Source organism: Nipponia nippon, unplaced genomic scaffold, assembly GCF_047370975.1.
Source record: "Nipponia nippon isolate SJK-2023a ecotype South Korea unplaced genomic scaffold, ASM4737097v1 scaffold_6, whole genome shotgun sequence".
In the NCBI taxonomy this organism is placed as follows: Eukaryota; Metazoa; Chordata; class Aves; order Pelecaniformes; family Threskiornithidae; genus Nipponia; species Nipponia nippon.
Window position 1 is genome coordinate 25274299 of NW_028262380.1, and position 63709 is coordinate 25338007.

The 63709-nt window shown below is 39.9% G+C and overlaps 1 protein-coding gene across 2 annotated transcripts; it reads left to right on the forward strand.

Annotated features, from left to right (window-relative positions):
• Positions 1 to 1634: 1634 nt before the first annotated feature.
• Positions 1635 to 58882, forward strand: NWD2 (NACHT and WD repeat domain containing 2). 2 transcript variants are annotated; one of them, XM_087737831.1, is made up of 7 exons: positions 1635 to 1785; positions 23438 to 23526; positions 28402 to 28518; positions 48624 to 48827; positions 50554 to 50698; positions 51001 to 51590; positions 53220 to 58882. In XM_087737831.1, the coding sequence occupies exons 1-7, from the start codon at positions 1635 to 1637 to the stop codon at positions 57153 to 57155; spliced, it is 5232 nt and encodes a 1743-aa protein (XP_087593957.1). In that variant the 3' UTR covers positions 57156 to 58882. The 2 variants fall into 2 exon arrangements, with proteins under 2 accessions (XP_087593957.1, XP_087593958.1); XM_087737832.1 differs by lacking the exons at positions 1635 to 1785; positions 23438 to 23526 and having other exon boundaries at positions 28407 to 28504.
• The last annotated feature ends 4827 nt before the right edge of the window (positions 58883 to 63709 follow it).

The window sequence follows — 63709 nt, forward strand, 5'->3', positions numbered from 1 at the left end:
AGCAAAATTACTCCCTCATGCTCACATGCAAATACACATGGGATGCAATTTTGCATATGCCTTATTTCTTTAAGAAATCAGGATTAAAAAAAAAAAAAAATTCGGCTCAGCAACACTTAAGGAACCCATCTGGCTGTCACCTTCGTTTCTGAAAGAGCTGAGCAGTTTGCTTTTGCCTACTTTAGTGGCGTTACCCCCTTGAAAGCCGGCTCAGCCTCCCACCGCTGACCCTGCCTGCCGCGGCCGGCAACTCCCCCGGCAGGGACGGCGGCGGGGCAGGGGGAAAGCAAGCGACTGCCGAAAGGACGGAGGGAGGAAGGCCTCAGCTCTTAAATACTGTGTACAAATACACCACAAGGTGTGTATTATAAATACACAGTGTATTGTATATTTGTGTAAATACATAAACCAGCTTTGTATCCGATACAGCAGGTGAAATAGCCTGTATAGATACGACCCGTATTAAAGACTTCTCTCTCCAGCCTTCTAAGCATGCAGAAACACCCGCAAACACCTCTGCCGAGGCTTCCTCCCAGGGCGGCATTCCCACGGCCAGCCGACCCACCATCCCAACCGAGGCCCCGCGCCCACCCCTCCCCGGCCCCCCCGGCCCCTCCCCTCCGCGTTGCTGCCAGGTCCCTGCCCGCCCGCCCCTCCCGGGGAGGTTTCTAAACTCTGCGGCTCGCCGGCGGACCGCCGCCCGCTGGGGCTGGGGCCGGGGCCGCCGCACCGCACCGCACCGCACCGCCCTCCAGCGGAGCGGGGCCCGGCCCGACCCCGCCGCCCTCCTGAATATTTCATCGGCGCTGCCCGACGGGATGCCCCGCCACTGACTGCTGCAAAGGGACCGCATCCCGCCGGCTGCTTGTCTCGCTGCTTCCTTCCTCTTTCATTCTTCAGACCGGGGCTCTTCATTTATTCCGATAAATAAATAACTGATTAAAAAAGAAAGAAAGAAAAAAGCAGCAAGGGCATCTCTCTTTTGTATCTGAGCAGGTGGGACTCCTGTGCAGGCGATTACAGAACAGAACACGAGTTCAGAGCCCAAAGGACGAGCCGGCAGCGGTCTTCCTATAAAAATCCGACCCCGGGGCCGTGACACACTCGGAGGAGGGAAGGCGCCCTCAGCCCGGCCGGAGACGTCCCTGCCTTGGACACCGCAAACCCTCGCGGGCGGAGGGGCAACCCGAGAGACTCGCCGGCCCGACCGCGCAGCGGCTCTCCCGGCGCCCGGCCTCCCGCTGCTCTCCGCGGCGGCCGGGGGCCGCGGGCGGGCGGCGCTGGGGGGGCCGGCTGCCGCCCTGGGGCCGCCGTCCCGCCGCCGCGCCCGGCACCGCTCCGCCGCAAACTTTCTTCCCGCGCCCTCCCCGCCGCCGGCCGCCGCTGGGGAGCGGCGCGGGGGGCGGCCGACGCCTCGCCTCCCCGCTGCCCCCGCGCTCCGGCGCCGGGCGGCGGCCCCAGCCCCAGCCGCGCCGCCGCCGAGGAGGCAGGCGGCGGCCCCGGGCGGCCGGAGGGTCCGCATGGCCGCCGCCGGCGAGCCGGTGGCGAGCGCCGCTGCCGCCGCGGCGGTCCGGGGGCTGCCCTGAGCCGGGGCCCGGCGGCCGCCTGCGAGAATCGCCCTGCGGCGCGGCGGGATGTGGCCGGCCGGGGCGGGCGGCAGGCTGCCCTGCCCGCGGGACGCGGCGCTGCGGCGGGCGGCTTTCTCCGGCAACCTCTCGGCGCTGCCGTCCCACCTGGTGCCGAGCGGCAGGAGCGTCCGCGTCTTCATCAGCGCCAACCCCGAAGGTAACCCGCGGCCCGCCGGGGCCCGCCGCTCCCCGCCGCCCGCCCCGCAGCTCCCCCTGCCGCTCGCAGCGCCCGCGCCGCGCCCCGGCCCCGGGCCGCCGTGGCGCTTCCCCCCCTCGCTCCGGGGGCCCGCGGCGTGGCCGAGGCCGGCTCCTGGCTCCTCGCCCCGCAGCCGGCCCGTGGGCCGCCAGGGCGGCGCTGGGGGAGCGGGGCCCGGTGGGGCGGGGCGCGGCGTGGGGCGCGGGACGGGGCGGCCCGGGGTGGGGTGGCGGGGCGAGGCGTGTGGCAGCGGCGTGGGCGGCTGGCCTGGGCCGGTGTCGGCGTGCCAGCTCGGGGGCGGGGGCGCTTGGAGGCGCCGATATTCTCTGCTCCTGAAGTTTTGTGCCTAGAAATGACAGGTGAAATGAAAGGCACCGGGGGGGGGGGGGGGTGGGGGGGGCGCCTCTCTTTTTCGCGGTGTCGGAGCAGCGGGGCACAGGGTACGCGGGGGTCTCGGACATGGAAACGGGTTGCCTTCTAGCGCAGGGGCAGCTTTTCCCGGGGAATGTTTTGTGGAGCTCTCCTGGGGAGGCTGGTTAGTAGAGTTTCCGATTGATTTCATAGCATAGTGAAAGCAGGTCTCCACCGGCTGAGGCTACAGCAAATGTGATCCTTTGATCCCGTTCATACTCTGCTTCCAAGGAAGCAAGCGCTGAAACCTGCAATTTTAGCTTAATGAAGTTGGGATGGCATACTCGATATCTGAACTAGTTAGGCATCCTGCTACTTAAAGCCTATTTTTAAAATTACCCTTTGATACGAGGAATTTGCATACATTCAGGAGGTGTCATTCCCACTCGTAAGATTTAAGTTGCTGAAGCACATTCCCACTTGAAGCATGGAAATAATAAATTACGCGTTCACACCTATGACATTTCTTTTCTGTAAAGATGAGCCCACTGTATTCACAATTCTCTTTCACACCACCACCCACCACCTTCCCCCCCAACACTCCTAATTCAACAATACTGTCACCTTTTATGCAAACATCAGAGATCTGAAAGTCATGCCTGAAATGACAAAATAGTTTGAATTTTGAAGTGAAAATTGTCTTGGCACCACTACTTACGTGAGTATGAGAAATAGCGCTCAGAAGCAAAAAAGTGGGCATAGCGCTGCCTTGAAGAATTCCCACACCTCCGGGTCTTCCGCGTTGCTCTCCACGCAGGGAAACTCTCAGCTCTCACATCCAACGTCCCTGTTTGTTGGAAAAGATGTCATTCTTTAAGGAGGGCATGAAAATGCTTGCAGTTTATTGTTGAAATCTAAGCAAAGACATACAAATAGCGATAATTGAAAAAATGTTTATTTGGCTCTGAATGAAAATTGGTGTGGATTTTTAGAAGATATGTTACTCATTAGTGTAAGATGGATTTCTGCCAGCATCGCCTTAACTGTGGAGCTACTGATGCCTCCGTATTTGATGTGAATGGCATTTATCATCAGGGTAGCTTGGTATGTTAGCTAGGTATTTGCTAAAATAAAAAAACCCAAATAAACCAAAAACCAAACCACTAAACTCATTCTAAAAGTAGGGTTTTGAAGCTATATGTACCCATTTGCAGGATTTTACCCTTGCATGGTTATTTCAAAATTCCAGCTTTAAAAAAAACACTAAGAGGAAGAAAATAATTTGGTCGGTTCATGATTATTTGTATTAGCTTTTTTGTAGGATCATGATCACAATGGTTAACACTTCTCACGCCCAAAATTTTATCTGCAACATTGCTCCTGCTTTCAGAAATGATAGTATGGGACAGAAATTTCAGAGTGGTTACAGATTTTGATAACCGACATAAGCGACTTATATGAACATTTAGGGACGCTAAATGATGAGAAACAGCCATGACTATTTATCAGTAATATCACTGACACAGAAGTATTACTAACTGCATGTGACCTTAAAAAAAGAATATATGGATAAACAAGAAAAACTAGCCTACAACGGGATTTAGATATCATCTAGTAGAGTACTTCTAGAAATAAAAATGCTGTTTGCAGAATACCTAGAAGAGTTCACAATGCAAGAGTTCTGGAAAAAAAAGGTTAAACTCTTCCAACTTAGTAAACTATTTAGCATATTTAAGCCCCAAACCACCACGTATATTTGCATGACAAAGGCCTTTCTTGTTAATTTTCAGCATATCGATAACACTTTATACCAGTTCTTCTTGGTGCTAAGCATTCCTGAAAGGGGCTGCGAGTCCCCGAACTCCCAGTGGTAGAAGCGAATCCCCCCGGGCTGTGCTCTGTACCCAGCGGAACTGTGGTGCCAGAGAAGCTTCGGGATTAATCCTGCTAGCAGTCACAAGAAAACTTTATCTACAACTTAAAGTGTACAATCTTATAAGTATTTTTCTTGAATTATATCAATTTAATAAGTGTATATTGGAGAACTCTGGTGAATCAGTGTTTGGTCTGTTCTATGCAAACATACTTTAGTATGACTGAAATACATTATGGTTTTATTATACATCTAGGAAAGTGATTATTTGTAAAATTTCTTAAACAGAAATCCCTAAAAACAACAATAAGTGGCGATAGTGAGCACGGGTGATAGGAACAAAATTGCTTCATTTTACAGTCTCTTGTTTTCTAGAGGAAGTTTTGTAGATAAGTGAAACTCTATTTTCCCCTAGTAGTTAACAGTATTGTTTTTTTCAAATTGTTGATATTAATTTATCAACATTCATATCACTGAAGATGACTGGATCTTTAGAAACATTGAAGTTGCTTTATTATTTGAATACAAATAAGTCTGTTTTCTCAGTTCAGTAGATATAAGCAGACATTTTAAATAGGTATTTTGGCTAAGAGAGGTTGAAGATTTTGCTTTAAATAATTTATTGGTTTTCTCAAGATATTTTTATTGCTTCAAAGTGATAAGGAAAGTAAGTTATATTTGCCTGATTGTAATAAGTGCCTTTACTGTTACATGTAGAAATCTATGGACTGTAACAGCGATCAGTTAATGACAGTTTCTCTGCTACTCAATAGTGCCAGTACAGATGCCTCCCATTAACGTACAGTTCTTATTAAATACAAGAGGTATAAACTTCCATATGGTTCCGTTATGTGGAGCTGTGACATCAGCCTTACATAGGTTCAGAATATTCCAATGATTCTCATCACGACTTCAAGCAGAAAATCATTTGAGTTGCAGAGGTTGCTATTTCAAGAAATTATGTGGTGATCTAAGGCAATATTACAAGCCCTGGTTGAAACTGATGCCTTAACCGGAGTTAGGAATTTGTCTTGAAAATGAAATCCCATGAATTGGAACATACAGTCAAAACTCTGATAATTTTAAATTCTCTTGGCTCTTCTGAAGGTGGGGAAGTTAGCCCTCTGCTAGTTTGACTTAAGGTCTTGTTATTGCTTTGATTACTTAAGACATCAGTAATTTTTCACTCTGAGCTCTTCCCAAGTTTTGGTTGTGAAGGTGCCTTTCATGTCTGTAACTTAGCGAGACAAATGAATGCATTGAAGAGAGAGATGTATAAAGCCAAATCCTACACACAGGTGGTTCCATTGAAGACAGGATGATAATACCTTTATATAGCATCTCAGTGTGTCCTGACATAGGTGATGTTAGCCAGTCTTATCTCAAAATGTAAACAGGGTTGCATTTAACACTTCACATGGTAAGGCTGCTCCCTTTTCCATCCCTTACATCAGCTGCATGCTGCTCGCTCTTCTCTGTGCAGCACCCCTGCGTTCCTCCCAAGTTCCAACACAGGATTCCTTTTTACTGGATCTTGACAGTTAGTTAATACTTTTTAGCCAATTTATAGCCACTCAAAACATTTCTGTTGTACAAACAGAAACAATTGTGATGAGATCATGAACAAGCTTTGTTTTAACAGCCCTTTTTAATACAGAAAGGCTATGTTCCTTATGGTTTCTGTGCCTCAAGTACCCATTTTTTAAACCTATAAAACCAACTACTTACAAAAAACCTAACCAATACTTGTTTTGGCATGATTAACAATCTGAAGTATGAAGTCCTATGTATACATGTAGAAATGTAAAATGAAGATCTTTTTCTAATAGAAGATACTACTGGTACTACCACCACTTTAATGCCTCCATTGTACAAGCGTGGTATAAAACTAACCTGTACAGTTAGAACTTCATCAGCTTCTCCATAGACTGCCAGAGTGAGATTTCCTTGTCTTACACTATTGAATGAGTTTGAGTTTTCTTGAGCTATTATACAGTTGTTCAACTTAGTTTAGCTTCCATTGACATACATCCTCCAGAACAATGTATTAATTTGAAAAACACTCAATTCTAATGAAGCATAAATGTTTGGTGCCCAATTTAGATCTTTTCTCATGACACATAAAGCAAAATTCTCACCTGCAGTTAGTTTTGTTGACTAGATAAGGATTATTCCTATAAATAATGATTGCAGAAATGGGTCTTACTGATGTTTTTGTTTGGACCTATTGTTGTAGGGTGCTTTGCAGGAATTACATGTATTTTTATGCATGTTGCTGTACGTCTGAAAGAAAAAAATGCTACACGCATTTTTAGTTTAGTGCTACTGAACATGAGCGTGAATAACTCATAACAGATGAAGAATTATGATTGCTTTAATTTCAAAGTTATTGCCATATGTGATAAAAGAAAGGTATAACTTTTCATTCTTAGTATATTCCAGGTGTATTATACTATTTTACCTGAAATGTTGTTTCTCTTAAAAAAAATATAATTGAGGTAATGTTAATGTGGAAAAATACTCAAAAGCCAGAATAATGCTTAGTTAACGATGGTCCGTTTTGGCCAGCCCCACAATACCATATGGTGTCCCTACTTGGATACGTTGCATGAAGATCTTTTTCTAAAGACAATTTTATATAATCTGGGTGGAATTTATTCCTTAGCTAAAGGAAAACACAGATGTTCAAGTGTATGAAATTGCAAGGGAGGTGTTGCGGAGATGTGGAGACAAATAACTCCAGGACTTTTTTTATGCTAAGTGTTAGTTCTGGTTACCTAACTTTGTACCTATTTATGGTTTTATGTGACGCACATCACTGTAGTGTTTAAGAGCTACAAACCAAGCTACACTTGGAAAAAAAAAAGAAGTTCAATAGTTTTAGAGAGAAAGTTGAGTATCTCAGAGTTTGGGAAAGCAACATGGTTCAAGTACCTGGGTTTGATATGGGCCTTGATTTGAAACATGTCTTATTTCAGGAGGCCCAGATGTCAGAGGTACCTAGAGGTCATTAGGTTGGAAAGAAGCCTGCCATTTTCAGTATTTCTGCCTCTATGTGAAGTTTTCTCTCTTTCCTCTTGTGCCACAGAACAACTCTGTTGTTGGTGTGGTTGAGCAGAAAGCAAGATCTGACTTCTTGAGACTGTATGACCAAGTCTCATGTAGGCTTTAACTTTTTTAACTATTGGCAAGGCAGGGCCAGTAGGTCTCAAGCAGAACCAGTATGAGATGATTTTTTGCTGAGCAGATCCTCAAGCCTTTCTTCCTGTTAGAAGAAATGATCGTTTTGGGCTAGGATGGAGACTTAATTGGATTGAAGTTTATTCTGTCGGACAGATAAACTTGAGAAACTGTTGACAGTATGAAAAGAACTGCTCTTCATGTCCCCCTGTTCTTTTTGTGGGTTCTTTGCTTATGTAGCTTGGGGACTGGGCTAAGGATTTGCTCTAAATGTACCAAATATGCAAGTGGAAACATTGAGAACTTTTGTTTAATTTTCAACAAAATTTTTCATTCACATACTCAAAAGGTAGGATGTGCATTTGGGGAACAAGACTAAGAAGATCAAGAGGTGTCAGGTTGTTTTTTTTTTTTAGTAAACAGCAAGCTATTTAGTTTGTTGGTTTTGTTCTTTCTTCTCGATATTTAGAAATAAGCAAAATTACCTGAAACTCAGTCACCTTCCTGCTAAACAGCATCTGGAATTATCAGCTCCAAAAGTTTGGATTAGGTATTTACCCTATCTACTTAAAGCCAGCACTTAACATTTTTAACCACATGACCATTCTTTTTTAATTTAAAAAAATAATAAAATTTTATTTTTCTATAATTTTTGTATATGTGTCTATAGGGTGTATACACACACGTATACACAAATTATATAAAATAGTATAAACTGTATAAAATGGTATAAATGGATGTATAAAACTCAAGCCACACTATCATAGACAATCTTCAAACTTGCTGTTAGGACAGTTGTAAGAACGGGGTATTTATGTTGAAAGGGCATCACTCAAGGTCGTAATTTTAGCATTACTGAAGAACAGCCTAGGTTTTGTTAAACGCTATTGTAAAAGTAAAAGCTTTACAGAGGAGTTTAGATTTTATCCACAAGTAAACTTGTAAACATTCAGGATTGTATGCACCTGCAGCTTAGGTTTTATGACTGTTTTTCTTAGCATTGAAGAAATAATATTAAAACATAGTAGAATCTACAATTTCTTCTTTTCCTTTCAAACTTTGCAAATATTGCTTTATTTCTTCAGATATATTTGCACGCTAGACTGGTTCCATATATTGTAGTTTGTGTATATATACATACATATATATGCATGCATCTTTTTATTGAACTAGAAATACAGAGCAGTCAAGATGTGCATAGAACACGGGAACGTGCCTCGTTCTTGTGCAAAGTGGTCATCCTTTCAGTGACCAAGGGGAGCTTGCGGTCCCTGTATAATTTGATGCAGTTGTTAGATGATGGACAGCAGCAGTATTGAATCGAGTCCTTATTGTGAATCGTTTCCTGAGCAAGGTATGAGACCTAGCTTGAAATGAGAGGCAGCACCATGCAGGCAGCGTTACAGTGCCTTCCCCCATCAACACAGGGGAGCTTCTTTCCCGCCTGATCAAGGGCAGCGGGATGACCTCTGCGCTGAGCAACAGTCTGCTGTGCAGCAAACTGACGAGGGTTTCCAAGGCTGCATTTCAAGGAGACCACGTGTATTCTGTGGTGGGATTTCTGTGATCGCATAAGAACAGTGTAGTACAAAGGGTAAATAAGTCGGCATCCTACCTCTAAGCTTATGCAGTGAAATAACTCCTTTTAAGGAACTTACATACATGACTATGTAGGCGCATGTATGCATTCACAGATGTGTAAACACACAAGAGATAATCCTACATTAGACTTTAAGTTTTGTTTGGAGAGTTTTTAAATATTTATTATGGAAAGAAAACTTTAGATCAAGAAGTTACTGAACTTCTAATACAAGATATGAGGGCAGTGCCTGAGCGGCAATTTTTTTCATCTGAAACAAATGCAATTTCTTTGAATTTTCATCTGCTGAAAGAATATTTTGTGATAAGATATCCTTTCAGGCTGCGATAATAATACATTAGTAATATTTAGCTACCGGTAATTTAAGGTTTTAATGTATTGGAGGTGGTAGATATAAATATAGTGTAGTCATAGATAGTTGTGTGTATGGAATACGGAGAAATCTGGTCGTTTTTAATATAGGCAGTGCTGTTCAAGACAACTGCTTTATCCCCTTACTGGAATTTTGGTTAAGGAAGGATAATAATAGGTAGAAGAGAGAAGAGAACCCAATTTAATCATGGTTGTGCCAGTGCAACTCTAAAATAACTCCACTGGCCTGATGCTACTCTTATTAATTTAGGTTTTGTATCAGAGAGAGGTTTTTACTTCCAAAATCTTTAGTCAAAAGGGAAGTAGGGCTAAATCACAGGTAGCTGATGTAGACAGGTTAAGAGGAGGGAGCCCCGAGTCAGTGCAGAGCACCATGTGCATGCTGCTGTGTCAGGCAAGGAGGAGATGTACCACATGCAAATCTTGTAAGCCACCCCATCACCACCATAATTACATGCCTGCCTCTATCTTTGACCTCGTCTTAAACTCCCTTTATAAGCATCTGCTAATGACCATTGTCGGCGACAAGATGCTGTGCTGGACAGACCTTATGCCTGACCAGCTACAGTCATTATTGTACAGAATCTGGATCTAGAGGAAAAAAAAGTCATCTTTACAGACTAGATGTACCAGGCTGTTCAAAATACACTTGATGCTAGAAGCTGGAAAGACTAGCCAATGGCAGGACTTCCACACTGGGCTTAATCCAGAGTCATGCTGTTGCTAAGTGTCAGTTTTTGGGACTGATCAAATAGCTGAACAGATCAGATTTCAAATTGTCAGAGTTTGCAAAAGAGCCTTGTACAACCTGCTCCTAGCATTTGCTTGGGGTGGCACAGCTGCAGTCTTCAGTATAGTAACATGTGTCTTTGCTATGATTAAACACTCAAAAATGTTTATTAATAGAGTCCATATCACTCTACTAGCAATTGAGTACCTTCACAGTCTCACCTATGCTTTATAAATCTCCAGCTTTGTCCTCCAGTTCACTATTATCTGAATCAGATATTGAGACAAGTGGTTACTATAGTGTATGTATGATACATAGCAATGTTATTTATAAAATTATTATTTAGAGTCTCTAATTAGTAACGTTTTACAAAACATTAAAATTAAATGAGAATTAATGACTAAGAGCTTTATCTGGACAGCCTTAGTTTCAGAGAGCTCCCCAACTGAAGGGTTTGCTATTGGCGGGCATTTCTGAAGCCTAGACCCTTTGATGTGTTCATATTGCTAAAGACCATTTGCATTTCTTACAAGCTACAGCACTTCATAAAAGTACAAAATAGACATTCAGAAGCATATAGAAGTTCAAAGTTAAAAATCACTGGCAAAATAAATGGCTTCTGCAAAAAAACCCCAAAAACCATTTTTAGCATAGTGGTTTCAATATATATTATCTGTTAGTATTGTTTATTTGTGTTGTACAAGATTGATGCCTGACCGTGCAATGTAGGAAGAAATGACTGGCACTTTAGAATATTTGTAACAGAATCCCTGACACTGCCTGAGTTTACACTCAATGTTTATTCACAAGCGGTCGCACTGACTGGTTTTTATTAGATTAAGATTACTTTTAAATGCCTGAGAACCATTGAATAACCCTGTGGGTTTAATACTTTTAGATGAGAGGAGTTACCCGTATTTGCGGAGTTATGCACATCAGCTATCATATATAAGATAAATGAGAAGCAAATGCAGCAAGATCAGACATAGTGTGTTAGACCAAAGGAGCCCAATACTCCTCCTGTGACCCTGGCAGTTTCAGATACGAAGAACGCATCTGATGACAAAAGAATAAGAGGTCACAACAGGGACAAAATGATAAAGATTATATCTTTGTGTTTAATAATCTGTGAGGTCCTTTGCTTCCATGAATTTGTCTAGTTCCTTTACTAATTAGCCAATAGTCTTGGTACTTGTAACAACCTTTCCAAGTCTTGAGATAGATTATTGCCCAGTGAAATGCCTAATCCTACTAACTTCAGTGGGAATTTTGTATGAACAAGACCATGCGTATTCAGCCAAAGAAGAGAGCTCAAAAACCAAAAGTGGAAATATCTGTGGAGTAGGGGTACCTAAAAGCAGATCTCCCTAAAAGAGTAACTTTATTCAAAACCATCATTGTAATGATCCATTTTTGTCTCTCTGTATAAAGAAAGGGAGGTTAACTGTGAAGGCCTAGTTACCTGAATGTCCTTATTTCCATGGGGTTATTAAAATGGAGCCATACTGAGAAATAAATAAGGAAATGACAGTGTTCAGTAATCGAAGGAGCCTAAGGTATGGAGTCTAATCTAAAGGAGTCCGGTGTGTCACGCAGGACTCTAATCTAAGGGTTATTTTATTACCAAGAATTTTACACACCTACCTATGCCAGCATGACACACCTAGAGGATCTTGCTTTACTGTCATAATCAAACATAACATAAATCATGTATTTATAAGTGATTTTCTTAAAATGAAGGACTTTTAATCTTTTTATTTTGTTGTACCTACTGTTGTTTAATAAAGGCCCCACAAATTCTAGAAAAGGAGATCAGAGGAAAAATATTTTCTTACTTGATAATAATCCTGGTGCCTAAATTCGTAGTCTGTACTGTTCTGGCAAGACAAAGTTATTTGTTCTGAAGAAAATGCTTATTTTTCTTCTTTGTTTTCCACCCTATAATATTTCTGATAGCTCAGACGCTGAGAGCAGTGAGCAGTGGTGATCCTCTTTTTAGGAGTGGTTACCGGTAAATGTTAGGAAAATGATAAAATCATATTATTGCTTGATGATGTTCTTGATTTACTTATATATTTATTGGATTACATTTAAATGTGATGAATTATGCAGTGCTCTTGAAGCAAGTTATTGAAACATTCCTGTGTATGTGGTCCCTAATTTGGCATATCAAGACACTAGCAAAGTTTGTATGATGATTTACTTTGAAATGCAAGTCATTTACAACATGGGATTATAAAGAATTAAGCAATCTGTGGTGAGCAAAATGAGTGCCATTGAGTTCAATGACATGTCATTTAAACCAGAAATATGCGGCCATAACAGAGGTCCAAGGGACCTTAGGCAGTTATTTCATTAGGCAGTTATTTATTGTGCAAATCACAGACCAGGGGGCTGGAAGGGATCTCTTGAGGCCTTCGGATATGTCCTCCTGCCTGAAGCAGGATCAAACATACCTGTGCCATTCCTGACAGAAGACAGTCTAGCTCTTCATGAGCTGTCTCCAAACCAGTTAAGAAAATACATAGGAAAATGGACTGTACAACATACTGCTGCACTATGTCTGCCACAGCACTACTGGTAGTGCTTACTGCAACATATACAGACACTAAATAAACTCAACAGAAACGACCAAAGGTAATCGTTTATTTATGAATGGGAGGAGGAGACTCATGTACAGGATTTCTCTTACTTACCTGCTGATTTATTCTCATATGGGATATTCATTATATTTGAGATTAATATAATTGTCAGATTTGTTTAACGTCAGCCATGAGTTAAAAATATTTTCCGAAAGAGAACAGAAGACATGTAGAAGACACAGAGATGATCATATATTCCTCCTTTCTTTGGAAAACAGCTAAAATGCAAATGATCTCCTTACATTCCACCTGTTTTATTATGAATTTTCTATTTTATGCTTTCTATAATCAACCATGTATAATACTATGTAATTCTACTGAACAATTCTATTGCTGGTGTATTGTTCCAGCATTAATACCACAGTCAGCTCCTCATAGTCATTATGTGAATCATTTCAAATAAAAGAAAGGAGATCCCCAGTTGTGGATTCGGTAGTGTTTAACCGTATGTAGGTGTAGAAGGTAAAAGATGACTTGCAGACAAATATCTTCACAGGCATTGAGAAAGGCTGATAGTGTCTGGCAGCGCAAGAAATGCAAATGAAGTCAAACCCACACTTTCAGCAATCTTCTACACTGCCGTTGAGAGTATAGCATCATAGAAGATCTTTATCCTCCGTTAAAGGTCATTGTAGCTCATTGGGTATCATTGTGAAAATAAGAGCAAAGAGTTGGGGAAGATGGCTAAAGTGATTTGAAAGTACTAATTTGGAAGACAGTCTGTAGTTCAGTCACTGATTGATTAAATTGGTATGCCAATTCTGGAAGTTCTTCAAATACTATTTTCTGTTTGTGCAATGTATTAGTCGGAAATTGAACATAGTTGTTTCAACTATATCTGCTTCTCAGAGTAAGTAATTAGAATATGTATTGTCCTTTTTCAATTACTAACTCCTCAAGATTGTTAAACTGCAAATTTACTATTACCTTAATATATATCATCAACTAAATGTGGTTAGCAAGTAGAAGAAATGAATAAAATCTGGAACAAGAAAACAAAATATAGAAAAATGATCACAAAAATATTTTACTCATAAAAAGATACATCTGAAAGTTTATAGAAAATGGCCTTTTCAACTGGATTATATAATCTTTACTGAAAGTAATGCTTAGGTGAATCATTAGAATTGGAAAGGGTAAGGGAGAACAGAGGCAAGATCAATCACTCTTCCTTTACATGTCAATCACTGTTTTCCTCTCAGACGTTACATAATCCATCAAAACGAGCCAGTTTTGTGAATTATTTGGTCATGCTCAATGACTTTTAGCACAGACCCCACCTGGAATTCTCAGTTTTAGAAACTGTTGTACTGCACTGCCTGTAAGTGGGTGGTTATAGGTAGGTAGAAGTTGTCTGTCTGTTTGTGAAACAGTCCTGTAAGAAATCAGCTGAGATTCTCTTACTTAGGCAAGGCATGGTTGAGTTTCTGGCATCCCTCCCTGACATAGTCCTGTTGTTCTGGGTTTAATGCCCTCTTGCAGCTGCTCTCCTTTGCCAGGATTGTTATTTGGTTTCTTCATCTTTGATAACTGTTTCTACAGCAGCCAAGTACTATTCTGACTGTGCAGTGATGTTATTTAATAGTCCTCCTCATTTAGCATCAAGAAAAAAAAGTCTGTTGCAAAGAAAACTCCTACTTTATTAGTGCAGACTTACTGCACTGATAGCAAGCAGCACCTCTCACTTCTTCTGTGTCAGGTTCAAGACTTTTTCATCTTCTGGTGTAAAAGTCTTCACATCTTTCACTTGAAGCCCATACAGTAGGCTACATTTATCAGTCATGCTTTTCCAGCTGGCCCGACTGACTTCAGCAGTTTTGTAGTGACCCAAACCATGGCCATGTTCCACCAAATTTAAGGAAGGTTATGACCTAGATTAGAACTTCGTGACTTGAGAACTTAAATAGAAAGTTTAGAGAAGGGAAGGGCAACTTTACCGGAGAGCCAACAGTGCTTGCAGAGCTCTTCCATAGCTTTGCAGCACTGCCAGATGTAAAGTCCATAGGAGTGTTTACTGGAATTTCTTCAGAACAAGGTGTATTTAATGGGCCTCCGCTGGCCTGTACTGTGAAATACCTGTGTGCTTTTACGAGCCTTGCTTTCCTGTGTTTTTTCATAGCAGGCCTCTGCTTTATGCCTTCTCAAAGGCTACAACATACTACTTTGTTTGCTTCCAGCACTTGAATCTGCAGTTCAGTTAGGAGACAAAATGTCTGTGACATCCCGTTGCTTTATTGATTGTCGCTGCCTCATTACCTCAAGTGCTTTAGTAACGTACCCTGATTGTTTTCTCTTTGGTTTAGTGATGTCAGAAAAAAAATAGTAAAGCTACTGCAGTACACACAACTTAATTGTTAAAAATATTTTCCAGTGTTGTACAGCTTTTTTTCTGCTTTCTAGGTAATTCCATAATTTTTTGAAGTGTGAGTTGACACTTCTAGATGAATTAGTAGGATTTTTGCACATATCTTTGTTACTGCACTAGCCCTTTTTATGTCTTCTGTTATGCATTTTTGCACAGCTCACTCAGAAGTCCTCTTTCAGATTTCACAAGAAGTTTTTCTTTCACGTTAATTTTGATTATAGTTGCAAATTCTTGTCCTTGCAGGCTTTGCTGTTTTCCAGTGCTTAGTTGTAGTAAGCTTTGGTGTTCTGTAGAGATAATTTTCAGACTTAATTTTGGTGTCTCTAAATGTGCTGTGTCTTCAGTTTCTCCTGTCACATCATTTAATTGTATGACAATAATTGTTTGTAAATTGTCATGTTTTCAAGCGCTTTTCCTAGTTTGCTTTATTAAATGAAAGAATTAGATTTTGTTGAATTCTTCCACTTGTGCAGTTTGCAGAATGCAAAATTCTCCCCCTGTAGAGATTCTGCCTTCAGCCTATGGTGCAGCTAAAGCTCCCACTGGGCATTGGCATTTGCATGCAGATGCATTTGCATTTGCAGTGTTTGCCACAAATCATAGCCGAGGGATGCAAGGACACCTAGGCACCCAAGCTGCAATCTAGGGACCATTTGCAGGATTGGGAAAGGATTCCAGGTCAACCTAACTCTTCTTTTTTCTTTAAGAACATCTGCATGTAAGGGTGCTGTGTTCCCAAGGGGTAATGCAATTAGCTATTAGGATACATTGTGAGATAAAATTCTGTTTCAGAGTCCTCACTCATACCATACTCACTAGATTTAATGAGTATGTAGTGGGGGGTTATTTATTAATTTATTTATGGATTGAAGGATTTCATCCAAACTCTGTGGAAGTCAGTAAGGCATCAAAAGGTACTGGGTTTCAATACATGCCACAAATGTAGAACTTCATTTCAGATCCACTGAGATTAACAGATCTTTCCATTAACTTTGCCAACCTTTAGATCAGAATCCAAATTTGTTTCGTGTAAACATATTGTACACATAATAAAACTAAGAACTCTCAGAAACCAATATTTGTTTTAAATTGGGAACACAATCGTGTGAATAATCAAAAGTCTCTTGATATTTAGATACAGAAACTGCTTTTCGCTTCTGTCATGTCAATTCCATACTGATATTTCCCCAAAATTCTGTATTTTAACACGAGTCTTGACCCCTTGGATTTTACTAGTTGCCTCATATTTTATGTATATAAATTGACAGCTGGGTGTTATTGTTAAACCAATAGGTGGCACTGGTTAATCATATTAACAGTCAAGATGCAGGGTATTTTATAAATAAGATGTCACTGTGAAATGTGGCCAGCTGTTAAGCATTATAATTAAAAAAAAATACGTATTCTATATGTGTTGTTTTAAATTTGTCATCTTACAGAACTGACAGTAGGGAGCATTTCAGAGAAATAGGTTTTAAAACTACACCTCATTTTAAATCAGATATTGTTTGATTTTGAGCTAAAAAAGAAGAGCTAATTGCTGCAACTGTAAGTTTTAGGCTTATAATTATGCCCTACATTTTGAATCCTGCCTCAGATAGTTAGGTCTTTTGTTCTGAAAATGTGTTTGTTTAAATGTTCTGGTGTAGACCACAAATTTGTAGTCATATCCTGTCATTTCTTCACAACTGAGAGACACATTTCAAGATTACTTACTATTTTAATGTTATTTTCCATTATTTTCTCTGATTTTCATGCCAAGCGGCCATTCCTTTGGCCTCAAATGCTCAGCCCACTGTTGTATTTATTTTTTTAAGAACCGAGGAGGCTGAAGAGAGCGAGATGCCACCAATGTTATTACCCAATATCCTGGTGGCTAGAGCGCTAACCTCTGAGCTGAAGGAGCGCTCCGTAGTCCAGCAGAGTTGCACACACTTTCTGCACATCCCGCGAGAGAGCTCCCACCACCAGGCTGGGTGAGGACAAGCAGCTATGTACATCACAGTAATGTTGCAGTATTTTGCGTGTCAGAATTTATTTGGAGGGTTACAGTCAGTTGTGAGTTTTAGTTTAATTAATGAATGGCCTTCAGTCTGTCGAGGTTCTCATTAGCCTTCTTAGAGGACCAGTAGAGACCTGAAGGTTGGCAGTGTTGTTTGGGGAGGGCACACTGGAAGAAGTGACCCAGACCGATCTGTTCCCATTCCTTAAAAAGAGTCTTGGGGAGCTTTGAATGCTTATTCTAATGCTGTCTACTCACAGAAACCCTAAGCAAAGGAAATGACAACAGAGTCTATGGAGTTAATTTTCTAGGAGAGCAAGGGTACTATGTAGCTCAAGTCATTTTCCCCTGTCTTACCAGCTACATGATTCAGACTCGTTGCTTGCAAAGTGCTCTGAGATTCTCAGATGAAAGGCACTATAGAAATGCAAATGACTTATTATTATGGTATTATTTTCAGAGACAAGGTTTCCATAATATTTAGTGACATTTGTTACCTACTGGTATTCAAAGCTTTTCGTTTCAGGGGTAATATACAATGCTATTGTGCATTATTAGTAAAAAAGTCAGTTTAAAAAGAATAATTCAGTTGAATAGTCCTATGTGACAAGAACATACTAGCATTAAGAGGTTTGGCAGCCCCTTCCTTACTTGGTATTGCTGCTAAGTAATTTTTAACCTTATTATTTGCATCATATCCTTAGATAATTCAAGTACAGAAATTCTTATTGCAGTTAGTAGACAATGGTTATAAAATACTCACATTTTCTAATATTGCAATGCATTAAAAAAAATCCTATGGCTAGAATCTGTCCTACCCATCCAGCAAATCTAAGCATTTAGAATACTTAGAGGAAGCAAATAGCTGGATATCTTAGTGGATATGCATTCAGGACTAGATTGGAAGATGTTCTCTGCTCATCCAGGGCCTCAGACCTCCATAGCTGCACAGAAGACTCCAGCATTATGCAATAATAAACATATCCGTGTGCATTTGTGCAGGAGACTAAGCTAGCAGAGAAGTAGGCTGTGAAAGAGGTGAGGTCAAGACCCCCAGCAAGCTTCTGTCCTGACCCGCTGCAAAGCACAGGAACACCAAGCACAGGGGGATGATACAGAAATTGTTTCTTCTGTGCATACAAGGAGCGGCTCTTCTCTGGGTGACGGGCTGGAGATGAAACCTGCAGGCAGCTCTGTGACCCCATATGACATTCATTTCTGGGGTATCTTGAACAGCTGCAAGGGCAGCTTTTTTCTTCTTTTTCTGCCTTGGTCTTTCCAGGTTCAGCTGCCTGCCTCAACTTGTTATGTCAGTCAAGAATTTTCCTGCTGGCTCCCTCGAGCTGAGTAATGCTGCGTTCCTCTGTCAGTCAAACTGTGGCAGCGCAAACACCCTCCTTGCGTAGGACTTTCCCCTGCTTGGGGGCCTTAGCTTGCATCGTGCTTGGGTAAGGTTACTCATGGGTTACGTTACTGTGAACAAACCCTCGGCTTGAATGCGCTGCTCCTTTGAGGGTGGCCGAGTGGGGCTCACTGTCCCCACGTTGGCACCCCCTGTGCAACACACGATAACAGGATGGGCCTGAGCACCCTCCTTATTCAGCTGCATCGAGCCTTGGCTGAATACGAGTTGTTGCGTGACTGCAGCCCACATGCGTGAAACAGCCATTCCCATCACTGCGGCTGAACTCAGACCAGTACAACCACCAGCAAGAAGAGAAACTGGTCTTAGCGCAGAATAGCGGGTGCTTCAAAATGGGCAATTTCCATCAGGCTTCCATGTTAACTCTTTCTGTTCACTTGCATATACATTTTGAAATTTTCTTCAACTAGGCTATTTTCCATGACTTATTTTATCCCAGAGATGATGTTTGGCAACTGTTTGTAAATACACATCATCTGTTTACTAACACCAGAATGTAAAATGCACTTTCCCTATTAAAAATAAGATAAGCGACTTTAATAGCAGAACAGCTTGTGTTTGAAGGTCAGACTTTGGCATGGAAATAGTTCACGCTGAGAAGCAGCACCTTGGAGTACTCTAATGAAAACTGGCAGTGATTTGACTGAGCTACAAGCCTTCAGAAATCACACCTCACACAAACAGTCATGTTTAAACAGCGATTGCCTATTATTTGGCAGAAATAATTCGTGGCTAATTCACTTCTGTCCTCAGCATTACACTGGGTATGCACGGGGAGAGGGAGGGCTGCGATGGTGTTCTCAATCAATTCAAAGTGTAGGGGTAGGCAGGATGGTGTGGTTAGGGACTGGCTCAGGAGGCAACCATCTGCAAGAGTTAGCACTTGCAAGAAAGATATGTGTTCAGCAAGTCACTGTCTCACTCAAGACAGGGTTGGTTTTTGGTTTGATTTAAATATTGGAGATGAATTTAGGTTTAGGGCTTTTTTAAGTCTTGTCTGAACGTTTTTGCAGATGTAGTTTCATTCCCACAGTTTATTGTGAACTATCATTTGGATCTCAGAGTATCAGAATTAACATTAAGAGGCGTATAAAGCTCATTTCACAGCTACTGTCTCATTTTGGCTGCTAGAAGAATGCATTTAGTTAATCCGTTCATCTGCAGCAGCAGCCTGGAAGGTGGAATTTGCCTGTGTGACATTTTTGTTGTTAGGATCTGCCAGCTTCACAGATTTGCTGTCACTGTAAATCAGGTTAGATTTCATTTAATTAACCAGCTTATCTGCCATCCATACTAATTACTGTAGTTCATCGTAACTATATGCACTTCTCCTTAAAGTTTCACAACTTATTACAAATACAGGAATTCTTAAAATTCATTAATGTAAGAACCAGACTCAAATTCCAATTAGATAAGCACATTCCATTAGATTTGAAGGTAGGAATAAAAATACAGGATGGATATGCCAAGTTCTAGATGAAGGAATGTTTTATCTCTTTCTATTTCATTTATAAAGTATTAGAAATGTAGCACTACTCTTGCAGTGTGTTGTTTCATTTTCTGAACAAGACTCTACAAGTTACGCTGCAGGGAGCAGCACCATGTTCTAAAACCTAGAGCCAGTGGGGTTCTGCAGGGTAAGTCAGTCCTATGGGCATAAATGGAAAGCAGCAGAATACGGTTTTATCTGTTGTATACCTCAGACAATGTGTTTTCCATTTCCCATTTAATCATGTTTACTCTTAACTTCTGCCCTTTTCCAATAATTTTTTTTTGTTCCTTCAACTTAGCCTATTGTAGTTCCCTAGTAAGACCGTTCTGTCCACAAACAATAACTGTGAATTGTTGCTTCCCTAATAACAAAGCTGTAGTCTTGACTAATTTTAGTTTAGAGACTCAAGAATGATTTTGTTTTAGCTCAGTAACTGAGTAGTAAGTTGGTTTTCAACAGTTTATTCTACTCAGTTGTGAAAACATGATGCTCTGTGTTTTCATAGACTTGCATGCCAAAATGAACGTGTGTTAAGGTGAAGAATATAGAATATATCATCTTCTATCACTGACTGATCTAAGGGCCTCAGTTACTGTGAAGGTAAAAAACGACGGTATTTCAAATGAAGTAAAGTACGCAGTTCGTTTTTCTCACAAGGTACAGCAACACCATGCAGTACAGTGCCTCCAAGCTGGCACTGAGAAAAGTTGCTTTGGAGCCAAGATAATATTGCTGCATCGGTACAGTGCAACCCTCTGGCTAATTAGCCTTGTTAGCTGTGTACTACATTCTGCAAGAAAAGGTTGACTGAGGCACTAAAGTATGTGAGAAAATTAATGACTGTGGATCCTGAGGAGGGAGCAACTCATCCGTCCCTCTATGCCTTATGTACTAACTGAGGCAGCTCTGGGCTGAGAGTGTTGTTTTTTGCACTCCATTCCTAAATATTTGTAGGATGCGTCTGTATTCATCCAGATCTGGAGTACATTTCTGAGATTAATCTCTTGATCATCGCTATCTAATATACTCTTGACAGACATCATAGAGCAGTCTTGGTGTGCATGAACCGGGTTCCTTTTGGATGAAAAACAGGAATACTACTCCAGGATCTCACCTAACGCACTCCAAATGTTTGTGGGGGGTTGAGCTCAATCCAAAGTAAAATCCCCTGAAATACATCTGGCATGGATATTGGGTCCTTGGCACTAGCTGTTTTTCTCTAGAGCTTTGCTCCCACTGGTCCATGCAGTAGCAAAAGGCTTCCCAGGCACTGTACGAGGGGCCTGGATGACTAAGCCAAACCTGCAGGTTCTTCTGAGAAACAGGATCACTGCTGGTTGCAAGGGGGACTCAGGAGGTCATCTGGGCTAACCTCCCTCTTGAAGTGCTGCCAACAGTAGCTTAGTCAACCAGAACTTGTCTAGTCAAGTCTTGAAGAGCTCCAAGGGCAGAGGAGCTTCTCCTAGCGTCCAACCTGAAATTCCCAAGCTGTAATACGTTATTGTTGCCTTTGTTGTACTGTCTGACACTGCCACAAAGAGCTTGGCTCCATCATCTTTGTAAGTGCCTTAGAAATAGTAGGCTGTGCTTAGGTCCCCCTTACACTCTTTGACACACTAGCTAAGCCCAGATCCCTCAGTCTCCCCTTGTAGGCCATGTGCTCTTGGCCCCTGACCATCTCAGTAGCCACTGCAGTTTCCTCCCCATCCTCCTGATTTGGGGTGCCCAGAGCTGGGCACAGCACTCCTGGTGCGGCCTCTTCAGTGCCCAGGAGAGGAGGGTAATAACTTCCCGAGAGGGAAGTGAGGAGAGAGGGAGTGAGGCCACGCTCCTCTGAATGTAACCCAGAGCAGGGTCTGTCTTATTTGCAGTGCTCAAATTGGATATATAAAAGCTGTGCACTGCAGATTTAGGATGTCGCCTTGAGTGGCGTGCCCACAGTCAAATAGAAAGCTTGCAATGGAGCAAGGACTTAACTGATGCTTCTGGACCGTTCTTTGTCTTCAAAACACATTAGCATGTTTAGTATATTTTAAAACATGAAATCATAAATACATTATATTCTTGCACTTAGAGAGGATGTGTTATGAAAACTACTACGCCTTTGACTTTTTTCCCCATCAAAAGTTTGTGAAGGAAGAACTGTGGTAATTCAGATAAACTGGATTAAGTTCATGGCTGTACTTTTGAGCCTTTGTGGTATAGCCTTTTACCTTGATGCAGATTTCGTAAGAAATAATTTCTCTGTAGGTGTTCTGGATTGTTTTCTGTTTATAAACTTAAATGATAATTATAGCACACATTTATGTAACATTTCAAAGGTATATTTAAACATTAAGAAGTATATTAAGATTTTGGTGTGATTAATTAAATTACAGATTTCACACTCTCCTAGAATTGTCAAAATACGAAAGAATATAAATCTGTGACCATGATTCTATGAACAGACCTCTGACTTAGATGTATAAGCTGGGGCTCTGATAAACAAAAGATTGTTAGATTTGCACACATATTGCTGGTTTACAACAATATGGGGATTGTTAAATCAGTTTTAACCTATTGTTTTGTTTCAGTGTTTCAGAAATATTGCTTTAACTGCAGTAGATGCTCTCCATCATTCATAAGTCAACACTGTTTATTTTTCATCATGTGTCACTCCAATCTAGTAGTTTACAACGGTTGTGTTTTATTTTTTAAAATAACTTAGCAACGGTGTCATCCCTTTGTGTCACAACTCAGTCGACACTAGTCACAATCTCGACCTAGCAAAATCCATCACATATCTTAGACTAACTTGGAGAGACAATAAAATTTATTATCTACGCAAGATTTCATTACTAACCAAATTTACTTCAAATTTGACAGTGTGTTTCTTGAGCGATATGTTTTATATAAATGTGTTCAGATTAACTTGGACAGACAGAACTTAATAATAATTTTGGCGTCATTGTCATATTGTACTTTGTTATCAAAACAGATGTCATTTTTCATGGTGAGAATAACATGATGTCAGAACTGCACATTTAGTATGATAGCAGGAATCACCTGGACCAAAATTTACCATAAATAATGCTATTAACAGCTTTCTTCCCTTTAAGGTACTATCAAATCAAAGATGGTGAAGAAAGTGATAGTGTTTGACACAATGTCATTAATCATGTTATTGATTTATTTCTAAGTATAGAGATCTGTTTCATCCTTGGTATTATCTCTTTGTTCCAGAGTGTTTCTAATTCGTAAAATTCAGCTTCCTGAAAATTAAATAGAAGTCAAATATAAAGAAATTCTGACTGCTGAATTACAAAATTAATTCAGCTGTGCTGTATTGAAATACGCTGCAATATTAAGATGTGTATGAAGCCTAATGTTGCACATACACATTTATGTGTTTGTACAACATACAGTTTGGAGATTAAATCCCAGCACTTGATTTTCATTGGGGGGGATGAGGGGGTGGGGGTGGGGGTGGGGGTTGGTGTTTGTTTATTTTAAGGGCTCTTTTTTACGTGATAAACCTGTATCTCTGACTAAAAGAACAGAGTTCATATAAATATTTTTAATAACATCTTTTTCCCCAACACAGATACAATAGCAGAAAGGAGTGCCCTAAGAGAACATGTGTATCCTAAGCTGAGAGAATTCTGCAGGGAAAACTATGGGCTGGAATTTCAGGTAGGTTTTGTCGTGTTAAATCTTGCGTTACTTTTTCTTGAAATTAGCTCTATTTACAACAGATAACATTTTTAAATATCATTGGTAAAATAGAAGATTACAAAAAATGTATTTCATATGTTAATTGTACTGAATTGATGTACTTAAATTATTTTACAGGCAGTTTTGAGGTAAATTCTGAATAGATTAAAAAACCACGTGGTTTTACAATGCAACGTTGCACTGGTGGTACAAGCAATATGGCAACAAACTGACGACCTTCACATTAGAAACTTAATGAAACCACCTCTATTTTAGATATTCAAAGTATTTAAGAAGAAATAATGTTACATCTGAATTACCGTGTTGTACTTTTAGAAACCATACTTAAGTTAATGCAGCCTGTTTTTAATTTCATGTAATCTTCATTGAAGTAGCACCATCTGTATATTCACATAATTGTTACATTATATCTACCCTAACTACGGGTTTGTCTTTCACTGTAATGTGGAAAATAATTTAACCAGGTGAATACTGAAACTGATTACCAAAATGAATTGAATGTGGAACATTTCTATTGTGATTATATACTATGGAATTTGCTTCCTTTAGTGTCAATTGTAAAATTCCCATTGCTTCAGTCAGTTCATGTTTTCCTTTGTGTTATGGAAGACATAGACCCATCCACATCTTTGGTAAGAGCCAATTGGTAATAAATACAGTTGCATTTGACTTAAAATACATGAGTTTGGCATCACAGTTAAAGTCACTGGTACTTTTAAGCCAGGTATATCCTAATTCACAGTCCAGTAAAGTCACCCAGTAAAGTCCCATATATGTCAGCAGGCCTGTAACTGGCTCTCTGCTAAGAGAAACAAATCCAGCATGTGATCTTGTAAAAACGTTGTTCCATTTTTCAAAAATTCTGGTTCTACATCCTCAAGCCTTCCTTAGATACTGGTATTGACCTCCCATTTTAGTGACCCCAAAAACTCAGCTCTCCAGAGTGTAGTTGACTTGGAAACAGCTAATGCCTTTTATGCAACATCCTGTTCCCCCCAGTGTATTATTCTTGATGCACATGCAGCTGGCTTTTAATCAAAATAACAAGTTCTTAAATTAGGATATTTGGTTTTAATTTCCTGAGTCACAGTGGAGTTGCTGAATCTGCACGGTGGCAAATTCCAGAGTGATTTTTGATTATGGCTATAAAAGAACTTCATCTGAAGGTCCTAGCTCATCAGCTGATTGGGAAGTCCCAGCTGCAGTGATACATGCAAGGAATAGCAAAAGATATTTAAACAATAAAACATTTTTCTCCTGTTACTACCATGTGGTATTAGTGGAAGAAATAAACTCTTTATTTCTCAGTCATCTTTGAGGACACATCTCAGTGACAGGAGGGAAATGTCTCTTCCAAGTCAATCATAATCCACTGAATTCTTTGTGAGAGGAAACATGTCTTTCTTCAAATGGATTGTAATGTAGTCTCTAGGGGAGGAATAATTAAGTTTATTCTAGTTGATATTCATGGAAGCAAATTATTTTATTCTATAGTTTCAACGCCAGGAGCATCCATATGTGATATGAGGTCTGAGAGACAGCTCTACTGACACATGTCTGAAAACAGCTAGAAAGCTATCACATTTCTGTGGAAGCAAAGTAGGAAAACTTGTAGAAAAAATTACCAAGGGAAAGCAGTACAGCATTTTGGAGGAGGCTCTGAGGCAGACTTTATCAAAACTTTTTTTTTTTGCCTTTTCCATTCCTGATACACTGAGTTTCTTAGGTTAGCATGCAAAATCAAGACTAAAGTTTTTAGTGCAGTGGTGTCAAGAAAGTAGTATGTACGTTTCAGATACAGGGATAAATTTATATCTCCCTGTACAGAGCAGAACACATAACTTCTCATCTTGATACGTAATCTTCTACTGACCAAAGACGACTACCACAAATGCGCTATAATATAGGGTGTCCTGAAGACACCCTCCTCCTGATAAATTATGACCCAAATGAAATGCATTTGAGTACATTCATTGCTCCAGCTTCCGCTGAGTCATCTGGCTGCACTGATAAGTGTTTCAGCTGTTGCAAAGCGTGAGATCTGTCAGGCGTCCTCAAGTTGGTGGGAGCTGTTAGGGAACATAACTACCATGTGTGTGGAAGCAGAATGGAATATATTCAATCACTCTATGAACTTGTTTGCTCGGTGGACTTCCTTTTCCATTGAATGAGAAAATATTCCTGAAAAACAGGTATTGGTGAAGACAGAAAGCAAGTAAGCTGAGAAAAAGACTTCCAGAGTGCATGGTGTTTTGTACCTGAAATACGGTATTTTTTTAGGGAGGGCAGAGAGGTTAAAGAAAATAGTTGTAATAGAAAATTTTTGGAGGATAACTAACCACAGTTAATTAGCAGCACGCTCTTTTCTTCTTGGGAACAATGAACTGTTTCAAATAATTTTCACCATGTGATATATGCTAGAAGGAAAGTGGAATTTTGCATGAATGAAATTTTTAGTGGGTTTTTTTTAAGCACTTGGAAGCGATAAAGATAAAATTATTTCGTTTCCGTAGAAAAATCTGTGAAACTATAAGATTGGTAGGACAAAAGCTAAAATAAGCAAAAGGAAACACTGAATTATGAATGAAAAGCCTCCGTTAAGTGACTAGTGTGGAACTGAACTAGACCAGTGTCAGTCCACCATGTGTAAGTAGCTCTCACACCGAGCGCTGGTTGTCATCTCACCTTGGAAGCCTTACTGAAAGTTACAGTGGGTGTTTGTCACACAGTTTTTCCAAGTATAAGTAAAAACGTCCTTCAACATCAGATACAGTTGTCTTCTTGTTCCATTTCTTTAATTTTGTAAATCCTATTTATTTTAGTTAGCCTAAAGAATAACTGACAAGGCCCTCATTTTGAAATTCTTGGTGTCTTCAGAGGTTTGATGGCTAAAATATTTCCTCTTGCAGGACAAAATTATAACACGTTAAGATACTACGCGCCAAAATTTTGTTACTCCATAAAAATAACCTATAATGTTATAACAGACAGAAGGCAGCCACTGAGCCCCTACAATATCTGCTATTCCAGAGAATTTGCTCTTCACATTTACAGAATTAATGTGATTTCTGAACAGTTAATTAAACCAGAAATTGCTTTTGTTTCAGATGAACTTGAGCAGCACAATAAATTCATTCAACCTGTAATTCAGATATTTTTGATTGTATGCTAAGATGCTCTAATTTTATGACTAGAATACTTAAGCTCTATCATACATCACTCAAGTCATCAGACAGCTGAATACAATGTGACGTTCAATAATGAAGTCGTATCGATAAATAACAGAAGGGAGAGAGGAAGAAGGGAACACTTTTTTTCCTAATGAGAGTAAAAGAGAAAAGGACAGAGAAGAAATCAGTGCAAATGCGGGAAATAGGAAGGCTGTTTGAGATGCAGTTTTGTAAAGCAGAAGCTGCTTGTTCCAGCAAAATTTTGGAACAGAGTTTCTGTAAAAAATAAAGATATTAAGTGTATTTTCTTGGCAGTGTAAGCTACAATGCATTCTATACATGGGGCTATTTCACTCATCACTCAGACAGTACATTACCTCTTGTGTTTGGCAACAGTGTGCCTACTCCAGCAAACACTGACAGGTGTCCCAAACTTTTCTGGCAGAAATAACCAACAAGACTGTTGGTAGGGAAATTAAACATGGGCATAAATACTTCTAGGATTAGGTCTTAAACCTTGGCATTTATTGTTATGAGAAATTTTCCAAGGAGATTAACCAGCTGTAAACTGGTCAATTTTACATCAACCCATTATTAGTTCTTATATTAGGTCTTCAGGCTGATTTTATGATCTGTTTAGACAACAGCAAGTTTTGTGATTCTGTTTCTTATGGAAACAGCAGAGTGCTTCCACAATACAAATAATATTACAATAAACAATATTGTAATATATTCATGTCTTAATACAAATTTGATTTTTTTTTTTAAGTATCCGTTTGGACCTTTTTTTTGTTCAAGTTACATACATGATGTTAACAATCAATAGTAGCTTAAATGAGAGAATAGTAGTGTGTACCATAAGTTCTCTTCCAAAAGAAATGCATACATATGATGCCTATTCCTTTAAATTCTTTTAAAAACAGTAAGAATTCAGCCTTTTAATTAAAATGTGTAGTGAAATCACACTTCCTCACTTAATTCCTTCAAATAAGTTTAACATCCATATTCCAGTTTCTTCCAGGAGTTTGTTTGCAACTAATTACCATCACAAAACTGAGTCTGTAGCTACAGATGAAAGGCTGGACAGCAAGCTGTCTGCCATTGCATATCTATACAATCTCTGCTTCCAAAGTAACAAAGACCAGCTAACAGAGGATGTAGGATATTACAGAACCCCACGTATTCTTTCTTTTGAGCCATGTGCACAGGATGACTTTGTATCCTGTGGATACAAGTGACACAGCGTGTCAAGTCGTGGTCTTGACTGTGATACACAGCAAAACTCCCATTCATTTCCACGGAGGCAGGATTTTATCAATGCTTTTGTCATTATTCTTACCTATCCACTATATGCAATCTAGTAGCAAATAAAGACTACATCAAATCAAGATCTTGTCATGCTAATCTCTGCAAAAAAATATGAACATGAAATGAGAGATGGTCCCAGGAGGGACTATCTGGGAGGGAAAATAAAAGGCTTGCATTGTCATTTACCTAAGGAAACCCTGCCAGTCTGTGTAAGGACTGGATATAGACCTCATTGCCTTTTACTGCACTGGAGAGCAATGCTTAGCAGTACACAAAATGTTGACAAAGCTAATTTTTCACTTGATGGGTAGAAAGGGCATATGATAAAGTAACAATGTTGCATACTATTTTCCAGGTCATAGACTTATACTGGGGAGTTGAAGCAGACGAATGGGACAGTCCTGAGCTGCAAAAGACTCGTATGAAGCTGTTAGAAGATTGCTTGAAAAGTTCTGCAGGTCCATGTTTTGTTGTGGGTATAAAAATAATGTTTTACTTTACAACAAAAAAATAATGTTAGCTACCCTAACATGCATGATTCAGTAATAAATGTATTCTTTCTTTTCTTCTTTCTAAAATATTTGATATTCCTCACTGTACATTTCCTGTGCCGCATCCAAATGTTTCCCTATACAGCACTGTAGATTAACAGTGATTACTTAGTATTAGTGGAGAGAAAGAAGGCTCTTTCATGATCAATCCCTATACCAAGATGGGTTTAGGAACCACAAGGTGTGACTGTACTACTATCACAACAGAAGTATGGACTACTTGTTTAAGGAGGCCACCATTAATTAGTTCTTGGCACTTCTTACACATGCATTATTGGCTGGCCTAGAAGGACTGACTTACAAAAGCACAGCAGCAGCGAAGAACTGTCTGCTGTGATCTGCGTTTTGCTGTTTTGTGTCATAAACCCAGGACAAGTTAGGGTGCTAGGTATTAGAGTGCAAAAAGACTGAGAAGTCTCTGAGTCTTTGTGTTTTTCCTGCTCTCTGCCTTCTCTTTACTGTTGCCAGGACAAGTGTTGCTTTTAGGATTCTACAAGAGTCAGTAAAGCTGGCAAAAAAGATAGCTCTGCACTGGCTATTCCTATTAGGCCTAAAGGACAGACTGAACCACTTTTACAGGAGTGGTTTATAAAGCTTTACATGTCTATTTTCATGTCAGAGAGGTCTTTTTCTGTTAATGAACCTGTTGTTTTACATCAAGCTCAACAGTCTTCAGCTATCCCTCACAGCTTTTACAGTTGAAGCAGTGTGAATTTATGAAGTCATACCAAACGTTGTGTAGGGTTCTAATAACTGAAAGGCACTGGGAGTAGGCTGTATATATAACGTCCTGCTGGGTATCCTTTTCCCCCTTCCAGTGAATCATATACAATAGATTTTACTGTCACTGATTTTTTATTAAATATACAATTCAGAGTAGTGCATTTTTTTTTCTCTTTCTTCTGTGCTTAGGAAGATTTGTACCATGTTTTAAGATGAACGTAGCTAACTTGAAAAATATTCGAAGACCAGTTTAGTTCATGGTATGCTGACTGTATTAGTTTTCAGTGCAGAGACAAAAAATATATGACTTTTGATAAAAGCCTTTTCCCAGCTGCTTGAAGAGTAGCATATTCTCTTTATCTGTGAAGAGTAAGGCTGTTCTTTAACTTTCTGGGTAGATCTAGATAGAGAATCTCTCTAATGAGATTGGCTATTCAGTGGCAGGTACTGCATACTTAACAGCATCTATTAAAGCATCAAAACAAAAGACAAGATGATTTGGGAAGAATGTGGGTTTATTTTGTATATGAGAAGTACTATGTGAAACTAGTACTTCTAATCCTACTTAACTAATTTTGTCAATTATTATACTGATTGTTAGTGTAAGTTTTACTAAATTACAAGCATTTTGCTATTACATGTCTTTATTACAAGTTTTCAAGGACTGGTCTGAAAGTAAAACAACATTGCTTCTGTTTACTACTGATATACTACTGATTGTCCTCTCCATAGTCACTTGTTTATTGCAACTGGAACGGTAGTGGAAATGCTTGTCGCTCAGACATCAAAGGACACCTGCCACTCTCCTTTGACAGCTTTAATTCCAACTTATTAACTTGTGTTTTGATGTTAGGCTTCAAGGGAAAACACTTTTAAGACCATGACTTTGCTATTCCAAATTTTCTTTTCTATAATATATTTGCTAAGAAAATAATTTAGAAAAGGTAGATTTCTCCTCTATACCTAAACGTAGCTAAGTGAACTCTAATTCGTAGACTTGTCATAGTAAGGCAGAGAAGAATTCTGAAAAATCTGCAAGTCCTTGATTATTTTTTTTAAGGGTAGAATTTTAAAGATTTAGTGAACTGAAACCACAGAATCTCATGGGGACGGAAGGAATACAAAACAGTGCTTGCTGTGAAGGCTGGAGATCACTTCTCTCCATGCCGAAGATTAGACAAAGAGCAAGCTGTAGCATGTGTTGTTCTGTACTTTTATCACACCCTTACAACCATCTTGCTGGCTCTGTTTCATTCACCTGCTTGCCTCACTCTGTTATTTAGCTTCAGAGGCCTGGGAAACAGAAGCCGTCCTCAGTGCTTGACCGTAAAGAGCCTGGTACTTGGAGTACTGAGTCTGGGCTGGGTTTGATGCTGTCATGACACTGTTTTTCACAAGCACACACTGGCCCAGATCTCTAGAGCGTTTGGGTAGCTTCCATCTTACGTGACTAAATTTAGTTTTGTGGGTTTATTTTTCTACTTTTTATCTTCCCTTTGATGAAAAAACAGAGTCGGAACAGAAGGGCATGGTGTTTTTCCTGTAGCAACACCCAGGGTCCTGAGACATGGATGTTCTAAAATCTCTGACAGCGAAGGGAAACCTCCTCGTGTACCATTGCTGCATATTTTAGCAGCTCAGAATTTTGAAGCTGTTAAGAACTCCCTGCCTGATATTGTTACTAAGGAAAGAAATCAAGCCAAATCAGAAATTTTAAACGGAACAAAACAGTTAGCAAAGAGGTTGCAGTGAGCCAACAACTTCAATATTTATTCCAGGTTTTCCAAGCATGGGCCAGAGTAAGAGCTCTCCCAATGACAAGACTGGCAAAACTACAGAAATCTCTTTATGCACATTTGTTTTTTGCTCTGTTGTACCTTAGTGGGATGGGGTTTATTTCATTTACAACACAAATTGAAGATGATTCTATTCCAACAAGCATAATTAGTTTTAATTTATAGTAACATAATTAAAAACTGACTTTGGCACTGCAGGCTTTGGGCAACTTCCCATTTCTTGAGAAAGTTCTATAAAATGTGCCACTTCCATTCAGCTGGGTATTTTTTTTTACTTTTCAATTACTGCTTTTTTTAATTCAGACACAGATCTGGGATTAAATCGGACTATTCAGAATTAACTAGCAGATATGGATTGATTTTAGAAAGTGTTTCTTTATGGCACTTTGTGCCTGCATTTTGATATCAGATGGAGAGAAAATGAAATTCAGTTCTTTAATTAGTGCAGTGCCTAAGTTGGAAGTCCTAAGCTTTTCTTCAGATACGAAACAACAAAATCCAAATGAACACATATTCATAAACAGAAAGGAGGAACCAGTTCTGAAAAAAAACGGGTAATTCATTTCCTGTGACACTGTCTCTGGGAATGTACAGTCCCCCTCTTACCTGCTGCCTGAGCTCTATCAACACTTGATCCAATTAAGGGAGAGGGGAGTTGTCTGGCTTTTGGTTAGGTTGGTTTTTTTGGTTGGTTGGTTTTTTGCTGTGTAAAATCAGTGCCTATTATACGTGATCATTTAAAAACTGATAGCCTTTGCTGTAGGTAAATACATGCCATGCTATTTTTGATCTACAGAATAATTTATCAAGATTTATTTATGAGGGGAAAAGTGCTATTTCTGTGGGAAAAATATTTTCCATACAAATTTTATGCAGAAATCATACTGGTTGTCTCTGGAATCTACATGGGGAGATTGAAATGCAGCATATTTATTAAGTTGTGAACTGCTTAAACTCTGCATTGCATAATGATACCAAAGCCAAAATATATTCAGTGCATCACTGGAACCTTTACATTCTGCGGGGTTATGTTTCCTAGTAAATTCATAAGAGATGGCAATACAGACAGGATGGTAGAGTGACAATAAAGGTTGTATTATCATCCCACAACTAGTACAGACCATGAACAGGATTCATCTATTACAGATCTAGTCTCGACACCTTTAACAACTAATTGAAAGATATAGGTACCTCCAGTAATATCTGAGTCATCTTCTGGGTGACTGTTTCTCCATTAACAGCAAGGAGACACTAGGGAGTTAGACTGCTAATTTAGGAACCCGAGTACAGTGCTTGATATCAATTAAGGCCTTGAGCTATTTAGGGTGTCTTTAGTCTATAGTGGTTATTTGCAGAATAAGGTTACTGCCTTTTTATCGGGGTTCCCTAACTAATACTCCAGTACTAACCTGCTGTTGGTTACTCCTTAGTACAGATGAGAGAACTGGCAGGCTTCTCTGCGCTTCTCTTCAAACACACCCTGCAAGTTATAACACGTGGGTGCTCTCTTCCATCTGTGCGGCACCACACAGTCTCTGCCTGAACTGCTGTTCTTGCATGACTATGTCCTGAAAAATTGTAAAATGAAAGGGAGAAATGGAAATGAAATGTTAGTTTGTCGCCTGAAATGGTTTGCTCAATTAAATATGTTCGGGTTTGTACAAACCTAAGAGATTCTCCCCACCCATCATTCAAATCATCTGGTCCAAAGAACGGTAAAAACATTTCTACCTACTCTGAACAGACATTGTAATTTACATTATCCCTTTCAAATTATTGACAGTTTATTGTTACTTTCAGCATTAATGAACTATTTAAAAAGACCTAGCATTATAAAATTGGATTCCGGTAGGATTTTAAAAGAACATTAGCAATTTAGAATATTTGGCATGTCCTTAAATCACCCTGAAATTGAAGACAAAATGTGGTAAATTGAGGAGTGAAATGTTTTTTACATCTCTGGATCTTTTTGTTCCTACAGTACAATGCATGTTTTAATCATTCTATGAAGTACACTGCTACTTGGTTCTCTTTCCTTAGTATAAATGGTTGATAATTAATTCTGAGCACATTCCAGCTCAAAGAAAATTCCAAATTATATTACTCCAGCTCTGCTGAATCTCCTCAACTCCCATTTCAGTTCTGGTGTTACTTTAGGGTTTATTCCTAATGTGAAAACTGAATATATACAGGTTCTGGAACACTTGTGTTACATTTTGCTTTTGTTCTCCTGGGACAATTGCCACACATTTTAAGTTAGGGAGGCTAAAGTCAGTCAAATGTGTCTGTAGTAAAACAACTAGTTTAGGGGAAATGCTAAGCACCCAGTGCTCTTTGGGAATTCAGCAGAAGTTACACGTGCTTGGTGCATTTCAGAATTTAATTTTCCTCAAGGAAGCAGCTCTGTATATATTTTTTTTTAAGTGGATGAGGAGAAATAGCTGGAACCAGACATGGCACAACAGCCCACCTCTCCCAATGAAGTATACTCCAAGAAACAAATATCAAACTATGAATTTTCTTCTCACTCCGCATCTGATTCAAAACCCATCCAAATACGAACTCCCTCTAACGTAAGTAGGTTTGGGGTCATACGGCATATCAGGAATGGCTCCACAGGACTTGTTGGCATTAATCTGAAGTGAAGTATATGTCTGCAGGTACTAATCCTGTTTTAGATGGATTTCGCCAACAGGAAAGATTTTTCTGTGAATGTCAAAGTAGAGCTTTGTATATTTTTTTAAATACTTCAAAATAGTAAAAGTGATTAAATTTTAAAGACATAGTATGCAACTTTCCCCTCAGCAAGCCTTGGTCTTCTTTCACAGCCTCCAGGGTGTATAACCCTTTCCATGTTTTTTACCTCTGAACACACATATACACAGAGTGGAATCAAGCATGGGGTGATATTGTATGATTAAGCTATTGTGAGTTCCTTGATCTGCTTTAGGGCTGGGAATGTATTTTCCTATGAATCATCTCTGATTCTCTAAATCTAAAATCTAGGGTCTAAAAATGCTTACCCATTTTTTAAACATATCCCATTGAAAATAGCTACAAGATTCATCAGGCAGCTTTTCCACGGAACATAGAAACTGCATGGTTTTTGATGTAGTCTTAAAATAGCTTGCATTTTCAGCCTACAGTCAGAAGACTGTATATATTTTCTGCGAAGTCACTGTATTTCTTTTTCTTGACATAAATAGAATTTTTGGTGCTGCCTTCCAGAAAAGTATTATATTTAATATAAATGACCATATTAGTGAGAACAAGATTAGCATGAACTCAAATCTCCATCATTCTATGTATAATGTGTACAGGAAGAAACAGGCTGCATGAGATTTATGAGATGTATTTGCTCTTGACCCTCAAAAGCTTTACCAAACCGTCTTCTGAGGTAGTATTGTAATCAGCTAGATGTAATGGTCTCTTCTACAAATGAAACAGTAGATCAGAACGCCAACACTGGCTATTCTGCAGAAGGGGGTGGGGGGGTGTGGAATCATCAACCTTGCAATTCTATTTCTGTGTAAAGAAAGAGCATCCTTTACAGTATTTAGCAGGTAGTTGATAAGTTTGAAGAGAACTCTTAATGGTATTGCTTGCTCCTAGGGTATATACCTTCCCTTTTCTCAAATACAGAGATTCACTTCAGAGATCCTTTGGTTCTCCAATAGCAGACCCAGAAACAAACACCTAGTAACTAGTTCACTTTTCAGTCTGATTATTGTTAAATCCAGCTAGCAGTAGCTGGGTCTGGTTTTTTAAGATAATCAGAGTGTATAATTTCACACAGGATCCTTTTTTTTTTTTTTTTTTCAATGAAAGATACTAATTTACAGAAGTAAAATAAGAGACTGTCAGTGTTCATCATAGTGTTCATCATAGTGATGAACATTTGTTTTCAGTGCAAGGTGCCTTTTTTGGAGTTACTGTTCTGTTAGCATGCCATGTAGCAGCTAATTATCATATGCTTCTTTCTTTCGTAACTGGAAAACCTCACAGACTAACTTTTTATTCCATTCCACCTCGAAAAAATGAAGCGGAGAATATGTGCTTAGAATGCTATGGAGACTGCAATTATTATGAGTAAACTACACGTTCTTTTCTTATTAACTATTTTGCGTAGTATAGAAATTACTTTAATGCTTAAAACTGTTTAAAAATAATTTAGAATAGTAGTGCTTCTCATGGCTGGAAAAACAGTGCATCGCCTGGCCACATACTTTTGCAGAGCATATACTCTGCTTCTCAGTCATGCCATTGCATGGCATAGGCACAATAGTGTTTTTATTGAGAGAAGTGTCATGACCTGATGTTCTTGCTATATTTCATTCATTTCCCATGGGGATTTGCTACAGAATTTTTAAACACTTAGCTAATGACTTCACCTGTTACCTGCAGGCAGTATTCAGCATTTAGTGCTTGTACACTTCAGGTGTGATCACCTTTTAGTTAAAAATTCGTGTTAGAAAAGGCATGAAGATACCCCAATAGAAAGCTACTATAGATAAGGTTTTATTTTAACCTATTCCATTCTTGAAGAAGCAAGATAAGTGAAAGCTAAGAGGATTTATAAAAGTTATTTTTTTCATCTGTATTATAAATGGAAAACTAATATTGGGTAGTATTGAAGAACAACATGTTTTGAAATGTGGCAGTTCTGAAGGTGGCTTTATGAAAAGATGGATTTATATTTAATATAAATTAAATTATTAGGGTTAGCATTCTCATTGTAATATTTGGTGATGTGAATTAACTGTAAAGATTGTTGACACCAAATACTTTAAGTAATGCTATTCTTCGTCAGCCGCAATCTTTGTCAAGTGTGTAAGGGGTGTGGTTTATGAAGCCAAGGAAAGCTTTAATCTCTATTATCACAGTGCTTGCTTCAGTCTTTTTCCCTCAGTTCCTTCATGTATTTTATATCCCTGAAAAACATGTTTATTAATGGTGGTTTAGGTGCTTCACTACACAGTCATGGGTCCTATCAGGCTCATGGGCACTGTATTATTCTATGCAAGTCGTGAAAGCATTTTTTGATGTTTAATTACAAAATTAGGTTTTCATTTGTAGACTCAGTGAATACCAATCTGTTCAGCGCTAATAAGAAGGGGAAAAAAAACAGCAAAAAGAAACTTGCAGCAAAATCTCTTATCATGTTACAACTAGCTTCAGTTTTCCTAAAGTTGGGAGGGGTGTTAAAAACTCCGTTATACCATCAGTGATCTCTGCCTCTAATAATGCTCGTTAATTAACACTTTCTAATACCTTCATAGTGGCTGTATATGTTACTGAGAAACACAGCTTAATTAGGTTACAGAAAAGCATAAATGTATAGGTCTATTTCCAATTTCCAGTGTGTGTATGTGCTTACAATAGGACTTGGATAGGTTTTGCAGTCCTAAAAACTCCTCCTCAGTTACTGCAGCTTTGGCGGTGACTACAGACTAGGTGCCTCTCTGTTAATCCCTTAGGTGTCTAATTCATCTCTTCTTGCCGTGCTCAACATTACCTTAATCTAAGCTCTTTGGCTCATCATTTATCACTTAAATGCCATCCCAAAATAGGAATTTAGAAACTAAGCAGCCCTTCTGATAAACAATAGCAAGATCATATTTCCCAGAAAACAAAGATATGGCCCCTTCGTTTTAGAGGGTGCATGGGCGCAGCGTGAGGCAGCATCCTTCTGTGCATATGAAGCATACCAAAGAGGGCAGTAAGGATGCAGGAGTCCTAGTTTTTAACTCCTGGGGTTGGTGTCCAGAAGCCTCTCAGCTGACTACACTGACAGGCTCAGAGTATCTTTCTTTCTGGCTCCATGATGCCTGTATCCCTGGATGCTCATAAGGCACATTAAACAGCAACAGTAGGAGAAGCTTTTCTCCATTAGCCAGCCTTCACCTATTCAAACCCTTTCACAGTTCCTCCCTGTGTGGGTGAGTGTTGTGATTATTTTACAAAGCAGGGGAGGTTACACCACCATGCCCTCCACTAAAAGACAAGATCGATCTTGCCGTTTCCAGGAAACATACATTTCCCACACCCTGTAGGAAAGGTAGAAAGGTAGGGATTTCCACAGACAAGGTTATTGACTCCAGTCTGGGCTGGGTGCTAAAGTCTTTTATTAAGCCGAGCCCTTGTAGCTTGTTTTTCTACCTAGCTCCACTGTTATAAAGTGTTACGGGACCTGTCAGAGTGTTGACAGGAATCTGGACTGCAGTAGGAATTACCTGCAAGGTCCTGAGCTTTATGTGAGAGGAAAAATGTACATGCCTGTCAGGAAATCTCCCACCCAATTTCAGAAAAAGAGCAAAGTGAGAATGATACATTTGTTTGGAGGAGAATCAGAGTGAGTGAGCAGCTCCAATCTATTGCCAGAGGTAGGCAAAATCTTCTTCAGTCCTTCCTCTACCCGACCTTTATTCACAGACCTCTTTCCTAATTTAATTCTTTTTGACTGATTTTCTCACCTGCACCCATGCTCAGGGAGATCAAAGACCCAGCAATGACAAACAGTGAAGGAAAAGGCAACAAAATGAACTAAACTGGTGCTTCATAATTGTGTAGAAGACAGGAGAAAGAGCATGGAGGAAGACGACTGTTGACACTTTCAGAGCCAGGAGAAAGGAGACTTCTGATGAAGTAAAGCGTATCAGGGAAGTAGGCCATGAATTTCTCCTGAGGAAGCACATTCACTCTGTATGATGGACTTAGCTCCTACCCACTATGTCCTGAGAAATTACTCATCATTGTTTCATATCTCCCTACCACTAGGGAAAAGCTTTGAGATTTAAAAATATTGCACTGTGGATGAAGTTCAGAGTTGAGGGAATTGGTTTATTTACAGCTGGATTAAGCTGCTGTCTTTAATTTTCTGAAAGAAAGGTTAAGCATCAAGTAACTCCACCATCATTTTCTTCTTACACCTTACGTCAGGAACATTATTCACAGCAAAAGGCTTCAGCACTTGCACCTCATCCTTCCAGTCCCAATTTCAGTCAGTTTTCTTACAAGGTAGTTAAACAGCCCTTTTTTGTTCTTCATGGAACTGAAACCAATACCTGTCTCAAGTTTCTGAAATACCTATAGCCCCGCAGTGTACGTCTGGAGTGCCTCCAGGTAAAAAAAGGAAGAGAGAAATCAGGGCATGGCTCTGTGACAGCAACATTTCTCAAGCCAAGGAACATAAATGCATATCCAGGCAGGTGGAAAAAAAAAAATCTATTTCTCAGCACAGAAATGTCTTTATTATGCCTTCAGTTTTCTACTCACTTCAGTAATTTGAGTTAAAAATTATTTTTCTTATTCTATGTTTTGTACAGTCAGCTGAAATGCTAAAACTAAATCTATTTACCCATAAGCTTCAACCAAAGGACTGAGGTATGGACACTATTATTATCACCTGGTATGGAGAAAAATCAAATGAAAATGTTTGATACTGCTCTATGGTATCATGTTTCCTTTAAAAACTAAACAGGACAAACAATGTAAAGCAACAGTCCCATCCCTGCTGATACATAAATACACTTTGGATATCAACACTCAAAATAGAAATGCTTATTTTGCAAGCTATCATTAGCCTCATTTTATAGATAGGCAATCTGAGGCAGCGGCAAAAGCATCAGGAAGTTACCAGTTTCCCTACTGAGATGAAGCAAAAGTGGAAAAAAGATTCAAGAGTTCTGCACCAGCTCTGATGTTCTGTCTGCTAAGTTGCACTGCCTTACAACTCTTGGCAGTAGAAGAAAAATGCTGTTCTGAAGGCACTTTGACCTGTACATCCTAGAAATCACAGGTTACAACTTTTTTGGCCTTTTTTTTCATACTTTTGATTTCTAATGGAAGTATTTTGGGGAGACTTAATTCCAATGCAACATAACTTTTGTCCTTTGATCACTACCATCAATAGGCAAGAAAAGCAGTCAAATGTATTTAATTGAAGACCGTTCTCTCTGTGCATGTATCAGGAGGCCCTCACACTGTACCACATTGCAGCTAGAAGGAAAAAAAGGGAGTAGAAGCAGCTTTTTTCAAGACATCTCTTGGCACCAGCTACTCTGGAACCCCAGCTTCCTAAAACTTGGTTTAGATGAAGTGCCTTACTACACCTTTCTCCATCTTCGTTTCCGTTGTTCGTTTCAGTTTTCACTTCAGTTCAGTTTAATGGCTTGGAGTTTACCCTAACAAGCAGTTAACATATATACTCCATTGAGATTTTCAATTAATTCATATATTTGTTTTTCTTCTTACTGAAATCATTCAAGTCTTACGAGGAGCGGCTGAGGGAGCTGGGGTTGTTTAGTTTGGAGAAGAGGAGGCTGAGGGGAGACCTTACTGCTCTCTACAACTACCTGAAAGGAGGTTGTAGCGAGGTGGGGGTCGCTCTCTTCTCCCTAGTAACAAGCGATAGGATGAGAGGAAACGGCCTCAAGCTGCGCCAGGGGAGGTTTAGGTTGGATATTAGGAAAAACTTCTTCACTGAAAGGGTGGTCAGGCACTGGAACAGGCTGCCCAGGGAAGTGGTTGAGTCTCCATCCCTGGAGGTATTTAAAAGATGGGTAGATGTGGTGCTTGAGGACATGGTTTAGTGGTGGACTTGGCAGTGCTAGGTTAACGGTTGGACTCGATGATCTTAAGGGTCTTTTCCAACCTTAATGATTCTCTGATTCTATGATTAGTGCATTGAAAATAAATCTAAGTAAATATACTTTTCTAGTTTCAGTTCAGCTGACTCACTGTTGTTTAGCCATTAGCATTTTTGCTTTGAGTTTGAGAATTGGCTGTTGTTTCCTTAAAGAATAAAAAAAGAATAATATAGGACATTGTTTTCTGTTTGTTTCTGGTAGCAAATTCTCAGTTTCAATTCAAATCATATTTATTTCTCAGAAACAAGGTTCCAGCTAATCCTGTTATTTTGTTGGGGTTTTTTTCCCCAAAAATGTCTCTGGCTGCACCTGAACATCTTGTGTCGCATAAGTAATTTCTATAGGATACTGTTACAATAGAGTTACAATCTCCTGGTAGCAAACCCAAAAGACCTATAGTTGTACTAAATTTCTTTGAATGGGATGTTAAATAAAAGGTCCTTAAGAATTGGTATCCTGACCATTTATTCCAGATTTTGAAGACATGATTTACCTGTATATTTGGTTATGTCAGTTAAGCCCACATTTCTGCAGACGAGGAGGGTAAATACACCTACATGTTACAAATTCTGTGTGCCTTCCCTGACTTGAACATGCCACCTAGGCAGGTTTGCACATGGAAATGCACTGTGTTAGCACATCCAAATTCAGTATGAAAGACAGGACATAGAATGCAGCCAGTATACATATATAAAGTAAGGTTTGAAAACAATGGAGCATTTCTTGTAGTTATGATGAAGTGATTCTGACTTCAATTCGAACGTACATATATATCAGTTGAAAGAAATTGATGGGTATTAGCATCTGATTATAATAAATACGCTTTTTAGACAAAACATAAGAAATTTGAGGTCTTTAAAAACTGAATTTAAATTGATATGTCAATCTTTCACTTGTATTTTTCTTTATGTGTCTTTTTTGTCTATAGCAGACTGATCTATTACCGAGTAACATACTTTTTATCAGCTAATAGATATATTAACATCACAGTAAGCAGTAGTGCAAAAACCACATTTCTCTGAGTAAAATGGCTATTTGACTGAAATGTATGGCTTTAAAGAGGAGAAAAGTTTTTGTTTCATAAAAAAGATGTAACTACAAGAGGAAGGAAGCCTAGAAGCTCAGGCTGAGGAAGCAGGGAGTTAGATCTCTAACCCCGGGATTCACAGAAGGCAGTGAAGAGCAAGTGATCACAGGAGAGACAGGGATCCAGAGAACCGACTTTGTTGCCCTTGATTAGGGCACTCATGCAAACTGTGTGTCGTGGTTTAACCCCAGCTGGCAACTAAGCACCACACAGCCACTCGTTTGCTCCCCCACAATGGGATGGGGGAGAGAATCGGAAGAGTAAAAGTGAGAAAACTCATGGGTTGAGATAAAGACAGTTTAATAGGGAAAGCAAAAGCTGCACACGCAAGCAAAGCAAAGCAAGGAATTCATTCACTACTTCCCATGGGCAGGCAGGTGTTCAGCCATCTCCAGTAAAGCAGGGCTCCATCACGCGTAACGGTTACTTGGGAAGACAAATGCCATCGCTCCGAACGTCCCCCCCTTCCTTCTTCTTCCCCCAGCTTATATACTGAGCATGATGTCATTGGTGTGGAATAGCCCTTTTCCCAGTCTGGGTCAGCTGTCCTGGCCGTGTCCCCTCCCAGCTTCTTGTGCACCTGGCAGAGCACAGGAAGCTGAAAAGTCCTTGGCTAGTGTAAACTCTACTCAGCAACAACCAAAACATCAGTGTGTTATCAACATTATTCTCATCCTAAATCCAAAACACAGCACTATACCAGCTACTAAGAAAATTAACTCTATCCCAGCTGAAACCAGGACACTGTGGAAAGATAAGGTTCATGTTCCTGCTACAAATAATATTCAGTTACTTACACAAAGCTATGTGATACAGAGAGGAGCTGTGCTAGCAGGAGCTTTGACATGCTACTGTTACCCCATCATTGATGCCCAGAAGCCTGATCAGTAGGGTACACACCTGGTGACCACAGACTTGTCCTTCCCGTTCAGGAGAGATTTTGAAAGAGGCCTCTTGCTCCAGGGGTAGAGCTCCCTCATTATCTGCCTTCCTTTAGATTATGACCCACCAGCTACAGCCTGCTCCTCACCCGTTTTCTGCCCAAGGCCTCCTAGTGAGGTGTGGCACGAGTTTCTACCAGGCTGCAATCCACAGTTCCCTTGAGGATGGTAGAAGGACACCTCAGGGACATCACTGGGAGCAGCATTTCCCAACCCTTGACAACAGATGAACAACGTAACATCCCAAGGCATTTTAACAGCACTTAAGTCCCTACAAGTCACGCAGCTGCTGAAGAACCACTTGGTGCATCTCAGTGGCACCTGAATGCTGATGTTGGGTGCCTGCTGGCAGTTTTCAGCCCAGAGCATGAAGCATTCACTGCATCTTCAATAATGGGAGATACTTTCTTTCTCCTAATGGAGCTGTTCTACTTTGAACTACTAAGTGATCTCAGTTTAAGCTTACATTAATTTAGCAGGCTGAAATGTGAGTCCCTCAAGACCTAATTCATGAGTGGGCAAGGCTTTCCTCCTCTACTAGCGAGCAGTTTCTGTAAGAAGGACAGGGCTGAGAATTAGGAACAACAACTTCCAGTGCCCAGTTATAGCTAACCACTGCATACCTGTCACAGCTCTGAGTCCCTGCCCAGGCTTAATTCCCTGCACCTACTTCCTGTGCCGACTGGGAACAATAACACTTCCTAACCCCCCATGGATTTTGCAAAAACAATTTGTTTCAGAGGTGCTTAGATCTGGACACACGGAGGTATCTTAAGTTAAAAAAATAATTGGAGTTAGATTTAATTCCTTCGAAGATGATTTCTTGAATGCATATTCTTCAAAAAGTTGGCAATCTGGGACCTCTCTGAGAAGAGGCAGAGAGGACATATGTATGCGCTTCAGTGTCACATGTGGAACTCCACGAAGACCAAGAAGTAGAAGTGGTAGGACTGATCCCATGAAGCTCAGCAAAAGATCATTGAATTAGATAATTCACCAGCTACAAAACTGTATTTTCAATGAAACTGAAGCTTTCTGTGTTGGCAAAACTGCAAAAAAATTGTTGCTCTTAAGTTGACAAGTATCTGAAATCACTTCACAAAACATTACAAATCTGGCTTTTCAAATGACTTGGTTTGCAGTTGTTAACATCTAATTTAAAAAAAAAAACAAACAGATTAATGAAACCTATCAGTAATGAATATAACTTGCTGTTATTTGACAGCTCGTTTTTATTAAAATTACGACTATCTTAGTTGGAATTAAATATATCTAAAATTTCAACTTGTTCTGTATTAATAAGAGGTATGGTATTAGGGTTCATGAACATTTTAGTGGTGATGTTTGAACTAATTACATGAGATGCACTATGAATCCATCATATCAGGATCAAGTCCAAATCTGGTTAGTTTCCTCCTTATGGACACTGTTGTGACTGTGCCTATAATTTTAATATCTTTCCACACCAAGAAGATCAGAGGGAAAAATATTTCCCATCTGGATCTAAACAGTAATTTTTAAAACTACATTTAGTAGTAACTTTAGCCTCGGGCTCAACAAAGCTAACAAGACTACTGCTGAGGTTGCTCTGTGTTAATTCTATAAAATTTTGTTAGATACAAATGGTTGCTGAGGGTTTTATACATGTTTGCCAGCCTGGTAGCTTTAAACAGTTCAATCACCTTCAATTTAATGAATCTTTAATTTGTTGTTTTACTATTAAAGGAAAATGACTCATCAGGTGGGAGATTTTGATTCACGAGTCTGCATATAAAACTGTCTCTTGGTACTGAACATAGTGTAAACATTACTGTTCCCTTTAAAAATAATTTCCTATAATAATCATCAAAATGCTGCAATGTTGTTATCACAAATTGAAGTTTTAGGTTATTACTGTAGAGTACTGTGATATTTTTCATAAAGGTCTGCAATAACACTATTCTTATTTGCAGTCTTAGTATGAAACAACATGAAGGTTACGAGAAATTATATTTTCTTTCAATTCTGTTGCTTCATTTTTCTTCATTTTTCTATGAAGAAATTTGCATTTACTCAAATGTATAGGGAATATGGAGAGGGGGGCAGATATCTCCAGAGGCTGCTGCAAGCCTCTGGCATGGATGCAGTTCAGATGCTGAAGCCCCTGGAGGAAAAGTGCAACTCAGAACTGCTCATTTAGGCCTCCAAAGGTTTGAGTGTTTTTGTGGTACCCTGATAGACTACACTTACTTACACAGCCGGGTATAAATTTAACCATAACGACACCAAAAGAGTGGAGGGAAGGTGGCTGTTCCCTGGTACCAGCTAGAAGGGGGATACTTCCAGGCCTCTCTTCTGTGTCTAAATATGGGAAGGTGTAGTTTTCACAGCCTGTGCATGCAAATGCACCCATGCTAAGGCTGTCATGTAGCCTTACAAACAAATAGTTTATTAAGATTCCAACAAACACTTATAGTCCTTAGTCCTTTTTTTTTTTTTTCACTAGTGGCCACTGTTAATGGAAAACATCTGGAGGAAGGTGTGTTTAGGTGAAGAACTGTTCCCTAGGAACCTGGTGTGTTTATGTGACGTAACCCAACATTCGAGCATCAGTCTCTCGGTAGAGAAGAGCTGCATTTATTCAGCATGCCTCCTACTTCCAGCATCGGGCTGTGATATCACAGTGCTTTAGAAACACAGTGCAAGTTACTTTTATCCTCTCCAGAAGAATGAAGAGAAGTTGTGTTTCAATACCTCAGTTAAATGGCCAGTGAAACTGGGCTGTAGATTGAGGCTAGTCTGGAGTTACTGGAATGCACAGGAGTGACTCCATGAAGAGTTTTCTACCACGTAAAATTTTTTACCAGAATATTTTTCAAATGGCTACACAGAGACAGGTACTAATACCAGAACCTCAGCTAACTTCTGGTGGGGCACTAAGAGGAACACAGCTGCAGTGCAGTGCCTGGGACTGCCCTGCTCTAAATGATAGACCTGCTCAGCACAGTATTTACGATTTGCTAGTTCTACTTGTGTAATCAATTCCCTTCTTCATTCCAGTGCTGTTCTTTTTATTCCCTATCCTGTTCCTATATGTATTTCTCTTTGTTTACTTGTCAATTCTACTGTATTAGAACATCAAAGACACTAACTCATTTAATTGCCTTTCTAAATGCATTCACCCAGTAAATGCCACAGGTGTCCTCAGAATCTCTGTTCAGCTGCTCCTTAACTTTGCTTTAATTGCAGAAATGCCTAAGTTTTGGCTAAAACATGGAGTCCTTGCTCACATCAGCCACATGAAGCAGTATTCCCGAGTTAAACACAGCCAAGTTTCAGAGGTGTGCTCTGAGCCTGGCCAACTCATGCAGCTTGTATGAAGGACTTCTACCACAACCCCTACAACAGTTTTCTGGTGTGCAGTGGGCACAGTTACAGAAGACTGGTCGGCACCGTGCTGCCTGCTGTTCCCTGAGCAGTTATCAGGGAAAAAACATGTGGCAGTGGGGTGCTGGCATGGCCTCTGCAGATTCCTTTTTGCCATGGTCCACTTTTTAAGTTCTAAAACGAAATGTTTTAGCACATTTAGATCCTTACATGATGTTCAACTGATGTGTTCCTTTCTTGGTACAGCTGTTAGCTTCAGGCTCTCCTAAACACTAGATGTCAACAATAACAAGCTAGACTTAGTTTTCACCTCGCAGTGCAGTTTATATTCGCTCAGACTTCTCTTTCCTCCACACTTCCTCATTCCTTTGCTTCCTAGCACTATGCATGTGTCATCTTTTAAGATTAACCTTAAAACTTTTCCATAAACCACAACCAAACATGAAGAGGAGAAATACCTCGAAGCAAAATGAAACAAGGCGTATTTTGTTGTTTATTAAGCTTTATGGATGCTCGCTGCCATCATCTCAAATGGAGGACACTCTTTTGTCTCTGTGATTCCTCTTCTATGTATGTCTGTTCTTCCCTCAACTAATGCTAGAATTCTAGAAAAATATTGGCAATGCCATCCATAGCACCAGGGTACACCATGATAAATGTATGTCCTCTACTGTTTTAACATTTGGTTTAAAAAAATGTGAAGGCTTTCAAATAGTATTTGCATAGGCCTCCGTTTTATTTAAAAGCTTGTGATACAGTCTCCCACAGTGATTCTAGTATTCTGATCATGTCAAATTTCCTTTTTCTTGTGTTTTGCTCTAGTAGTCAGGAGGATGATCCCTAATACAGGATTATTTACATAATGTCTCTTGCAATGACAGATAAGATACAAGAAAAAGACATCCGTCTTTTCATTTTAAAGTACTGCCTTTTGTTATTTTTCTATAATACAGTGGAGAGAGAACAGCACAAACTGTACCAGAGAAGCAGAAAAGTACACAGAATAATTCCAAAACAAATTTAGTTGATTAAATGCAGTACATTAAAACCAGACATTTTAATGTTGACATTTTAGTATTGTTAATGAAGGGCCCAGCTATTGATCTTTGCTTGGGCAACTGTCTATTGAATCCACTGGACTTAAATTCAGAAAAAGTGTAGCCTAATGAATTTCAAGTAATAACTGCTATGCAAGATAATTGCAAAATTTGCATAGCAAAGCTCCTCTGAGAGAAATTTATGAGATTTCTACATCAATCTGAATGTGTAAAGGCTTGCAATTCAGCATGATATGAGTTATTAACCTCACTTGAATAAAGAAGGAAAATAATATTATATTTTGTTTAACCCCTGCAGCTTCAGAATTCCAAAATTCTAGGGCTCTATGAATAGAACAGAACAATAAAAAGTTAGAAATTTTCCCCAGTTATCTCATTATGCGAAGCAACGTAGCTCTCTATGACGGGAGCTACTAGTTAGAATGATCTCATAGAAAAAATAAATTCACGTAATAAAAGTACTGGATCATTTCATTAAAACAATTATTATTTAATTCTAGTTACCGAACACATTTGTTCCTTTCTCCTGATTCCTTGATGTGCACCCTGAATGAAGCTACTGTGGGACATGAATGGGCAGCCAGGGAAACCCATCTTTCCCCTAATGCCTCTCTGTTGGAGCAGCTTCTTGAAGGACTTGGTGCTGGGACTTGTCAGAGACTGAAACCTGGACTATATGAACTATCACAATTCCTACATTCCTTCATTTCTCCTAAGACAGACATTGACTTGTTCCTGTCCAGCAGCTCTTTGTCACTACTCCTCTGTTGAAGGATGCCAACCACTCGCCATCAGACCCAGCACTGACGTTCATGTGAGCTCTTCCTAATCTGCTCCAGGCAAAAATCAGCCAGGTTAGTTTACACAACGTGAACTCTGGTCTGAGCTGAGGTGGTTTTGCCTGAAAGAGGTTTGGAAGCGTTCACGTGCACTGCTCTGACGTCTCTGCTCTGAGGCTACAGCAGCTAGCATGATGAGCCGCTTGAGTACCTTCTGCCAACACAACTGGATTCAGAATAGGGGTCTGCAGCTTCACACTTTTATAATCAGTGAAGCAGGCTTCATCGTCATCAGTTATTGATTTTCAGGGTTTAGTTACAGCTGGAAAAGTTTAAAACAGCTTCTCATTATGATGAGTGCTTTAAAAATAATGAATATTTAGAATTTTATTATTTACAAACAAGGTCATTTACATTTTTAGGGTACTACTGTATTTGCATTAGCCTTACTTTACTAAGAGATCTTTCTGATTCAAATCAAGATGCTGATACTGTTGGTTCCTCTCCACATTAAGTACTCTTTCTCATTAACTCAAAATCTTTACTGAATACATTTAAATGAGGAAAGACATAAAAAATCCTACTTTAAAGGAAGTGGGAGTTCTCACTGACTTCTGTGGACCAAGATTTGAATGCAGAATTAAGCTAATGGTTGCAAATTTGAAAAATCTTGTTGAAAGAATGCAGGAGTGTCCTGCAACTCTATCTTCTATAGAGTTTTTCCCAGTTCTCTTTTTATGAAATATTTATGGACAGTAAACAATGGAAATAAATTCAAAAAACTGTATTCAGAGCACTGCAACCAGTATTTTAATCCTCACTTTTGAAGGTGAAGGATCTCCTGTGCCACAGTTTAAGAACTGACTTCCACAAACCTTTGCCTCTATACCAAATATGTGCATTTAAGTACTTAAATTTCTATTTCTATTTGGTATTTGATCAAAACTGTTTTCCCTTGCCCCACCGTTCATTCAGTGGACAGCTACCGGGCAAAGACATTCAACATTTTTGCAACAAGGGAATATGAGACAGCAAAGCCGCTTGTGGTTCTGTGACATTGATCCTTGGTATTGCTGGTATAAGCCACATTTTTAATAACACCAATATGAGCTGTACATAACATCATGCAAATTTTCATCAAACAGAACATAAAATCTTCTGTTCCATTACTGTGGAAACTAAGAATAAAGCCAAGAGGTAAAGCATCCAGAGATACATCCTGAGACCTGAGTCCAGAGAAACAGATTTCCACATTCGCTGTTGCATGTGAGATTAATACCAACCTGTCACTAATGGAAATCAGTAATACACAAGTCAACACTGTGCTAAGAAAGTATGTTAGGTATTTTTTAATTTCTTCTTTAGAATGCCTTTGTATTTTTGTTACCAGTTAATATTAAGAAAGACAATGCATCTACTTGAAACTTTACCAAGTCATCATAGTAGGCTGCAGCTCAGTATAGTACCTTCAACAGTAATTCATCTTACTCTGTGTCTGTTTCCCTTCCTAGTAATTTCAAAGTCATTAAACTATTACCACACTGATGTTTATGAAATTGAGATCCTGAGGAGGGTTTTTGCATAACTAAAAAGAAAAATTTAATCCCTACTTTCCTGCAAATACACAGGGCCTATTGGGAGAGAAGTACGGGAACATCCGAATACCGGGGGAAGTTGAGTCAGCAGAATTTGAAATGATCCTGGATGCTGCTGTAGAGGCCAAGCTAGAGACAAGAATTTTAGAAGAGTGGTACTGCAGGGATGAGAATGCAGTGCCACCAGCGTATTACCTCAGACCAAAATCGGAAATGCTGAAGAACTACCAGAATACCGTAAGTCATAGTCACCTCCTTACAAAATTCTTCTCTCCCAGTTACAGTGGCGGGCAGTCCCCGGGGCCAGGCACTTGCTGCTGTCTCTGAATGAGCCCCCAGGAACACGACGGGTCATGACTCCTGCGTTGATGCGCTCTCTGATAACAGCTCGAGCAAGTGGATTGTCGTCATTCATGACCTGTTGGGGCTAGTGGGACAGCTGTACAGATTTCCCTTCCCTGATGCTGGAATAGGGAGAGCTCAGGCTCTCCTGCCCTGGTATTGTGCTTTTGCTAGATTTCAATGAACAGGATTTGCAAAGGAAATACACATTTTCCCTTCTATCCCCATACAAAAAAGCTCTTTAACAGTCAGACAAGTGCTTAGTGCTGTCCTGAGTCAGATGTCATACTTTTAACTTATTTTATTTAACTGTATTCTAACAGAAGATTTTTGAACACTGTTAATTATTTTTAAAACAGGCATTTGTCTTTAATTGATGACAATAAAAACTGCATATTACCCAGGGCTCAGTTCTACCCTCCTTCACATCCTATATACCCAAAGACAGATTTCAGTGTACAAAAAATGAAGTTCTTAACAGAGTATTAACTTCTTTTTGAGTGAATACTGTATTATACAAGGAAATGAAATTAAACCATTATACTGCATTCACTTATTGTGTAGGAGAATGTTTTCTCTGTTGCATGAAAAACATTGAAAACATGAAAAACATAGACACAGAGAGAGTTTTAATGAGTTGAAGTCAGTATAATGTGGCTAATTCTGAAGTATTGATCACAAGGGAGAAAGCAAGTTTTGTAACTTTGCATTGTTTTGCGAATGCCCACAGTATCCCTTTGAATAAAGCTTGGCTTTTTTGTTATTAAAACTTCGTACCTTTCCTCAAGCTACTGACACACAGGAGTAAGTAAAAAGATGTTCATAACTTAAAGCTAACTTAGAGTTACATCTCATAAACTTACAGAAAGTAATAATAAGATACACAGCTCTGAACGTGTGAAGAAATTGTTGCTAGGGAGCTTATCCTGGAGGCTGTTCTTTCTCCTATTACACCCTCCAGGAAAACCAGAGACCCCTTCAACACTTCCCCTGCAGTAAGTAATGCTGCAGTGACACCAGCTGCCTTAAGAGAAACCTCCTTTGTGGCATCTGCAAGATACCATCTGAAAGGATTAGTGAATTTATATTACAGTCCCTCTCTGATGACAGTAAGATTACTGTTACTATAGCAATGAATGAACGAAAGTAATGTTAGATATAATCCCATATTTTTCAAATATGGTAGCTAATATAAGGGGCTTAATTACAGGTACCAGGAACCTCATTTTCAGTTTTGAGATCCAAGTTTAAATTATTATTATTATTATTATTATTACTATTATTCCTTCTCATTAAAGGAGTGATAATTTTAACAGTAGTACTGCTGCTTTATTATCATTATTTCAGGCTTGGTTCTCAAAACCCTCTTTCTATAAAGGTGTTATTGGTCTTATTCTTGAAAAATATTGCATTAGCTGCCTACAGTAGGAATTCAGAGAATACTCAATGTAGCTAACTTTTATAATTCTAAAATGGAATACATTATGATTATTTATTTATTTTTAGTGTATGTGTTTCTCTGTTACCATGTTATTTATGACCTTGAATATTAGAATTTTACTTTCTGAAGTTGTAGATGTGTGTATTACAGCTACTGTTTAACTATGGATATTTTTAAAAGATGGAATCTTCTTCAAACTCTACGAATGAGAACAAATGGCAAGATATATCAGAAGAGATTAAGAAGATTTTTAAGACTGCTGTGAAATTGCTGTATGAGAAAGGAAAAATGAAACACAGCCAAGCAAAGAGATATCTTTCCTCTGGTAAAGTTCAGACTAACTATTTCTATATATTCATTTATTATCTTTTCTATCAACCTTTCCACAAACATGAATATTTCTGTCAGCATTTCTCATATAATTGAAGAGAAGAAAAATGTTCATTGTGCTTGCTTGAGACCAAAACCTATGTGAAAGAACACAGCAATTTCTCTGTGCTTTTTCTGTTTTTTTGCAGAAAACAGATGCAATCATTTTAAGAGTCTGCATGTTGGGGGTGGGGGATGTTCTTGAACTGTTTATAAAGGAAAGATAACAGAGACTCTGTGTTCTCTTTTCATCCTCAGCTATTGAAGATGAACTTGATTTTGCCTTGGGTAAACAAACACCAGCTTTCCTAAAGAAGTGTGTTTGCTACATTCGGAAAATTGCCAACATTGAGCGTTTCGTTAAAATTCCAGAGATGGGAAAATACATGGATGTGGTACATACAGCTGGGAAGTTTCTACGAGATCCCGAAGCCCATGAGAAACTGATCAAGCTCAGGGATGAATTCATTCCTACCATCGTTGCATCGTCCAATCTGAGAGTGTACACGTCTGTCACTCACTGTGACATGAAATTGGGCTACTCCCACGAAGTGGAGAACCATTACATCGAAGGACTTGGTAAACAGTTCTATGAAGACATGATTGATATAATCCAAGCAACAGTGCAGCAGAATTTTGACACCGAGACAGACTTGCTGTACGATGAAGTTCTTCAACACTCATCGCTATGTAAAACGTACTCCACTTTTTATGAATATAGATGTGAGGCATTAAACATAGTTCACAAGTATGTTCTACCTAGCAAATTAGGACACATTAACCCTCTTATCATATACGGAGGACCATGCACAGGGAAGACTCTTTTGTTAGCCGAAGTGGCGAAGAAGGTAAATAAATACTTTACATAATACAGTGATGTTAGGAGCAGTAGTGTGTAAGAACCAACTTAGTTTTCATTCTTTCTTTTGTCAACAGATCTGATATCAGCCCTCAATATATAAAAGAAAAATAATAAAAATTATATTCTGCATATTATTGTACATATACTCAGAAAAAGACTTACCTTCCAATAATAAAATGTCTGTATCATGTGCTTAGCCAAAACAAAAATACTTTATCAGAGCTCTTAAAAAACTAATAGGAATCAATATATTTTTGAATTAACATGTATTTTAGAAGGATCTCTTTCCCTCTTGTTCCACTGAGGTCCTATGGATCTGGAACCATCTAAACATCATGTGCTGGTTTTGGTGTTATTCACAAATACAACATGTCTTTCCAAGTCATGCCATCTTATGTTCACATCAGAAATTATTCAGGAATTAGTCTGAAACACTTGCTACAACTACACGTGCTACAGATCTGTCTGTAATAACCTGCAAAAATACCTGTACTCATTTATCTGACATATGCTGTTTAAGTCATTGAGCTGAGTACTACAGGGAGATGAGTGAGACACTTTGTGCAAGGCAGGACCAGATACAGAAAAAGACCAAGCCGGCATCTCTAAGCCTAGTTCTTCAGCCGGGAGTCACAACTTTGAGTTCCCTGCAGGGTGCTCAGAGAATTTAGCACAATGGGCTGGGAAACAGCCGTATCAGCCAGAAGGAAATGGAGAAGGGAACAATAATGTTTAAAATCCCGTATCTTTCCCAAATGTGGCTTCCTGTAGATTCACATTAGTTGCATATATGAAATTGGGATTTGCAACTCAAGATCTCATTTCAGATCTGAGTACATGAGTTAACCTAGAGATTCTGGTTATGCTTTTCTTTTAAAATATTCTGTAATAACTTAAAGTGAGGTGAAAGGACTTAGCAAGTAAGAAAGAGAACTGAGTGTGTTAGCCTGCACAGACTGAGAGGATTTAAAGCCACATTCCTCACTTGCTTAGAGTATGCTAACCAAAAAACCAGCAAGACATACTTTTTACCCCTTGCAGCAGAGCGTAAGAGCAAAAGTCACAGCCACACCAAGACAGAGCATACTTCTGTGGTCCAGGAGTTAGAGTAACCTGCTAGTAAAGGACAATCTGTACTCTGATCCGTGTGCTCCAAAACCGTCAGGGCATACATTTATACTCAGCTGGGAATCAATGTTAAACAAGTTTAGGTGGCAAGCTGGTCTGCCTGGCCAAGGATGACATTGCTTAGTCTCTAAGGAAGTTTATTAATAAGAGAATCTGCCTCCTGACTTTCAGAAGTGAGGCACAGATTTTGCAAAGAGTACCCTGGGATTTATGGACTACATTCTACTCGTGTCCTCTTAGACGTAAGCCTTTTTGTGGATCTGGGTCTTGGTGTTTTGGGATATTACCTGTGCTAAACAAAGATGACATATGATATGAATTTCATTCAGTGCCCATAAATCAAATCAGCCTTGAACTCTGCTGTGGAAGCATTTCCATTCAACCAGTAACATTTAAAAATGTTTATTTATATATAGGCAATCACTATTTATAAACTCTGTTACGGTGCTTCATTTAGATATTAACTAAATTATGCTCTATATTCTAGTCCTATTCCTGGTTGCAAGAAGAGATGGGACCAGATTCTGACCCTGTGGTAGTTATAAGATTTTTGGGATCCACTGAAACAAGTACAGATCTGAAGAATATACTTCAAAGCATTTGTGAACAATTAGCAGTCAACTATCGTTGCCTCGTACAAAGTTACCCGAAAAAGATTCATGACCTTCGGGACTTGTTCATCAACCTCTTGAATGAGTCTTCATTCCACAGGCCACTGGTGATAATATTCGATGCCCTAGAACAGCTAACAGATAGTGATGATGGTAGGAAGCTCTGGTGGCTTCCCATTCACCTTCCCCGTTCAGTACGGATAATTTTGTCAACACTGCCAAACAAGCATGGGATCCTGCAAAAACTGAGGTGCCTTATTCATGAAGAAGACAACTACATTGAATTGACTGCCAGGGACAGAAAGATGTGTAGCCAAGTACTGAAACATCAGCTGCTGCGAGTTAAAAGAAAAGTAACATCAGGGCAACAAATCTACGTCAATGAAGCATTCTCCAAGTGCACACTGCCGATGTTTGTGAACTTAACCTTCAGAGAGGTCAGGAACTGGAGATCTCACAAAGATGTGGATGAGTCCTCCCTCTGTGTCACTGTCCATGAAAGCATCGAGCAATTGTTTTGGTCACTGGAAAACAAGTGTGGATCAAGACTATTGTCAAGAGCACTTGGCTACATCACTATGTCCAAATCTGGGCTGAGTGAAATGGAACTGGAAGATATTTTAGCCCTTGACAACAGTGTTATGTACGAACTGAGTGAGAGTGTCAGAGAAAGTAACCCACTGAGAATTCCATATATATACATTGCAAGGCTTAAGGAGGGCTTACAGGGGTACTTGATAGAGCGACAGGTGAAAAACGTAACGCTGCTTCTTTGGGCAAATAGGCACTTGCAACTAATTGCCCAGAAATTGTACCTGCACAATGAAGAAGATTTACATGAAATGCACACAGTCATGGCAGAATATTTCCTTGGTGTTTGGTCAGGTGGACGAAGAAAACCTTTTTACAGCAATGACCAATATCTGAATGGTTGTCCTGACCATGACGGTAGAGGCCTGAATGAGGATGAAAAGCACTGCATGGATCAGATTGCTTTTGACAGGCAGGCACCTGATCAGCCATGGGTCTTTCAGTGTAATCCATTAGAGCCTGATATCTTTTTTATCAATCACAGAAAAATGACAGAGCTTATTCATCACTTGACAAGATGTGGAAGAACAGATGATCTTCTGTACGGAGTCATTATGAACTTCAGCTGGCTGTACACCATGATTAGAATAGGGCAGTTTGATAAAGCACTTTCTGACATAGAACTGGCTTACACCTACTCACAAGAAAAGGAGCTGAAATTTCTGGCCAGTACCCTCCGCAGTATAAAGTTCAAAGTAGTAAAATACCCAGGTTCGCTCTCCGCTGAATTGCAGCAGAGGCTTCTCCCAGTAGTAAGTTCATTGCCCAAACTCAGACATCTCCTCTTAGAATGTGACAAGGACGGACCCAAGTACTGCTCTATCGTCCCTTTGCATTCCTCCATGGACGTGACTTACAGCCCCGAGCGCCTGCCACTGTCATCCAGCTACATGCACGTCACTGAGATTTTGCCTACTTTTAATCCCAGCACAGTTATTGCTGCTTTAGAAAATGGCTCCATCAGCACTTGGGATGTAGAGACCCGACAGTTACTAAGGCAGATTACAACAGCTCCATCTGTTATCTTAGGGATGAAGCTTACTAGTGATGAAAAGTATCTCGTAGTGGCTACAACAAAAAACACTCTTCTGATATACGATAACATAAATTCCTGTCTTCTGTCTGAGGTGGAAATTAAGGGGTCGAAACATTGTGGAATTGGGGGGGGGTCCAGTTTTATAAATGGATTTACATTATCAGTCAACCATGCGCTTGCTTGGCTGGAGGCCAGCAAAGATGTTACTGTAATAGATCTGCTTTACGGTTGGCCTCTCTATCACTTCCACTGCTGGTACGAAGTGACCTGTGTGCAGTGTTCTCCAGATGGCGTTTATGCATTCTGCGGACAGTATTTGAACACCGCGACCATTTTTCACTTGGGCAGTGGAGAGAAGCTGGCCACCGTGACCTCTGAATTTTCTGGTGGATTCGTGAAATTCCTTCTCATTCTGGACACAGCCCAAGAAATGGTGATGGTGGACAACGAGGGCAGCCTCTCTGTTTGGAATACAGAGGAAATCACGAATCCCCAGCTTACAGATGATTTTGACTGCAGGAGAGAAGACAGTGAAGTTGTCAGCATAGAGCTTTCTGAAGACCAAAGTGCAATTTTAATTTGTAAGGCTCTCAGCATTGAACTTCTTGACACTCGTGTGTGGAAGGTGGCTGAAAAGTTTAGAGCTAAACACAACGAGCGCTTTATATCTGCCGTGTTGTCCAAAAATGGCAACTGTATAATTGCTTCAATGGAAAATACCTCAGCCATTTTTGTTTGGAGAAGAGATACGGGACAGTGTATGGCAAGCTTACAGGAAATCTCAGGAACTATAGTCAGGCTAATTAAATCAAATCATCATAACATGCTGCTATCCTTATCCACCAGTGGTGTCCTTTCTATTTGGGATATAGACATCATAACTGCTATGTCCAATATTGACAAATCTGGCAAGCCTATCCAAAGACTGGTGTTGCCAGCCAGAGGTGAATTAATATACACATTGGATGGATCGGATTCTGTCCATAAGTGGAACTTCAGCACTGGATTTATTGAAGCCGTGTTCAAGCACGAAGGTATTGTTGAAAACTGCGTGCTGACCTCTTCTGGAGAGATAATGGTTACATCAGATGATAAATGCAGCCAGTACGTATGGCACACTGTTAGTGGTGAAAATATCTTTCGCATTAATGGACAAAAAATCTCAGAGCTAATGATTACTCATAACGATCAATTTGTAGTCTCTCTCTGCGAGCAAAATGCATCCAGAGTTTGGCGACTGGCTACAGGACATAGGGTTTGCAATATTTTAGTTGCCTTACAGAATGCATTTATAACAACTGCAAATACATTCGTAGTCGGAATGGCGAAGAATAAAGTGTTGGCAGTGAGTCTCTGGACAGGCAGTATAACCAAGAAGTTCTGCTGTGACGATGGTGCAAGCATTGTGGATATTAAGCTGATACCAGACTGCCCAGATATTATAATATTTATAACATCTACGGAAACTGTGAACATCTGGAGCCTAACAGAGGAAGTCATCTGCAGACGCGTACAATTGCCTACCAATTTCTTAAAAAATTTGGAAGACTTTGAAATATCCCCAAATGGGAAGCTAGGAATTATAACCCGTGGTGATGAGAACATCAATGTGCTTGATTTATACAGTGGAAAACTTCGTGTGGTTCATGCTCTGGGTGTCATCTGGCGGCAGAGGCTGTCTCGGGATGGCCGCTATCTTGTGTACATCTGTTTTCGCAGTGAAGAAGATGATGACAATGGTGCAGTCTCTAGTTTAATAGTAATGAGGCTAGCGGATGGCAAAAACATCGGTGCCTGTTCTCTTTATAAAACTCCCACTTTTCTTGCACTCTCACAGAGACATTTAAATATTATTATTGGATTTGATGATGGAAGTATAGGTACCTACACTGTAGTGGATCGAGTCGACGCTGCACTGAAAATCAAAATTGCTACTTCAAACAGCCGTCAGATTTTCAACAACGCAACACAAGTGATTAGGCCAAAATGTCACAATTATAGCTTCAAAGTGACGGCAGACTGCATTTGGAGGGAATCAACCGAAGTATTTGCAAGGGATAGCCCCATTACAGTTACAGAGCCTGAGGTGAGTGAAGCAACGCCAACCAAAAAACACAACTATTGCTATGAGAAAGTGTGCTCAGCCATAGATTGCAGAGGACACAGCTTTGCCGCTGACAACTGAGTAACCGTCTGGAATAGCTTATCTGAATAATAGTATACATGCATAGATTTGTCTTCTGAATTCACGTAAAAATCAGTGTATTTCTTGGAAGACAGAAACAGCAGAGGGCAGACCAGCTGTTTTTTCCTCGACAAATATTCTTACATTTATGTAAACAAAAAAAGCAAACATAAAGCAAATGGGCTGCAGGGTTTTTTAAATTTCGGAATACAAGGTTCAGTCCAGGATTTCACCAGGGCCTTGATTAAAAATTTGTAGCAATACTATCAAAATTGTTATGCTATTACAGAAGTTAGGTGATTTTATCTGGGATTGACAAACTGTTTTAACTAGAACTAAAGCTCCACACAATTGGTGAGAAGAGTCAGACCACTATTTTATATACGAAGTCGCCTAGATGGGTCTATAGCTAACAGCCAACTTTATACCCACTTGCAAAAATGTGTTTTTCTGCTTGATGGTGCAATGACAAGATGTCACCTGCCAACCTGGAACACTTGATACATTCCATCATCATTTAAAAAATGCCTACTTTTTTGTTCTTTAATTGGGATTGATCTTTGAGTTGAAAGGAGTAGGTGCCAGTCAGCTGCAAACATGTCAACATGGGAGCTGATTAGTATTTGTTCACCTCAATGAATGGACTAAAAGATTTTTTTTTTCTTAATTGCATGCAGGGTTTTCAGGTTTCTGTATTGTGATAAAAATGATAAAAACCTAGGTCATAAAAGGAGTATAGGGTTTGGGGTTTTATTTTTGCTTTGGGGAATTTTTTCGTCTTCACAGTGTGTATTAGTACAGGTCGTAATGAAAACTTTTTTCAAAGAGAAAGGGCATTACAGATGAACAGTTAAAAACATTAATTTCTTTACGTTGAAATGTATCCATTTTGTTGTAAGAAAGTCTAAAGTATCTCCTATGTCCCCAAAGTAATCTTAATAGAAAGTTTTCAGACATGCCATGTATTAATCTTGATAACATTTGCCTTACTATCATTTCTGTTCTTTCCCATGATAAATACAGATCAGATGACCAAACACTCTGGGACTGCTTGTATATGTGCTGAAATACTCCACTAAATGTAAAGGCTGTCCAAAGGTTCTTTACTGGTCCAATTTGTAATGGGTTTTTCTTACTTCCACGTACTTACAAGCTTCATTTTCTGCTTTAGAACTGTTCTGAGCCTTTTGTACAGTTTTACCAGTTTCAAAGCAGAAATTGTGACATAATGACAAATGCTTTAAAAAAAATTACATTTTGCCCAAGTAAAAAAAAAATACTGGACAACATCTGAAAGGATAAGAAGATTTTTCCCTCCTTACATATCTATCTTAAAATTGGCACACCCGTGGAAATATTTTCAAATGATTTAAACAAAACAATTTTATTTTTAAAAACAGAACTCCATGCCACAAATTTCCAAGAAATGAATGCTAAGCTAGAACTTAATGTAGTGTGTGAATGTTCAATGTACAAGCCAATATAGTATATTAAGTGACTTGAATGATTTTTCCTAACTTGTTTGCAACTAATAGATCATATTGAATGTTTTTATGTAAACTTTGTATTGTTGGGAAAACCTACCCAATCAGAGATTTATATTTTCATAAATGTCAAATTTAGTTAAATTTTGTTACAGAGTTGTTAAATTAGAAATCTATTGCAGTCTTCAAACAATATACAGTCTTGTGTATGCATTGTTTGTACTAATAAACTAAGGAAACAGACTTGTGTTTGTCCCTTAATTTTAGGGAAATTTCACTCTGGCAGAGGGACACAAGGCATTTGCAGCTCCCATTAGCCTGTATTTAAATCATTTTTAAGGACTATATTCATAAGGAAAAATTCCAGTATTTTTCCCACTTGTGTTAACTAAATCAAGCATTCAAAAACCAATGAAATTCACCAAAAAAACCCATGCCTAGATGCTGCTTATGACTAGATTGCATACTGCCAGTGTGCAAGTCAACAGACACGAAGGCTTGTGCAACCTACCCAGTAGAAAGCTCAGAAAAGAGGGGAGCACCTGAAATCCCACTCCCCTTCAGACCTTTGGAGCTACAGGAAGGGGCTGTGGGATCCACGCCTCCCAGGATCCTGTCCTGAAGGTAAGCAACTTCCACCTTCTTTTAGACAATGAACATGACTCACACATTTCAGCCTTGAACTCCTTGTGCATAACCTGCATAACGTTGGAAAGTTAGTTCCTTCATTATCTTGGAAGAGTAAAAATACGTCTCTTGTCTGCCAGAAGACTGGCTAACTTTGGGTAGTAAAGGAGCATAACATAGAAACAAAGCAAAACACAGAAACGGAGAAATGTTCTTCCTTTTGGGGAAGCACTACCAGGACCCAGCTGGTCCCAGCTCAGCTGAGTGGCTTATCTATAGAGTACTCAGTCTTGCTCCTCTTGTTTTCTGGCTCAGTAACCTTTGTGGTCTTCTGCACAGTGGCACGGCTTCCTGGGGCAGGAGATAGTCCCTAGCAAAACAGAGGATTGGCCTAAAAGTGAGAGCAGTCTTCCCTTCATCTTAGGTCAAAGGGGGAACTGATTTTAGGCCTTGTCTAGTTGGTCGAAGCAATAGGCTGACATATGAAAGCAGTGATGCTGTATATAAAAAGGCATGGGTGTTCTTGTCCTGCTTTGAACCTTAGTCTTTTATGTTCTAACCAAGGACAGCAAGAGTGGTGCAGCACTACTATGTTTCTTAATTGTAAAACAATGAGAAAGATGAACATGAGCATGACTCCTAATCCACTTAAACCCTTCAGCCAAGTATTGGGTTCCCTAATCTCACTGAAGGATGCTGTTTAAGTCCTGTCCCTCCTCATAGTTTATCTATGTCTTAATAGATGAACTATCTCATTCTACTTTCCAGCTTTCTGAATCTATTTCTCAGGGGTCAGACCCCTCACACTGAGCCGAAGCAGCAGACACAGGTTTCTGAATGGCATTAGGCTTCTCAGTGTCCAAATACTTGCTACTGCAAGTGTTGGCACTCCATAGCCCCTCCCAAACGTGCCCCCAAGTATGTCTATGCAGTGGTACAGGGACAAAGTAGTTTCTCTAATAATAAGCCATCCAAATGCCAAGTGCTGTTCTGTCCCTACATAGGAATAATTTACTTTCTTTTACGGAGCACTATTTGCATATCTAGAAGAAAGCTTTCATTTATTCTTTATCTGAAGTGTATCAATAAACAGGCTCAGATGGGGTCCATATTTTCTGACACAGACGATTCTAGGAATAGGCTGTAGCTGCGAGAAAGCTTTAAAGGGGAATTAGCCGGAAATGCTTTGGCAGACAAAGGTAAGCCAGGGGTCAGCTAGAAAAAATATTTTTATCAGTCATTTCCTTTGTACCACAGCTGGGGAATGCACAGCCCGTGACTTCATTTCATACGGCCTGTGGCCATTTGACTGTTTTCACATTATTGCTAGATAACATCAAAATGTAAGTTAACGTGTAGCCTGGAAAAGGCATTCAGAAGGCATTCAGGTTTCAGTGGTTCCCCAGCCCTGATTTCTCCATGCTGCATACTCAAGCCCTGTGCATAAACCTGTGGAAACAGAAGTTTTACCCATCTACCAAAGGGAATTTAAAGCAAAAATCCATCGCTAAAATGGCGTTCATATGCAGGGGAGACTATTTCAGCCTCAGATCAGCTTAAAATCCTGAGATTTTGCCTTTTGTCAAAAACTTCTTACGTGAGTCTTACAATACATCATAAAACGGGTCCTTTGGGTCATTATCATTAGGCTATCGGCAACAATCTGCATTGCTTTATTTTGTCGATGAAGGATTAGAAAATACCTGTTTTAACGTAAATATTAAGACTGTGAAAGGACAGAATTCTGAAATCTATTGTTATTTCTTCTAATTATGAAACCAAAGACATCTTACTTTTTCACACATTGTTTTTTATGTAGCCATAAAATTGATTATGTAATCATCCAAATGTCAACTAGGGCCTTTGGATAGTTTTTGTTATCAACAATTTTTTATTAAGGATCATTATCAAGCATTAATGCTACAAATATGACCTACTTCAAAGTTCTTGTAGCCTGTTAAGGACGTTACTCAGTATCTCTTCCTGGAACACCACCGGGCTGCAAGGAGAGTAATGAGCTACATTTTTTTCCTGCGGTGTACCTTTCCAGCCTGGTCACTGAACGCCGTTCCTTGTATTTTGGAGGTAGTCTCCTGACTGATGTGAAGTGATGCTTTCAGTATGGGTCTAAATCATAGTCTCAATTCTCAATTTCGACAGGGAGGTCAAAGGCTGAAGGAACAGTCATCACAATCCTTCCCAGGGTGGGATGAGGCATTTTATCGTGCGGTTCTCCAGAAGGGGCAGTTTGCACCACCATCCTTCTGTGAAAAAGGGACTTTCGCTATTGAGGACCAGCTACACAGTGCTAAATTCACTTGAAAACACAAGCTAATACCCAGAAGAGTGTGAGGGAACGTTCTCCCAAGATGTCCAGTCCAGCAGAATGTGCTCTTAAAATCACAAGTGGTTCCCAAAGTGACTGTTAATATCTGCCCCTAGCAAGCTCTTTTCCCTACCTCCACTGCCCCATCATCCCAGGCCCACGCTGCTCCCATCCCAGCTCGGCAAAGCCCCTGATGTGTTCCCAGCCATGGTACACTCTCCACTGGCAGCACCTGCCCTTTTGGCAGCACACCGGTCCCCCCTCCGGCCTCAGCAAGGAATATACAAAAGCAGATTTAAGGCAGGTTCCCATGTTCCTGCTGTCACAGCTTTCACCACACAATACTGCCGCACCAGCACGGCTCTTACGTAGCATATAACAGCGATAAATAAAATCATCTCCCTGCTTTCATGCAACAGCTCTCATTCCACATGCATTTCGGTGCATGTGAGAAAGCTTCTACACTAAAATAGATCTATTCAGCATATTTAAAGTGAAATGTACACACTTGCAATGCAAGAGGTGAAGCAAAAACCTGGACATGCTGTAACACAGATGAAAACAGAACATCCCAAAAGCAACAGGACAGTTTGCTGCTGTTGTCTCCATTATTCCATTGCCTGTTAGTAAATTGCCTGGCACTTCCCACTGTTAAGATCATGTTGACGACAGTATCAAAGTTACAAAGTTAACCTTTTAGGCTGTAATTTTTCAAGGCAGACTTCTATCTCAGCTGGAACATTCTCCAGAAAACCACAGCCAAAACAGTCAACTAAGGCACAAGAATGAGATTAGAGGAAAAAGAGGATTTCTGCAGGCTGAATATCTCAACTACTTTTCCTTTGAAAAAAATGTTGTCACACCCCTGTTTTTGAACAAGGACTATCGATTGGTGAGACAAGTGATCATTTCATCCAGGGCATGTCTGTGAAAACCTGATCAAACTATCAGCCTGAAAAGATCCCAGCAGTTTGCACATATTCATAGAAAATGTTAGGTTTCAGGAACAGTACTGTAGGAGCACAGCCCACTGGGGACTGCAGGGGCTGAGGCAGAACTTCTCTGCTACTGCAGCAACACTGGGTGTGGGTTTGAGAAACTGCAAGAATGAATAGTCACTGGAATGCCAAAAATATGGTAGCCCCGAAAAGGGTCTGATGAGGAGGCCAAGTATCAGGAGAAAGGGGGAGGAAGCCTCCCCGAGGTCACTTTCAGTGGTCTTCTGGCCTACAGCACAGCTTTTCCACTGGGACATTTCTCAGCCTATTAGCCCAGCTCATTAGCCCAACCACCATGAGGGTAATGGCAAAACAGCACCAGACATGGAGCTGGCCCACGGGGGCTGGCTCGGGCTTGGCAGGGCTGTAAGCAGGGCTGTGCGCGGGCCTGCACGCAGCATCACGCTCCACGCCGCAGAGGTAGCCCCGAGCTGTTTGCATCTTCCACCTTCCTCACTTCCTCTAACAACCTGGAGTTATGTTCGCCTGACAACGCTTTACTTACTGACCAGAGAGCCTCTGGGAGAGTTTAGTGAAGGTTTTGTAATAAGACATTTCCTGGCTCTCGAAGTCCATTTTCAGCTAATGCTAAAAGCTTGCAGGGATAAAAAAAAAGAAAAATCTGCCAAAGAGCTGTTGCGCAGCTTTGCAGTTCGCTGGCTCACAGACTCTAAATGATATTTGGCCTTTATGCGATGACATAGCTCTCTACTTCAAATAAGCATATCCAAAGCAGCTTTTATTAATTTGTTTGCTGGCATGTGATGTTTCAGCCTCGGGTGTGCAGCTCTGCAGATGGAGGCTGGGGCTCAGTGGCGCAGCCAAGTCTCCACTCCCCGGCACGGGGACCCGTCAGCCCTCAGCCCACTGCCGAAATGAGTTCGACAGCCTCATCTTAGCTCACTGCAGCCCATACGAGGAGAAGCAGGAGAGGGCAAACCCAGCCCTCTGCTGAAGTAGGATTTTAGGAGGATACTTTGCATGAGAAAGGCAAGCAGGACTCCAGCGCACCACTTACACGGGGAAGGCAAGGATGCAACCCCCAGCAGGCAGCGAGGCAACCCTAAATCCCCCATTATTTAGATGAGAACAGCACACCTACTCGTGCAGCAGCTGAAC

Bases quoted from the DNA above. Each gene is read 5' to 3' on its own strand.
- NWD2 (XM_087737831.1), top strand. From the start codon at position 1,635: ATGTGGCCGGCCGGGGCGGGCGGCAGGCTGCCCTGCCCGCGGGACGCG. The intron at 1,786-23,437 runs GTAACCCGCGGC...TCCCCAACACAG, and splicing joins CATCAGCGCCAACCCCGAAG to ATACAATAGCAGAAAGGAGT. The intron at 50,699-51,000 runs GTAAAGTTCAGA...TTTCATCCTCAG, and splicing joins AAAGAGATATCTTTCCTCTG to CTATTGAAGATGAACTTGAT.